The 72,089-nt window shown below is 45.2% G+C and overlaps 2 protein-coding genes across 2 annotated transcripts; both read right to left on the reverse strand.

Moving 5' to 3' along the window:
• Positions 1-13,357: 13,357 nt before the first annotated feature.
• On the reverse strand, positions 13,358-15,133 carry LOC131293334 (AT-rich interactive domain-containing protein 1B-like). The gene is made up of 3 exons (XM_058321414.1): positions 14,582-15,133; positions 14,464-14,485; positions 13,358-14,385 (listed from the first exon to the last, which is right to left on the reverse strand). Exons 1-3 carry the CDS (start codon positions 15,131-15,133, stop codon positions 13,358-13,360), a joined length of 1,602 nt encoding a protein of 533 aa, XP_058177397.1.
• A 30-nt stretch (positions 15,134-15,163) lies between these two features.
• Positions 15,164-44,661, reverse strand: LOC131294940 (LIM domain transcription factor LMO4). Its single transcript, XM_058322994.1, has 3 exons — positions 44,356-44,661; positions 44,127-44,280; positions 15,164-15,560 (listed from the first exon to the last, which is right to left on the reverse strand). Exons 1-3 carry the CDS (start codon positions 44,603-44,605, stop codon positions 15,164-15,166), a joined length of 801 nt encoding a protein of 266 aa, XP_058178977.1. The 5' UTR covers positions 44,606-44,661.
• Between the last annotated feature and the right edge of the window lie 27,428 nt (positions 44,662-72,089).

The following is a 72,089-nucleotide window of genomic DNA, read 5'->3' on the forward strand; positions in this document are numbered from 1 at the left end:
ATAAAATGTTTTAAAACTTTCAAAAACTACAAGCCAGACTGTATCCAGACTGATCGAAGCTACGATCGCGGGATCCCGATGCGTACGGCATCTGGCAACGATTGTCTCTGCCACGGTACCAGCCCTAGACGTGGGCCTTTTAATCAGTGTACGTGCGTTGAAAGGTTCCCATTGTCCTGCGTCTAGCTCGTATCGTCCTTTTTACCTGGCCCAGGTCCGCCCAAACCTGAACATTCCCAATCGCATTGACCCGCGTTGCCCACAGGTCGCTTGTTTAGTCTTTCGCTTTGGTTTTAAACCCATCCAACATGGCCGGATGGACTCGCTCCATTAGTGGACTGTCGTCACTGATGCGCGCGCGTTTGTGTGTTGGTGTGTATGTGTGTGATGGAAACGATAATAACACTTCAATCTAAATAAATGTCTCGTCCACTCTCGGTCCCGTCCTTCTTCCGCTGCCCGGCGTCCTTGATGACGACGAGCGGTTTGATTGTCGTTGTCGTTGTCAGCGATGTCCTTCGTCGATGACGGCCGTTGTTTCGTTTGTCCCAGCGAAAGCTTTCCTCGCCGCACCGAGCCGGGGAAAGGAAGCGATTCCTTTTGCGATGGACACAGCAAGAAAGGCGCACGGTCAAAGTCCTGCGTCGTGCAGCCATCGTTCCCGTGGCGCACGAGGGGCAAAATGCGTCGTTGCTAAAAGGCGAAATGAGGATTTTACGAAATGCTATCGCACAAAAAGGATTGTATTTGTGTGAGTATGTGGGCCGGGTAATTTTCCTAATACGAGGTCCTTCCGAGGGAGGGAAGACACCGGATAGGACGACGGCAAGGGCCAGCTTTTAAGGGGCGATGCGAGGATGCATTGCCGTCGTTGCCGTCGGCGTATGCAAAATCCCTTTCAATAACCGTCCATTCAATGCACTTCCGCCTCTATCGGACCGGATGATGCGCCCGGTTCTGGAGTCCTGCCGTAGTCCTCCCGCACGATGGGACCACGATGTTTCCCCGGGGCACTCGGAAAGGATTGGCAGTGCCATCTTTGTTTCGGGCAGCGAGAGCGAAGCGAGAAGGAGAGCCAACGATGGGACAAATGCCCTGCTCGTCGACAACGGTTTTCGGGAGTAACGGAACACATTTTAATTAAGTAAATGGTTTAATTATCAAAATGGCATTAATTCGATGCCATCTCGTTGATGAGTGCCGCCGCTCTCGGAACCGACGTATCGCAGATGGACGTCCAGAGGCGGGCCGGGGATGGAGGTGCCGGAAAGTGGACCGGAAACCGAGCGGAGGGAAAATGAACGCTACAGAGCCTGACAAAAAACGGACCGGCAAACGGGGTGTCCGGGGGGTGTGCAGTGCAGTTGCGTTAAGAAGGGTAAAGGGATAATGATAAGTAGCGAGCATATTTACGATTATTGGCCGTTCGGGAGTGGTGCAAATTTCCGAGGAAAAGCTTTCTGCCTTCGTGATACCAACGTCACTCGGTGGCGCAGTCTCTGGCTGCACCGTCGAAGGGTGATTCATGTCACTCAAATAATTAAAATCTAGATATTAATTTGGCACATTTTACTAATTGAAGTCATTCCATGTTGCGATGGTGATTGCATTTGGTGTTCTTTGTTGCTTTTACCGATGATATTAAACCTTTCTTACCTTCATTGCATAAAAATGTGGTAGTAAAGGACATCTATGAAGTAAAACCAAAAATCTGTCATAGTTAGATTGTTTCTATACTTTCGCATATCTTTTCTATATCAAATGATAGACTTATGGCAGAGGACACAGATGTTATTGTATTCTAGCATTACATCATTATCAATTCAAAACCACGCGTTTCGCAACTGATTCTCTTTTTTACTAGAATCTCGTTTTGATTAATTATCCAGTTACAAGTTCTAACATTAAACGCTTCAATATTTCGTTCTCACTATAAAACATAACTCTTTCTACTGTTCTTGACTGATAACTTATTGGTATTGTTCGTGAATCAACCACCAGGCATTTTGACTGCTTACGTCCAAATCTTGGTTGTTTTAGTATTTAAAAATTACACTAGTTTTGCTTAAGACAAAATTGTTTTTACACATCAAATGCATATTTATTACCAATATGAATAGGTTTGAACTCATCTTCACTAAGTTGTTTGTTACTCAATCAACAATAAAGTAATTATTGAATTTATGAATACACTAACAACTTTTACTTAGTTTTAATCTTTTGTTTTGTTCGTCTTCATGATCGTATGTTTCTTTTAGCAAAATTATGACCCTTTGTGGTCAAACCATCACAGGGTCAATTTTTACTATGCAATGAATTCGTATCGAGCGGACGTTGAGATATAATTATTTAGTATATGAGACCATGAGAAATTGTTCTTCTCATTAATTAAAACTCGAAGTTGATTTCCAAACCAATAGATCCATTTTAAAAACTGGGTAAACTCATGCGACCTTTAATACTTCATTTCGCAAAATTTATTTGATTTTGAAATCCCGTTTTAGGATCGAATTCGGATAACTGTTTCATTCTAATTCTAACATTGAGATCGTATTACAAAATTATTTTTTCGAGTATTACTTTTCGATTGCAAAAAAAGATGTCCTCCCACGCAACGCATCCCACAGTTCAGCAGTGAAAACAAAACCAACGCAATCGAAGGTTTTATCTTTTAACGGAGGCCAGAGCGTACAACGGGGGGCGTATAAAGTGCGTATTCCAAATCCAATCGTAGGCAAATCTTCCATAAGTATTTCCCCATGACGAACGCAAAATCAGTTTAGAATCTCGATCGGAACACTATTCTACTCGAGAGCGATAAATCTACGGAGACTGCTGATGGGTATTTATGCAAACGCTTTTTCCACCCTTTTTTGCAAGAGAAAAATGGAAAAGTAACCATCTTCTACGAGCAACCAATACGCAGCCCCAACCGGAAGGAAACTTCGCCCAGCGCCCGATGCGTTTTGATTTCGAACGAATAAATTACATCAATTCCGTTCGGAGTCCATGTTTCCCCGTCTTGGAGGGGTCGTTTCTTGGCCATTTTTTACGTTTGCTCCCCCGTGTTTGCGGGCTCGAAGCGCAACCGGAATGCATCCGGCCGATTCGCTTCGGTGGACGGTTTCGAGCACGTCAAACGGAGCAAATGACAACGGAACGCCTTTTCCTGGTACTGGCGGTATTTTGAATCCAATGGCACCCACGAAAAGCGGGCGTTGAACGACCGAAGGAAGCCAACCCCGAGTAAGATGGAGAAATTTCTTGACGTCATTGTCGGTGCCATTTAACTCTTCTGAGGATTGGTTTGTCGTGGGGCGATATTTTTTCGTTGAACGATTTGATGGTGGTTCATTTTAGACGGGGGTTGAAACTTTGTTCAAAACAATTCTAAAAATCCTTTCCTAAAACCACTGAAAAGGACGACATTTGATTATTATTTAAGCTTATTAAGATCCTTTTTCGCGTGCTCTAACCATCACAAATTGATAATCTCAGTTCTGGAAAAAAAACCCTACGCAAGAGACCCTAACAACCGAGAAAGTCGTACATTGAATGCTGCCATACACGAACAACGGCCAACGCGCTTCCCACTTGTCCTCACTCACCCGCTGGGGCTCACAAACGGGTCCACTTCCTATGCACCTTCCATGCACGCGGACACGGGATGGGTTTGAAGTAGGCTAATTAGTGGTGCAACGCCAACCTAGTCGTCGTTAGCGAGCGGAACACGGAAAATTCCCCTATTGAGGGCGCGGATGGACATCCTCCCCAAACCCAACCAACTCGATGGTCCTTCTTTTTCGAAGCACAACGAGTGGCAAAACACCAAGTCCCGAACTCGTCGGTGAACGCTCCTGAACCACCACCTGAAACCCTACGACCCTGACGTCAGCTGCACCGTTGTCGTCATCATCGCCATCGTCGTCGTCGTCGTCGTCGTCGTCGACATCGCGGAGAGCCTGCGGACAAAAAATCTTGAAACATTTACAAGCGGCGTTAATTAACTTTATTAAAGGTTTTTGTATTTCTATAATTCTATTTTCACAATAAGCTTACACAACACAATAGAACCGAGGCGGGGACCAGCGTCGGCGCGGGAGTGAAACGAGCGTCCGCGCGGTTCGTTCCGAGACCGCTCGGTGTGCCTGGTTCGCCCGAGGGAAGGCCACCGAGGGGCGGCTGGGCGGTTCGAAAGGGATGTACGGTGTGCGTGGAAAGCTGGAAAACCGGCGAAGGCCCTTAACTGGTAGCCGCCAGAAGCTCCAACAAACAACCAATTAAAATAGAGGAAAAAACTTTTGCCATGCACACGAAAAGCTGGCCATACTGCCGGTGTACCCGGGGCCTTCGGGTTTCGTTCGCTCGTTCACTCCGCCAGAGCTACGAGCCGGGCGCGGGTGGAAAAGGATACCCAACAGGGGAAAGTGGAAAAAATAAACCGGAAGCGGTACATGACTTCATTAAAATTACGAATGGAAACGATTGCACGAAGCGAGAGATAAGCTGTTAAATAGGGTGGGAAAACGCTTCCCCTTCCGGGTTCATGGGAACGGGTTCTTGGCGGGGTGGGGGGTGGGTGGCTGGGAGTTTCTCCTAGATGGGCACCCGAAACTGCTACGCTACGCCGCAGCCGAAGCATTGGGGTTCCGCTTTTTCCAGGAGATGGCACCCGTGGCCATCCGTCGGCTCGGTCATGGTTCGCTCTTTTCCGTTCGCGCAAACCCCACGCTGGTGAAGCTAATGAACTGAAAATCAATCGATGGCAATGCGAAAGAGTGTGAAGAGTAGTTATCTCATTAGAAGCGAACTGGTTTATTCAAATCTACCCGGCAAAACCTTTTGTTTCGACACGCTGCAGGGGAAAAGTTTATCAATAATGATCAGCTCGTTTTGTTTTGGGGCGAATGCAATGTGGGAAGAAAGTTCTTTAATTAAAAATTACAGAACTGTTGAATGGATATTCATTCTGGTTGTTCGTTAGTAACCGTCGAGTGAAGTGGGAAAGACAAATTCTGTATGGGTATTTGTAAAATTTCAATAACAGCAAAACCAGACATGGTTACAACAAACAATGGTAACTAACAATCAATAAGCCTTGGGCAAAACATACTAGTAACGGTAGCAACTCTTGCGAATTTAACTAGTAAAATATGTTGTATTGGCTGACAGTATAGGAACTTTTAAATACAAAATACAAATGATTTAGATAGAATTTAGTTAAATTTCAAAGAACTGAGAGGTGAAAAAGACATTAAAGTAAGCAACTTGAAAAGTTACCGAAGAGATGAAGAAGTAGACAACACAGTGAAATAAAACCAAAACAAAATAAATGCTAAACGGTCGTAAAACAAACGAGTTGAATGTAAAAATGGGAAAACATAACAAAACACCGACGAACAAGTAGGTATGTTGATTGTGGTTCTATTCCGAGATATATGTTTAAAGTAAGGTCCTTTTTCATCGATAGGTTTGTATGATTTATAAAATTGTGAACTAAAATGTAGAGACATAAGAAAATTAGCGTGCCCATGAATATATATAAATTGAGGGGAAAACGAATGAAATTAACAAACAAGGAACCAATCCCAAGTTAAAGATATTCATTCAATTCAGTGTCGAGGATTAAGATTTAAATGTTAAAATGACAAATCAAACTTCTTTCATATCCTTTTTCTACCATTCTTCTTGTGAAACCAAATTGACTGTGTTTTGTACGTGACTTGCAAAGCTCGATAAAAAATTAAATCTTTACGTAACTAATTTCAAGCCCTTAAACAAAAACAGTTGTATGGAATTAAAACATAAAAAAACTCGCATTAAACAAAAAATCTGAATAAAATAACAAACAAAATTCAAACAAGTAAACGAACACAAGAAAAAAGCGTCCTATACGTTGTATTCCATTTTTTGTATTTAACTCTTTAAGTGGGGTGATGCATTACACTTCCCTTCTCACCGTTTAGGGTAGCTTCAGCACTAACAACAGCCACAATTATATGTTTAAACCGACCGACTACCGGAGTGTCCTCCTGTGAACGATCCCCACACCGTCCACTCCTCCTTCCGCACAACACCATTCTATGTTTCTATTCATTTTCATTTAATTTAATTTAACTTAATTTCATTTCATTCCGTGCTGCGTGCTGTTTTTGTTTGTAACTTAGTCTCATTTCACTTCGGCGCCGTTTGCCATTGCCATTGCCTCGTCTTCCGCCCCTGTTTTTTTCTCACTTCCCTACGCCTCACTCCTCACTTGGTGTTTCACTCGCACACCCACTACCCCCTGTCCTTTTCTAGTTTTCCCCTTGAAGACGAAGAAGGAACGGTTCCTTGTCGGATGGGAAGGATTCGGCTTTTTGTTGTTGTGGTGAATTCATCCGTTTTAGTTTACCGCTCCACCATCAACCCCTTGCGACGATCGCGTCCCTCACCGGTCGCTTTCGGGCTTTTGTTAACTGACGGACAGCAAGCAAGCAACAACAACAACAACGGCAACAAAACAATGCGGTGAAAATGAGCCCTGCCGAATATGGAAGGTTGCTGGGGAGAAAAGTTGGGTGGCAAATATGAACGGCTGAGGGTAAAAAGAACACAAAGCAAGCGGCCAGCGGCGGTAGGTGGCCGAAGAAAGGACGCGACTGCGGCAGGACTCGGAGCTCGGTAGCGCTCGTCTCAGGGCGCACAAGACAAGAACAAATTAATATTTAATTATACAGCAATTTAGCCAACTCGCTCGACTCTGTTTTGCGTTTGTCGCGGAGTGGGTGGAGGAGGGAAGGGGAAGAGCGAAACAAGAGAGGGTGTTTGGCTCCAAGCTCCTCCACCTCCCGAGGAGGAACGAAGAACGGACGGCGGAGTTGACGGGTGTCGTTTCTCATTTGAATGGGTTTCAGTTGCCTGTCGGAACATTGCTGCCTGATGACGATTACGACGATGATGCTGATGATGATGCTGATGATGACGAAGCCGTTGTTGATGCTGACGTGATGCGCTTCGTTGATTCGCTTGCGTCACCACACGCCCACCCCGTCGTCCCCTCGATGCCGTTGCCCCGATCCGTAAAGGGGTGAGGCTAATTTCCGGTCGGGAAGATCCACCACGTGGCTGCGTAATGTCTTCATGATGCCACTTTGGCGCTCGTCTGGTGGAAAGCTGGTTGCTTTCTAGTAATTATTGCCGGGCAAGTGGAGGGAGGGCAGCAAGTGGAGGCAAAGCTTCCGGGGGTAAGCGAACAATGGTGGTTCCGGCAGGATACTATTTTGCCCCCCAACCAGTACACCCCCCGCACTTCCGTACAGCATTTAAAAAATAAAACAACCCGAAACTACTTTATTGAGCGAAATATTTGGCTACTGTCGTTGTAGTCGTTGTCGTTTCCAGCTCCGCGAGCGAAAAGAATGGCTATGTAATTGGTGTCTTCTAATTTTTGCTCCCGGTTTTGCTTTTTGTCTGGTAGGTTGCATGAAGCACGGGGGCAAGAAATTTGCTGATTGTGCGGTGTTTCTGACAGCGCTCCATGTGGTTCGTTAGTTTAAGAACTTTCAACTCCAATTACTGTAAAATATTTGAGTTTGAAATCGTGTTGATATACATAAAGCTAAGAAAACCTTAGAAAGCAATATTATTGTTCTGGTTTTGCTTTAAACGTAACTTATTTGAAAGATTGTCACCTTGTACAAATAGGAAGAATATTGTAGATGTTTTAATGGTGTATCGTTTTGTTTTGTTTAGAAAGAAATGGGAAAAAGATTTGAAAAAGTTCTGACGCCGGTTAAGCTTGTTCTCCATACAAAAAAAAAACATAAAAATAAACATACACCGAATTGCTGAATAAGTGACCTAAAACCGAATTTATTATTGCTAGATATCCAATTTTAAGTCGAACCGAATGTTTTAAACTATGAATTATTGGAACTATTACGGGCTGGATTAGGAGTTATGTAGTAAGCAAAACTTTGTGCGTCAGATAAATTCTCTATAGCAGTGGAAACAATATAAATAGTTTATCAATGATAAGAAGATCATTAAAATGCTTAAAATTATTGTAACAATATGGCAACGTCCGTTCTACCATAATGATTAAAATAAGCCTTAGCAGTATGCGTAGGAAGTGTCAGCAATTTCAATGTGTTAAGAGAATGACTTAGACTACTATTAAAAAATGTCTATGGTTCATACAGTTACGCTTAAAACTATGGAAAGAATAAAACTTTGCTACAATTTAGTCAACGATTTTTTTTTATTGTTCTGGGAAATTCAATCATTTTCTTTCTTCAATCCATATCCTTCTACGAGGCGATGCACATTGAACTGCTGTCCTTAGAACTACTCGTTGACTACTTTCGACTTTGCCTACTTGATTATCAAGATAATTTACGCTATTTAACCTTGCAAAGATTTTAACCAATTTTTAGATGAACTGATTTGTTATTTGCTTTCACTAGCTTGTCATCGGTAGAACCCCTATGCTATCTTTTTAATTAACCCTATTTTGGTTCCGCTTGCGGATGTTCTGCATTTTGTTCAAAACTCTGAATCATCCATTGTCGGCTGCCTTGCTCGCGAAGCGTGACGCACTCGACTTCCAATTTCCTTAATGGAGTTGAATCCCAGCTTCGACATTGCCACTGTGATCGATTAGGCTGATTGGAAGGCTGATCCTATCAAACTCTTTGTGTAACCCTGTCCGACCTGTCATTAATAACGGGGCACACTTGTAATCCCATTTTCATCTGCATCTCATCGCAGTGATTCGTAAATGGCATTCTCATTGGCGTTAACTGCATCGTTTTCCCGAAGATGGCTTATTCCTAGTATAAAGTTGATAAAAGGCATATGAAGACCGAACGAAGAAATGGATTGTTTTATGCACAATGTTAACCTGGGCGGCTCCCGCGGGAAAAAAGGCAAGAGATTAAAATGGTGAACAGACGTGGAAAATCGAAGGTGTAAAGAAGGTCGGATCGTGAGGTATGTGTGCCAGCGGTTGTGATTAGTCTAATAGATATGAATGTATGCCAAAACAACCGCGTCACGATCTCGGCTACCGCGGGGAAGACGGCGTTGGACAGGCGTAAAAGCACGAAAGGATTTCCTATTCCCCTTCCAACCTGGTGGGAAAAAAGTGATTCGTCTAAAAGGTCCTCAAGAAAATGGGAATGACTTTCCATTCGCGTCGGTGTTGCTGCGAGCCAATTGAATGGCGTTGTCACATGGTGCGAAAGGATTCCCAAATGCCAATACAGGGACACACATACACACGTTTCCTGGCCAACATGCCTTTCTTTAGACACGTTCAGAAAGTGTCATCCGCCGACGGTTGAGCAGAGGTGAAAAAAGAAGATGAAACCGTCAAGGGACGGCGAAACCTTATTCCCCCGAATTTTCCGGCCCGGTTTCAAGCTCGTAAAACTGAACGCACAAATGGACGACACCAGCCAGCACACGCACACACAGCGAGCTGGCGACAAGAGAAACAAACGACAGAAGAACAAAAAAACCATCGTTGCTTCCACCAAGAAATCAAGTCCCGGACTGATAGGAGGCCATTTAGTTGATTGCTAATTTCAAAGCTCACTGAAATTAATCACGAATATTGCCGGGCTGTCTCTCCTTCTATCGCCGGGCCATCTCCTTCGTTTTCTAATGTTCGTAGGAGGCCGTGCGTTTTTTTCCTTCTCTCATTGTGTTATGTTCTTTACATTTCCCGTCGGTAGCTGGTGTGAATCGGTGGCCTTCCTACTTTCCGGATCGGTCATATATCCTTTTTGTTTGTGTGTGTCTGTTTTTCCCCGTTTCTCAATTTTCCCCCTCCGCAACGTTGGGGGCCAATTTAGGAAATTTTCCTTCCGTCGTCCGGAGCACACAGTGTTCCGTGTAGTTGCGAGGCGACATGTGAGCGAAGCGGGAAAAAGAAATGACTGATATGTGGGTGGCTCATTCTTTTTCGTGCACCCCACGCGGAAAACAATCCCATCTTCACCTTTTGTGCTTCGACAGGGGGCACATATTTCCATGATTAAATGTTGTTTTTAGGTTAGGCGCCGCTGTGGTTGTTGGAATGTGTGAGTGTTTTTGTTTTTGTCTCGCTTTACTCGCGGGCAACCTAAGGATGCTGCCAGTTTCTTAGCAACGACGTTTCCGGGAGGCTGCTAATAAAACTGTATTCCCTTCCTTTTCCTATGAAAGTGTGGAGGATATTTACAAATTAAAAATAAAGTACTAGTTACAGGCGTCGTTGCTAACCATGCGAGAAGGTGCAAAATGCCTGTTTGATAACGTGTGACAATGTTCATTAATGAAAGCTCATACCATAATTTGACTGGATATAAAAGATGATTTCCGAATTCATTTACTTAGCAATAATAGATCTGTTATTTATTACTGTGTAAAAAAGTACCAAATAAACTCGTCCGTTTTGTCCATAGTTTTCGATTGAGTTAAAAAATTCAAATGTTTGGAAATCCATTCCTCGGAATTGCAATTATCTCGTCCCGGCTGCAAATGTATCGTTTTATTTTTTGGTAAAGTAAAATTTGGAGAATTTGTGAGAACATCCAGCGACCAAAGAGGAAAATGTTTAGTGATAGTAGAGCTACCTAAAACCAACCATATCGTGGAAAATCCAACATTACTTGTCAAAAAGTTGTTGTTTTTTAAGTTAAAAAAGATAGTCATTACATAAATGAAAAAGCTGAACATAAATATAAGTTTTAGTTAAACATTTATCAACATAAAAACATATCAGCTGTTTTGCTATAGTCGGAATTTAGTTTAATAAATTAGGTTTTTTTCAACGAACTTTGTGTTCTACGTTTCATAATTATCCACGTGTACCTTCTCCGGGGCTGGTTATTACAACACGCGCCATCCTTTCTCGGAACCGCACTCGACGGGCGAGATTGAATGGTTTGACGCGTTTGACAAGCAAAGAAAGAAAAGGAACAGATTAATAGCTCTCCACTTCAGGGAGTAATTTACGAATTATAATTTTTCGGAGAACATAACCTACAAGAACGTTAGGAAAAGTTGGTGTGGGTTGCCCAGCGATGTCCGTTTTCGTGGTGCTTGTTACAGTGAATCGATTCCGGGAATGTCGCTTTCTTTGCATTTCGGATGGTTGGCCATTCTTTCTCCAAATAAAAGTATACGCACGAAAGGCAAAAGAACAAGCATGGTTTTATGTTTTAAAGTTTTCTGTATTTTTTCTGTTCTTTCTCTCATAGTATGATTTTCTTTTGAATCAATGTTTCACTTCACATCTTGCTTCCTGTGCTGACAGAAATACGGTTCGTTAAATGTAGCAGAATCTTATCTAGACTTAAATTTTCGTCTCCTTTTTTCGTCATATTTGTGTCATGCGTATAGTTTTCTCTCTCTTTCTCATTCTCTCCCCAGCACTGCAGCCTGAACCTTACTGCGTCCCCACTTGGATCCACATTCCTTACCGCATTGGTTCCGTGGCTCAAAACAGTGCATTTATTTCTTTTTCTGAATTGTGTGTGTGTGTGTGTGTGTGACTGTGACTGAGTAACATTAAAACGAATATTCACAGATAGATGCCACTTTCGATGATTTTTGTTCCCTACCGTCCGCCTATCGCCTGCTTGAACTCGGATAAACATCCATTGTGGGAGGAAGATGATGTGGGGGACGCATTCGAGGGGCGTGTGTGTTTGAGTGGGCTGAAAGGGGGATGCCAGGCTGTCCAGCCCAATGCCCGAGGACTTCACTTGGCAGCGGGGTACATTCGAACGTCAATTACATCCATCATTTCTTAGCAATTCGCGATTAAAACATCGATAATTGTTTTTACTCATTAGTCAATAATAATCGTAATAAGTTTTTCCTTTGGATAGTTCTCCGTTCATGAGTGTTTTTTTGTGTTATCGTTGAGCCTTTTGCCGGTGTGCAATTGTTCTATTTCATTTGTTTCTTTATGTGGGATGTATTAGTTTGAACGTGACAGAATCGTTGTTGCTTTGACATATTTCTGTGCTTTTTTGCTTGTGTTTCTTTATCCGGTTTTTGTTAATACATGTTTGTTTTCCTCTGTCCTCATTCACTGCACTTTTTCCTTTATTTATCCTACATTTTTCACTTTGTTCTCACACGTTCAACTGTTCGCCGCTATACCTAATGTTTTGATACGGTAATAATAATTAGTAATTACATGTTTTAATAATTTACACATGCCGTTTTGAAGCATTCACTCAACTCTTCGTTCACCGTCCGTCACCGAAGTGAAAAATCCGATATTGGAACCACAAATCTCTCCTAATCCACTCTTCTCTTCATCCAAACATTCCCTCCAACGCCCCGTGGTCCGGTATCGTAAAAGCAAAACGGTTCGGTTTTATTTTTCTTTATAAATTAAATAACAAAAAGTTTGTTCGTTAGCTTCCTTTCCAATCTACCAATCTAGTTCTAAGTTTTGAAACAAAAGAAGAACGACCATAGGTAGAGGTGGTCAGCTAAAAACCTCTTCGCTTGCCATGGGCGAGTAAAGTGGTTTGAAGCGTACCGCGCCCCTTTTGGATGCCCATTCTTTAAACTACTGCTAGTTAGGGTTTTACGGATTTACTTTTATTTTATACAACCAACTTAACACTACTCTATCGCTCTGTATCCGCTCCGCTTCCAAGCTTCCTGCTTTGTCATTTTGTTTATTCTAAGATTTAGTTAAGTATTCTTCATTCACTTTAAGATTTCTACTCTTTTTCGTTCTCGGGTCCACTTCCGCACCAACCTGGAGAACTTGATTTACCACCAGTTGTTGCATTCACAATTCAAACGCGTGCACACACTTTTCCGACACATTTGGGAACGGAAAAAAGCGTGTGCGCAAAGCATCACTCAAACACTTCCATCGGTTATCAGTCCTTTTTTACTTGTTTTTTTTTCTATCCTCCACCCTGTTGCACCAGACGAGCTCCTTCATCGATTATCGCTGTTTCTTAGTTTTTAAGAATAAATTTCCTTCTTGTCTGCCACCCTGACTCTTTAATTACAGTTTCATCTGTCCATCATCACCATCATCATCATCATCATCGGCCTTGTTATTACAGCTAGTACTACTTAACATCACATGACGGTTCGTCAGCCAAATGGAGATGAAGAACCTTTTAATGATAAATTCTTACGTGCGTCGTATTCACATGAAACTGGGAATTTGATCCTCGACAGCAACACTCGAGGTGCCACCACCGAAGGTAAAGCCAGAGGAAATATCGTCGTCTGTGTCGCATCGAAGGGACAACAAATGGCACCGTATTGTGGAGATTGCTAGTGGAGGGATGTGGGGGTAGGGGGGGACATCTAATTCTGGCCAGTTTACCTACGGCAACGGGCCCGCTTAGAGGATGGTGTAGCCGTCCTCGTTGCTATCGTTGTCGGGATCGTGCAGATCGGAGGCGGTGAGCGCGGACGTGCCGGTCAGTGGGGAGGACAGTTTGTCGTTGTCCTCTTCCGCGTTGCCGTTCAGGGTTGGCGTCGGTGTGGAGTTGTTTCCGTTGCCCGCCGACCCGTTGCCGTTGCTCCCGGTCGAGCCATTCGCGGGAGGCCCCCCGAGGTGATGATGTGGATGCAGGCCGACCATCGGGTGGAGCTGCATTGGGTGTTGCTGCTGGTGCATCGGGTGCTGCTGCTGATGGCCACCGAGCGAATGAAGGTGTTGATGGTGTGCGTGATGCAGCTGCTCGTTCGTGGCGTTCCCGTCGTTGGTCGCGTTCGGTTCCAGTTTGCTACCGCCATTCGCTAGGCTGTTCATAATTGAGCCGGCACCTCGACTGACGGCCATCATTCCGGTTGGGTCCGATTTCGATCCACGCATACAACTGGTCGCACCACCGCCGGGTGTTCCGGAGCCTCCAAACGAATCGCCATGATCGCCGTACAGCCCTCCCGTTCCATTTCCACCCGGTTGAAGGTTGTTCATGAAGGAAAGCGCGGTTGTTGTGCCGGAAACGGCGCAGCTCGAGGTTGCAGGTGGTCCCGAACCACCACCACCGCTGGAGCCACCGCTACCGATCGAGGAAGGCGTCAGGGGTGGTGTGTAGAGATCGGTCGCTCCCGGATAGCTAAGCTCCTTTTTGATCTGTGGCGCACCGTTCGCGTTGCCTCCGTTTCCGTTGGCTGACGGGTTGGGCTGCGACGGCGGCTGCATCTGGTGGTGTTGCGCGGCTATGGCAGCGGCGGCCGCTGCTGCGGCGGCTGCCACGGCCTGCTGTTGGTGTGTCTGGGGCGATCCGTAATCGTAGCACGGTTTAAGCAAACCTCCCGCGGCCGCCGACGCGTTCGGGTAGTTAAACTGTCCACCCGTTGGACCGGCACCGTTAAATTTGGCCGCATGGGGATGCGATTGTTGCTGCTGCTGCTGTTGTTGTTGCGCCGGATTGAGATAGTTTGAGCCGCCCACCGGGGGATGATGGTGATGGTGGTGTTGCGAGAGGTTATGATGATGATGTTGTTGCTGCTGCTGCTGTTGTTGGTGATGATGTTGCTGCTGTTGATGGTGGTGTTGCTGCATCGACGACAGGATACCCTCGGACTGAAGGAGCTGCTGGTAGTTACGCATGGCGGCTGAGGAGGACGCATTGCCACCACCGGGTGGAACGGCCGCCGAGGCTCCCGACGATTGGTAGTCGTCCATGGAGGACAGCTTGCGCATCAGACCCATCTCCTTGCCGTAGAGATGGCCGTACAGGGACTGACCGTCGGGTCCGTTGGCAGCCGCCGCCGCCGCCGCAGCCGCAGCGGCAGCCGCCACGGCAACTGCGGCCGCCGAACCTCCACCTCCGTTGGCGGACGAAGCGGACCCGGCCGCCGAGGTCAGCGGGGAAGCGTTGAGTCGGGCTAGGGCTAGCTGGCGCTGGGTGGCCAGGTCGAGATCTTCCAGCATGACGCCGGCGGCGGCGGCTGCTGCTGCTGCGGCCGCCGCAGCCGCCGCAGCCGCACTCCCTGGCGTCGTGGCCGTCGATGATGTGCCGCCCGTCGGAGGCCGTCCGGCCATGAGGGCCGACACCAGCGAGTCGTCGAGCGCGCCCGGCGGCAGACCGGCGGCCGCCGACGGAAGTGGCTGGGGCGGGGCCGCCGGCTGCTGCGGCTGGACGGGCACGGGCGGGCGTTTCATCTTCGGCGGGCGACCCAGCCGGGGACCATCTCAGTCGCGGGAGCGCCGCGGTCGGCCGACCTTGCCCTTGCGCAGCGGCGGGTTCGTCTGGTTGGTGGTCGTCTTCACCAGCTTGTGCCAGTCCGGCTCGCAGACCAGGCTGCCGCCCAGCATGTAGTACCGGTCGCCCTGCACCAGGTGGCTCCCGCACTTCGAGCACTGGAAGCACTTCAGGTGGAACACGTGGTGCTGCGGCACGGACTGGCCGTTGTTGTTGTTGTTGTTGGTGTTGCTGGTGTTGTTGTTGTTCGCCGTGCCGTTCTGGTTGTTGTTGTTGGCGGCGGCGTTCAGATTGTTGTTTATCGTCGTGTGGGACGTCGTTCGCATCACAAACTCGTTGGCGGGTATCGTTTGATGGCAGGCAGAGCAAGCGCCGGTACCGAATAACCTAAGAGAGGAGCAGATAAAAAGAAAATTATGGTTAAAAACATAATGTATAAACGGATACGATAGTGTTGACAATTTCAATAACATATCTCATGTTTCGAAAAGTAGTGAAATTCAGATAATACAATAGACAGTTTTTAATGATTATTTTTACAATACATTATATTCGAATATTTCATTCTTGTTTCCAATATTCTGCAGACATTTTCCGATGAGTTATTAGAAATCTCTTTCAAATCAGGATGATTGATTATACCGGGGATCAAAAGTTAGGTTATACAACATTGTCCCGTTGCTTTTGGCCCAAATTTTGTTAAAATTTAATGTTTGAATTATTTTTTTTATATTGCAACAACGATGCTGGTTTTACCAAATACATGATGAGTTTTTGAATTTACTTTTGAATGAAAGAAAATGAAGAATATGAAAATGCGAGAACAACCAAACTTATCTAAATTGTGCTCTGATGCAGAAAAGGTGCCGTTTTTTTTGGGTAAACCCAAAAATATGAGATTATTGCACTAACGTAAATTAAAGAGATCAGTGTAAAGATTTCAATTCAGAAGAGAAACATTCTCATCATAGTTTGAGAATAATGGAATTGGAGTACCAAAGGAACGCTCTGCACATTTCCAAATATAGTAATTTTGCTAAACCGAAAAATTATTCTCCTGGAAGGTTATTGATGGTTTAGCAGCTCTGAAAATCAGGTTTTTGGCAAGGACAAATTTTCAAAGGAATTAAAAATATGCTGTTGAAATTGAATTAATTGAAATATTCAAAATTTCGAAACAAGACATTGATTCAACGAGCTGAATGAATGCTTCATTCGCCGCTGAGTTTAATAAGGATAAGTTTCATGTAAATTAGTCGTTCATTAGAAACTCAAATCTAACATGTACATACAATAATCGACATGGAATATAAATTTCTCCATCTTACTGGCGTGAAAATAAAGCGAAATTAAGTCACCGCAACACCAACCGTTATCGGTTAAATAAGGTTTGGTGAGGAGCCATCGGATCCACCAATCACGACCACCATCTCGAAAGGAGCAACGCGTGGAGGACGTCAAAAGTGAAGAAACAACAATCTCCAACACTTACGGCGAGTGGCGCGAAACCGTGAATGAAAACCGGCCGGAAGTGGCCCGCCTGTCGTCGGGTGACGAAGCAAAGGTAGAAAGCAACGAGCTGCAAACATTCGCGCGTTCAACGATGGGGAAGGGACGCGTTCGTTCGTAGTGAGTGGGGGAAAGAATGAAAAAAAAGTATTCATAAAAAATGGAACCTCGAAGTAAGCCATGATCTTTGAACGAAGTTTACGCCGCGTTCGTGCGGCCCTTGAGAAGTGTTTCCTTCTTGTCTTCCTTGTTTTTCCACGGAAACGATCCAAGGCAGCTGCGCGGCCCGCGATTGCTGTGTTTGAGCTGGCGACATCGGATTTTCGTTCCGTGTTGTTTTTTCTCTCTTTCGCTCGTCTCACACCTTTTCTCCTACAACTGAGACGTGTAAGCGGGAAAGCAGCGGCAGTCAATGGTCGTCCTTGTGAATGTTTGCCTATTTTTTTTTGTCCGAACCCAACGGGCGGGTGGGTGGTGGAAAACTCTCGAGCGGGCGCGTTTGTAACGACTCGTGTAATCTGTGCTGCTTAACATGGGGCTTCTTCGACAGATTTCCGATTTCGCTTCCCCTTCACCCACTCGTTTCTCGAGGCGGTGGAAGACGGCGCAAGGGAACATCTTTTCCAATCAAACAGGACATAATTGATGGTGTTGGAATGTGTTTGAGGGGTTTTTCTTCCGTGCTCTTGTTTGCTACTCACACACACTCATACAAACAACGCAGGAGTGTGGTGGTGTGAAAAGTGCAATGATGCAAAATGTGCAGTGCCATCTGCGCGAATCAACAAATCGGGCTCCATCGTCGTGGTCGTCGTAACAACCATCGAAAAGGGCTACTGAAAGGACACCGAAGAGGCGAACAAAAAAACATTTATGCAAATCTAGTCAACATTTTCCGGACTTTTCATCGTTCGTCTTGCAACATCTACGAGGCGGGGTGGGAAGGACACGGGCGCGTGCGGCTGCCGCCCGGCTCTCGTCAAGGAAATTACGGGAAATTTGTTTGATCAACCTTGTAAACAAACAAACAACCGAATAACCTCACAGTACGCACTGCGAGGGAAATCCCGTACATGTGGGGCGGTGAGAGAGTGCGGGAAAAGCATTTCCCTACAAGCAACTGCACCCGGTGTGGAAGATGCTTGAACGAAAAAGGGAGAAAAACCGAAAACATCCTCCCGTTTGATGTTGTGGGTGGAAATTGCGTCGGCAAAATGCTTCGGAATCATGTGCAGGAGTTTTTCCTTATCGCCTCCCACCGTTTGCTTTCGCTCAATTGACGCCGAACAGGTGGTGATGGTGGCACTCTAAACGATGGATCAAGCTTGGAGAAACCGAAGCAACTTCAACATGAGTGCACTTGCAGCGAAAAACGCACCCGGGCGTACCGTGGTGACGGTACCTGCTTTCTATGATTGATGAACGGATCGATCGGAACACGGGTGGCAATTAATGACGAGCGCTTATGTCGAGCGAGGGTGTATGTGTTAGTGAGGAATAAGAAAAGATAAACCCCTTATCGAAGGACTCCAGCTTTCAAACGGAACCAAGTAGAAAGATGCGAACGGTTGAAGTGAAAAAGGAAAGTACTTTTTAACAAGTGGTAACGGCACAACTTTTGCGTATTATAAACTTTCTGGAAGGTTTTCATGACAAACGTATTATGTATTTTTATCTTAAGACTGTTTAAATATTGCAGATCCGAAAAATGATCTTACGATTTCTTTCCTACCCAAGCTCCGTAAAAAGATACGATATTTTTTCCCCCTATTCACACATTATTATTTAATTCAATTATACCTCAAAATTGTTTTCTAACAACATATACAAAGTTGGATTTCAAAAAGGCACTAGCCAATGCAATCTCGACGTCTGGTATCCTCTTCAACAAGTGAAGGAAATTAGATATACAAGGTTTTATTCATTTTATTTTTAACATAAACCAACATAGACAAATATCTTATTTAAACTCCAAAATGCTTAGCATAGCTAAGAATCACGATAAAACGAGATTAGTTGTCAAAAATTCACTTTAACAAATTCGGTAAAACTTTAAATAAATGTACACTTCTCTATCCATCTTCGGGTGCAAAACAATCCGTGGATAAATAATGAAAGAAAATAATTCCGCTATCTGTAATTAGAGAGGGTGCCTCTTGTTCAATGTCAAGAATCAGTATCAGAAAGTAGACAGTGAATTCGCTTTACCAGGAAGACATCTCTAGTCCGATATCGGAAGCATTTGGGCGCCGGCTCTGGGCCCCCTCGCCCATCTTGCCTACTTCCGGACGCCTCAAAGCGATCGGGTGGGGTGGGGTGGAGGGGGGGGGGGGGATAATTGAGTCATTGTTTGGTCTCTAATTATGCATGGCCCTATGCAAACATCCCATCGACCACCGCCACTTCGTCTCATTAGGGAGAAACTTTTCCCTTCGCTTCCTTCACTTTCTCTCGCACGGATTATCATTCCGTCACGTTCCCGCTCGAGCGCGTTAGCGGTATGAAAGGTGTGAAAGTTAAATTTAATTCCACCCTGGCCGTCATCATCATCATCATCATCAGCGTCGTCGTCGTGGTGATCGTCGTTAACAAACGTCCGCCGGCGATGGTTGTGCAGCGGGACAAAAGAAGGACACTCGGGCGGGCCTGCCCGCTCGCTAAGCCGCACACACACACACACACACACACACACACACACACACACACACACTCAGTCATGAGTGAACGCCAGGGTGGTGAGGGCACGTTCCAAGCCCTCATTAGCAATATTCCGTCCGTTCGGTAGTTTCAAGTTTAAATTAACAACAACCAACGCCTCATTTGAAGCCATCGGAGAAGTCAAAGGAACAGGAGGAGGTGCAATGAAGGCAATGGAATTCAGTTTCGGGCACGTAGCATACAATAGCCATCCTTTCGGGAGGGCAAGAAGCAACGAGTGGGTGTGTCTCAAGCAGCATGAGTCACGTGTGGAAAGCTTGCGTTCACACACATACACTGAACCCAATGGTCCGGCGTGGGTCACGTCAAATCCTTTAATCCTTCCAGGCAGCTCCTTCCCAGGGAGGGAGAGGGCCTCCGTTCGCTCCCTGGAGCGTTAATTATGCGCTTTCCCATGCCATCGGTGGAGCTCCACTGCTCGGATAATAACGATCGAACGCTTTTCCTCCTTTGTCGGAGCGTTTACTTCTTTTCCACCCCCTCCCAAAGGAGGGAAGGAAAATCTGACGGCTTCCGCGAATCCTTCCTATTAGATTCCTCGCAATTAGTGTAAGTTTTAGTTTTAATGCCCCTTGTGGCCGTCCTGCTGCACGCACACACTCGCGCACGCCGGGAGCTGTTAATATTAATTACGCCAATGAGGCTTTCAGAGGCACGTGTGTGGTAAGGATGGCGTACACCTGGTGTCGTCAAGGAGTAAGCAAAACTCGCACATATACACACACACATACACACACGGGGGGGTTGAGCAAATAATCAATTAGTTCGGGGGAAAGGGTTTCAGGCTGCCAGGCTGTGAGACGTTATTGAAGCTCAATTAGAAGATTATTATACTTACTTCCCACACTTGGTTTACAGCTTATTTGTTGATTTTAATTGTACTCATTTTCTGTTACCAAACACATTGCAATCAATAATCACAAACAAAAAAATGGAAGAAAAGAGAAAAAACTATAAGAAAGGTCACATTTCCCGCCATTGTGGGTTTCTTCCTCCCGGAACGATCACGGAACCCACGCAACCATTATTGCTCTAACGAGGTATAAGTGTCGCAGTCGTTGTTGTCTCCCCTCGTGTCCCCCGTGTCACCGTGGTGTTGGTTGCGCACTGCAAAACTCAAACTCGTCAACGTCGATTACGGCCAGCAAAGCGAACCGACCAAAAGCCCAACCCCAACTCAATGATGATGACGGAGAAGGGCTTTGGCTCTGTGCCGTGCGGGGTGGTTAATGGAGGACGGGTAAGCTCCATGGCACGGATGAGTAAGAACCGAATGGGATGGAAGTGACTGTTGTTGAGGAGGTTGTCGCTTTTTTCTCCCTCCTCCAAGTTCGGATGAATGAAGCACTCGATGCCTTGGCGTGGATGTCGTTGCGACGCGCGTACCGTGTGCTGGAAGCCGTCCCGACGAGTTTACCTTTGTGTGTGTGTGTGTCTGCTTCAATGTAGTCAAGCAGCAAAGGAGATGCTGACGTCGCTCGTGCTTACGTCGCCTTTCTCTGGCACCTGCTGCGCCGCTGGGGCGCTATCAAATATCAACCCTCGGGGCAGAAGTGTCCGTAGCTGGGTGGCCTACCGATACCTACTACCGGGCTGCGTGTGGGGCTGCTCGAGGGAGGCTTTGATACCGTCGATGGCGTACGCAGAGTTTGATGAACAGACAAACACAACTCGTCGCCCCGAGGACCGGCGAGAAGAGGAGAAGCGCTCGCCACACCGAGAGCACCTGTTTGCGGAGAGGTTATGACGGTTTGTGCGACGAGTGGGAGCTTCTTATTACTCCGATGGCGGTACTCCACTCCAACCCGGGCTGGTAATTAATTTGTTAATTAATTAATTAATAAGATAAGTTAATTAAAGAACATGATAGTCCCCGGAGATACACCGGCCGAGCGCGCCCCGACTCTCACGGCGCACGTTCGCTTATCGCTTGTCGAAGCGAGCTTAAAGCAGCGCGCCACGATGAACGTCACAGCGAGGGACTCGTTCGAGTGGCTTTTCATGGGTCCTTTTGCTGCTGCTGCTGCTGCTGCTTCACTCAGGCGAGGTCTCTGGTCCTTTGGAAGACCTCCAAAAAGGCCCCGCGGGTGGAAGTGAAAGCATTTTTGTTTTGCCTTTGACTTCGTTTTCCTGCTTAATTAGTGTGTAAGCATTTACAAGCTCGCACACAGAACAAAACCACTTGTAGCAACGCTGTGGTAGTTATTATGTGCCATCCTGTTATTGTTGACAACATTTTCCCTCACAATTTCAGCAAAGTACGCAGCCAGTTGCATGAAGTGAAACACCAGGCGCCTCCATTAGGGCGTCTCCATTTTCGACAAAAATTGCTTCAATCATAAAATGCTTTATTTTACTTACCAGTAAAATGGGTAGGTTCTATGCAAAAGAGAGCTTTACGTTTAGTAATTATTTTAGAAAAGATCATTTCACCAAAACATTCAAGCTTGGCCTAGCCCGTTGTATCATTTTCCTTCCCATTATGTGACAACATCACTTGTGACACTGGCAGCTTCGTTTAAGGAGCACAAATAATCAAAACGGATGTAAAGAGCGCTCTTCAACGCATCGAGATGCTCTGCTTTTGTTTATTTCCTTGACTCTCCCCCTTCAACCCGTTGCGAGCTCGCAATGATGAAGAGAAAATGTGGCGTTCAAATGAAATACTTTTGAACGCCGCAAAAACGTTTGGACGTTCTCATTACACCGGCACGCGCATGGTACGGGTTCCCGCCACGCCGGAAAAGGTTAAAAACAATCTCGTTAACGTTTAGCAAAATCACCGGCATGTGTGATGCCGTTTGTGAGGCGCGTTGCCAACCCCGTGCCTCGGAGGACAACACTCCACGCAGTCGTTAAACGCTTTCTATTTGAACGGGCAAATTCGAGGCAAACAAAAACACATCAGACGAAGTTGGGGACGCAAGATTTTCCTATGTGTGTGTGTGTGTGTGTGGGTGCCTCTTTTTTTGAATGTGCCGTGCAGTTCCGTTTCTTTTTCCTCCCCTTCGTTTCGCTACTGAGGTCTTTCCAAATGCCGATTTAATGCGCTGCTGCCAAGCGAGGGGGGGCGGGATTTGGAACGGCTGTAGCTCGGTAAACAACCAGTAAAGGACGTGCCGGTTGTGAACGTGAATGAAAGGAAAATTTCGCACGCGGAAGGAAGGTGTGCCGGTGCCGGTGCTTTTATTTACCAGCATAAATCAAAAAGGTGGCGTTTTGCTGATTTATGTTCAATGTTGTTTACCTTTTGACAAGTTTTTTTTTCTTGTCTCCTTCTTTTTAATGTTATTTCGTTGGCTTTTTGTGTGAACGTTTAACGAACGAATGGTTCCGATTTCGAGGGGTGGTGGGAAAGGCGGACGCCGGTGGTATGCCTTCGGAATAATCACGCAACGTCACCCAAAAGAATCCATCCGGATGACAATGTTTGGGGCACTTTTGGGCGCTCTCTCTTGGGCGTCCTAAACGATGATTCGTTACCGCGTTTCCCAAATTGCACCGGTACGCCGCCTAACGATGTTCGGGCGAAGGAGACAGGCCTTTGGCTGGTGGGGCTGGCTAGTGCTAGTGGCCGCAAGAAAATGGTTTTCACTGATTGCATACTCCGAATGCATTTCAGGACAAGCGCAAAACCGATGAACAAACAACAGCAAAAAAAGGAACGGAACATCACTGGCAGTGAGAGAGTGAGTGAGTGATGTCTCAACAGATTCGGCGGAAGGAAAAATCTACCTACAAGTAAGCGGGAAATTGTAATCGTTCAGGACGACGACAACCGACGCCAGCGGCGTTGTGGCGACATGCCCATGTTAGGATGCCTCGTTCCGTCGAACCTTGACGGAAGGACCAGACGGAATGATTCGAATGGAAAACAAACGAAAACGAGGTGCGATAAACATCGTTCAGTTTTTGTTCTTTCTCACCTCCTTTCCACCGAAACTTGCGCTTTGATGTTTGACTTTTGCTCAAGTGAACGACGGGATGCTTTTGATTGACGTGAGCCCCGTTGGCAGGAGATTAAACAAACAATTCTGATAAAAATTGCGTAAAGCTAAAAAATAAGAAATATTCTTACAGATAATTTTGATTAATTCATTAATTCATATTGAAATGTCCGTGAAACCAAAGTTCCAACAGACTTTTTTTTAGGCAAGAACAATTTTTTTTTTTAGTTTTTAAACTTTCTTTAACTCTCGTAACGTGAAAGGGTTTCAGCAAAAAGGAGGAAAAAGTATACACCACAGTCGCAACGCGCGTGATCGTTAGCAATAATCATCGAAGGATAGGAAACACAAGAATAATAAAACTAACGAAGGAAACCCGGGGTTTTCCAGTCCCACTTCCGCCACTGCGACAAATCTTAAAACTCGACAAGATCGCTTCCAGCCCCGGCCATATCGCACGCCGTCCTCTTGGCAACAGTTCTTGGTGTGGTGGTGAACATCGAACGCCCTCCCGCGCCATGATATCAAATCACGACGACTCGCTGCCGGCGACCCAGCAGCGGCTAACGATGCCGATTATTATTATTTTCATTATCACCGCCATTATCATCATCGTCGTCATCGTTGATGGCGGTGGAATAGGGAGTATAATCTTCATCATTATGGCAACCGTGAATGGGGGAGTATGGGTGAATGTAGTTTTTTATGCTTATGCTTTTAAAATTCAATATAAAGCAGCTAAAAGTATAGTTAATCTAGTGCAGGGTTAAAAGTTTTGAAAAAATTGTTTCACCGTTGGTTGTAAAAATGGATTCATAAAATATAAAAAACTTTTCTTTTTTTAAAATAAGAAAAATGTGTGCCCAGGATAAACCATATGTACAATAATTGACTATCCATGAATTTTATAAACCAGAAATAAATAGCCAAACATGCATTATCAATGTTCAGACACAAGAAGAACCCAACACAGAGCCGATAATTCTTGATATCATGAAAGAGAAATGCGAATGAGTTTTGGATAGGGAAACATCATATTTCGTTTTGTTTGTTCTATGAGTAACGAACTGCTTCGACACAAGTGAATAAGAAACTTGAAGAAAGGATGTCAACAGCAGAAAACCAATGAATCAATCAAATACGAGCCCAGTAACCTCGCAGATTGTTGAAGAAATTGTCAGAAAAGGCTAGTCTAGACGACGTAGTTCTGTTCGAGTATGGGGGGAAACAAGTGTGTGTGTGGTTTTGAGGCTATACAATCCGAATACAAGTTCGAGCATGTTGAATGCAACAGCAAGTGCGAAACAATATTTAAGTAAAGTAAGTTAAGGAAAGCGAAAGGGAAACATATGAAAACGGTGGGTACGAGTGAGAACATATTTCACCCATGCAACGACCCACACACCGCAAACGTCGTCCCTCCTCTCCCATTTTCGTTTCGCATCGTCACACAAATTAATGTGCCATAGAAAAGTTCAGGGAATAGAAAATCAAATACAATTGTGATTGAAAATCATGACATACACGACACGGGCGAGATGAATAGGGCAAAATTTTCGTCGCCCAGCTCGTCGGGAGGGGCCGGCCTGGTTGGAAGGAAGCTGGAAAAGGATGCTGGGAAAGAAACAGACGACGATTGAAGGAGAGTTGGAGCAGCAATCAGGACGAATTGGAACTAGCACTGCGTGTGCTGGGATCATGACCGAGCTATTGGAGTTGGAGCTAGAAGAAGAAGCTATATGAATCTTGAAACAGACGACGTGCAGACTGCGGGACTACGACAACGATGGGAGGCGTGGAGTTGACGGTAGGAAGTGAGTGCGCATAATCAAGAGAAAGCGAATTTCCTGTTGGTGAACAGTGGGCAATTTATGTCGTTTCGTTAAAATCACTGCTCAATAAAAATTGAATGGTTTCGTAGCAGTTGCTTATGCTCAACAAGAGCCATGCAAGAACGTTAAATTCAGTCGAGTTAATTTAAAATCATTAAAACAAGATCAAACAACAGGAAGTAGTTTTTTGAGTGATATTTTAAAACGAACTTTAACAAAACTAAACACATTCGTTAAAAGCAAAATCAGCTCAAGCAAACGGGAGAAAACAGCATCGAAAGACAGAAGAGCAACCGAAGTTCGAAGCACGACAACGTGTACCCCTACCCAACATCATGCTTTATGTGGAGCGGAAGTAAACATTTAAAGCCAAAGCTAGACGCGTACGAAGCGACAGGTGGCTCGTAGGGCGGAGAGGACGAACGAGACACGACGGCAAGCTGGGTTGATTGGCACACCATTGAAACCATCCATTCACAACATCGGGGAGCAGGAATCGGCCCGAACCACGCCAGCTCGAGTTGCTGAAAAATGGCGCGTATTATCGACCATAATTTGCTGCAATTGTTGAGGGAGTTTAATGTTGATTACGGTGCTTTGTTCCGGGAGGGGGCCTCAATCTGCATTCCTGTTGTCGTCGTTGTTGCCGTGGAAGGATTGGGTCCCCTTGCTTAGTCAGTGTGATCATGAGAGAGTTAAGGATCTAGAAGATTTTCCAGCGAGCCTGTGATGATTGATAATATCGGATGCTTTATACACACTTATGAGCTGCTCAAACTCAGTATATTCTTTTTGTTGCAAGGAAAACACTTTTCCATCCATTTTGATTACAATGAAATTATTTTGGTTTGCAGTTTCGCTTTTAATATGCTATTATTTTTCTTCATAAATTTATCTAATTGTATCATAAACTTGTATGTAATTTGCGAGTCAAATAAACAGCATCCAACCTTTGTCTTTCACTCACAATAGTATATCGATGGAGGCGCATGGCGCTTTGAAAAACAAAACAGCAGATTCAACGATTCTGAATGAAATTGGACGGAAAAAAGGTTGATAATGTGACGTCAACTACGGAAAATATAAACTCAGTTCAAAAGCGAAGAATATGACAATCTTTTCCACCTCTAATACGTCCACCCTGCTCACATCGCGTTCAAAGAATGCCTTTCCGGAGGGAAATGTGCACGACCCGAACTATCCACATTCACCGGAATTGATATTTTTCACTCCAACATTATCCGTACATCCGTTTATCATCGTTTAAATTAATTCTATCGGTTGTTACGTACCACCGATGGATAACTGGACGAAGGCTCTTCGGTCGCCAGGATGCAATTCAAAGTTTTACCCGGCCCACTTTCCTAGCGAAGAGCAACAAAACCTTCGACGCTTCCGAACCGGGTGGATTAGTGGGACATTCGAAACCGAACGGTTCCTTTGGTTTCTCGGTACTTCCCGTCCCGGTTGCCTGGGAAATCCACCGGCCATACCCCGGAATCCCCATACGGTTGCTCTGCTTTACATAAGTTATACGCTCGAGCCATAGGGAAAAGCGAGCGCTCGGACGATATGAATTGGGATGATCGAAGGGAAATTGGTGTGGCCAGGGCGGATCGCCATAGTAACTGCTACTTTGTGTGTGTTTATGTGTGAGCGTGGGCAACTAGGACGAGTGTGGATGCCGGCCAGCCTGGAGGGAGGGCGGTGAAAATTCATTAGAGATTATAGAAATGGAAAATGATTGCAGCCAGGAGGATGCAAGCAACAGATTCCCGGGCCACCGAGCGGAAACGAGGCGGAACACGAAGTGGACGGTCCAAAGTGAGATTGCAAACGTGGCTATGTGTGTCCGTGACAGCCACCAACCAACCGCCTCTCTTTGTTTCCATTCCAAAACGATGAAGCTCTCGCTCTCTCTCTCTCTTTGTCTCTCCACACTGAAGGTCCTCGGAACCAATTTTCTTCAAATCGTAGCTTTACCATCAGCTCTTGCATATCGTACCGCGTTCAAACCGAACCGACAAACGACTCCCAGGCAACAGGACGAACCGGCAGAACAAAAACCGAAACCGAACGATGCGGCAATGACTAACTGTAATGATGATCAGCTACTGCGCTTATGCGCCGTTCTGCTGCCTCCGCTCACGAGAGCGATGATGATTCCATGTTGAGCTAATTTTGCTGATTGAATTTAGGTTCATTTGCTGAAGGGATTTTGCGGGATTGAATTGATGATGGCGCCTTCGGCCGCAACATCCCCGCATCGGGCCCTTCCCCAACCCGCTGCCGGAGCGTCTTCGACTTTGATCGAATTATCGCCCATAAGAGAGGCACAGAGGCAACCGATCCAGGGAAGTGGTTAGAGAGCGGGGTCGGGTAAGTGCAAACCGTACGGTTTCAAACGGAACCGGGAACAAAAGACAGAGACAGAGAGACACCAACGGGGGTGGGCGAAGGGGTGGGATGAGGTAGCGAATACAAAGTGTCTTTCAGGAAGATTCACCTGTTGGGCTCTTTTGATTGGATTGCGATGAGGGCAATAACCATGCCATTGCGAGCGCCATGTGTTGTGGCACTAGTTTACAGACAGAAAGAGGGAGAAAGCGCCCATCGATCTTCCATCGGAAGGAGTCCGCATCCACTTTCAGAGTCGAGGGGAAATATGGAACATTAATTTAGCACAATAAATGATCAGCTGGAACCGTATGGTTCAAACCTCGAAAGCCGTAATTTTCTTTTAAAATTATTTGGAAAACCTTTGTTTTGTTCAAGCATTGTTTTTTTTCCCCTGTTTGTAATAAATTTATATTTTGTTTGACATGAATCATGTTGTAATGATTTCCAAAGAATAAACTCTAGAGTTGTGTAATTCAGTTTCAGATTCACGAATATGAATGGTTCTTCACGTTTAAGAGATTCATGAATCCCAAAAATTCATCAGCTGATGTAAACTTATGAGCAAAAACTGGGTAGATTCAAAAGATTCATTAGGCACAACACTAATAAACTCCTTTTTTTATGGTCACTAGAAGAGACGCAGTGGAGTTTCCATATTTTGATCCCGTAAGGAGCAAACTGGTCCAAAAATATTCTTGCATATGTATAACTGCACTCATAACACTAAACAGATCGTTCATAAAAAAAAAGTTCATAGTTCATTCCCCCTGTCTCCCCCTTTCTCTCTCTTTCTCTAATCTTTTATCGCTGACTATTCGAAAAAACGAAGAATCCCTCATCCCTTCCTCATTAGTCACTAACGAACCAATCATTCGAGCACACAATTTGCGTGCGCCGGAAGAAGAAATCGTCCTTCGAAACCGGGGAAAAAAATCGGCAGGAAGGCACAACACCAACGCACCACCATCATACCCGATGCCATTAGCCGTGTACTTGTTGTTTGAGTGCATAAGAGGGTCGACTTTTGTGGAGTTCCCTCACACACGAACTGTTCCTTTGCGGCGTTTGCCTTCGCCCTTGTCAATCAATGTAATCCTACCGGTTTTGGCACTAGTTTTTCTTCTTCCCTACAGTAATGAACTAAATGAAAACAAATCCCACCGATTGCAGCGTTACCGTTTCCCTCTTTCCTTTGCGCCCATTCCTTGCAATCCTTTAATGATGCTCTTGATTGCCAAAAAATACGGTACTCCCTTTCTGCATCCCAGGCTATACTTAGGGAGCGAGTGTGTGGCTGCAAATGACCACGCAATCGCTCCACCAACACGTTTTTGCAACAATGTGTCCGTTTGCTTGCGCTGGTACCTTTCTGCCCACCACCCCATCCCTCGCCGGTATCGGTAATTTATGATTTCTTGTGCCCGCGCGCGAGAAAAGGATGGATGGTAATAACGGTGTCGAAGGGTGCATTCTCGTTCGCGGCCTGCGAGAGAGTTCCACCTCGAGGACAAATGAAGCGAAATCGAAACAACATCTCGGATGAGATCGGCAATACTGCGAAAGCAATGATTAGCCGCCGATAATGAGGGCTCTTTATTGGAGGAGCCACCTCGTGTAAGCCACCAGCCTCCTCCTTACCAAGTGGAATCAATTGTCGGTTTCGGGTTGGAATTCGATCCTCCTACCCTCCCACCCTCCCTCCTCTAACGAGTCGACGGTTTTTGACAGCTTCGCCAATCCGAGATTTCGAACGTCGGTTTGGGTGAAACAAGAAACAGGCGTCCGGGAAAAACGGAAGAAATAAACACGTAGTTAGACGGCGTAAAGGCACGTAAGGGGATCCCGAAAAGAGAAATGTACATGTGCACCGAAACCAGCCCAACTTCGCTCCTTCCAATTGCAATGTGCAGCAGCGTGCAATTAGAGCGGATCATTCTGCCCACGGTCCACCTCGTCGTCCGTTGTCGTCGCCATCGTCGGCGTCTCGGGCAGCCCAAATGCTGCCCAAGTTGGAAGAAAACGAAGCAGAAAAAAAAAGAACCGTAAACGAACCCACGAACAGGCGAATCGATAAAGCGGGTGGTGGTTGGGAAAAGAAGAAGAAGAAGAAAAGATGAATTGTAGCTTAATTTTCCGCTCATTTCCTTTTGCGGCACCTTTCGCGCCAACGCGGCTCAATCGAAGACCGCTTCTTCGCTCGGCGCAAGGACACACAGTCGCGGGGAAAGCTGGGGCGAGACTTTCGGGAAGTTTTTTTTCGTTCTCGGGAGCGGAGGAAACGAGAAACGCTGTGACTGTGGCGGAGAAGCGAGCCAAACTTGTGGCAATGTAGCATTTAATTGGGTCGGGAGATTACGAGGGTAAGACGTGTGGTGTGATTTGGATTCGAGTCTTCTTAATTAATTTTCTCGTAAGAATTGCTTTTCATGTTGTGCTGTGAACTTTTCACTCGGGACTTCTAGTAAGATTTATCGGAAATTAAAACGACATATTGTTCGAAACAGAACTTAATAAAAATATCATATATTTCTAACAACACGTTGAGATGCTCTCGAAAAACAAACCCAAACGCGAAAGGAAAAACAAAAATTGAACAAAGTCGTGCAGACAAAAGGTTCACCGATACGTGTTTTGTTTTGGAGACATTCTACTGGGAATCGTAACAAATTCATGCCTACCGAACCGGTGTTTGGGGAACCCGTTTTCGGTCTTTACTTTTCCCGTCGATTTCGGTTCGGTCCATGGTCCAGCGATCGCCCATGATCGATATACGCGACGGAGGAAAGAGTTTCAAACCCGTTTCACCGACGCGTTTCCAGGGGAAAATTAAAGCCTTCAAGAACAACATTTTTAATTTCCACTCGAAGCGCTCGGATACAAGGGTGCTTCGTTGGTGGTAGAGTAGCGTTGGCCACCAGTCGAAACAAAATAGAACGCTTCTAGTTCGGGATTGCGGCACACACGCACGTCACGTCCCGGCATTTCGTTTGGACAACCCTCTCCGGTTACACCGAGCTGAAGCTGAAGGGGCGAACGGAACATGCGGATGGGAAAAACCAATTACATTTTACCCACCACATTCGTCCAAACCGACACACACACACACACATGAGCGGCGGAAAACGATTCCGATGCTGCAACGGAACCGATCGACCATAAGCGAGATGAAAAGTGGATTGCAAGCGAGGAGCGATGGGCAGGGGAAGAGAATGGATAGAAATTAAGGAATTATCCCTCGTCTAGGAATTAGGGCGACACCAATATATGGGAATGAAAGTGACGAGAGAGGGAAAGAGAGAAAAAGAAAGAGAGCCACAAGCGAGTGACAGCTTCGATAGGACCTCCGTCAACCCTCGTCAATTAGAACCCGGACTCGCCAAGGAAGGAGGAAAACGTCAAAATTCACCACGCCATCCGAAAATTTTCCAGCGAGCTGTTTCGCCTCCCTTCCCGCCCCTGTGTTCGCTGGCAAGATGACGCCGCCCCGCCTCTTATCCTTTGGCGGGCAGTTCTCAATTTTTAGTCCGCCGTTACTTCCTGGCGGGCAAGAAATTGACTCTGTGTCAGTATATAAAAAATAAAAGGGAGGAAAAAATCGCACGCGAAAAGCATGGAGAAAGGAAAACCGTTTCAAAATAGAACCACACACTATTCCTTAGCCGTGCCAGGAACACACACACATACACACAGACACACCCGGCACCTAACCGCAACCGTACCCCCGAGGGAGCAGGGATAAAAGGAATTAAATTTTAACCAACTTTTATATTATTTCTTTTTTCTCCACCTTCGTCGTATCGTTTCGTTTTCCCCTGGCAAATCGGTTGGCCGATCGGGGTGGGGGCCCTGAAGTGAATAATTAAATTTGTTCGATCTCGCGTATCTCAAATTGTGGTGCCGTCGGGGGAGGGGGAAACCTCTCACCCCAACGCCACCGTGAGGGTAAAATATCCTGTCGTTTGGGTTGGCAGAAACTTGTAACATTTTTTTGTTGTTGGTACTCTTACTGCGGCAGGAGATGAGGCTAATTGAAATGCAATGCCCGAAGATGTCAATTAACTGATGGGATGCCAGGGGGTAGGGTCATTTTACTGATCGATTGATTGATCATACTTAAGGAAGGGTGGGGCACGTTTTGCTGGACAAGCGAACGTGTGCGTGAGGGTAATGTTTAATTTCATCCCCTGTTTTTGGTTCCCCGGTTTTTCTCCCGATCGTTCCATTACTGCCAATTGCATTTGAAAGGTAAAGTGGGAGTAAAAAGGAAAGCGATTAAAACAAGCAATTGATTTATAAACCCACTCAATGGTATCAATTTAAAAACAATGTTTAAAGTGAAATGACAAACTTGTTGGGGGAAAACATTCCAATGCAATTCCTACTACATTGCAGTCGTTCACCGCTGGGTTGACTTCAAAACTAATTCGCTTCTAATATTAAACTTCGTTCGCCAATGCTTCAGAGCGACAACCCACCTAGTATCATCAGCAACACCGAACCGGACCAGCAACTAACGTTAGAAGGACGACACTCGTTTTTCAATTAAAACAAAATCAAATATCTAGCGGTGCAAGGCTCGTTCATACTCTCAGATCCCATCCCGCGTGGCGTAGATTTGAAGTTGAATGTTTTGATGAACGGTTGGCTACATATTTTTTTTTGCGCTTTGCTTGAATTCGTTAGAAAGTGATGGAGAGGTTTGAAGGGGCTGGGGCTTTTTGTTACGGTCATCGGAAATTCATTTTTCTGCCGCTGGTCCGCCAGAACACGTTTCACTCTCGATCCCGAAAATGGTGTGGAGGTGGTGGAAAATTAATTTCGACCGCTTCGAAATGAACCCAAAAACTACACCACGTCGAATGTCCTGGCATGATGGATTTATCATATGAATACCACGTTACTAACATCCGGGTGACGAATTCATGCCAAATTATTGTTGCAAAAATAAGAAATCCCGGTGCAAAGGGGCATTTTTATTTCACCACTCTTGGGATGAATTTAATCAAAACCAATTTCTGCCCGGTTGCGAAGAAAACGTGCTGCAGGAAAGGTGTGTTTAAATTTATTGCTTTCCCAAACTTTTCAACACGGACGACGATGATGGAACTTCACGCGAACACGGCGCGTTCCCCGGACGATAACGAAATCCTTTAAACTAATTTTGCAGCCCAACATCGTACCGATCCGGCAATGGCACCGCAGGGACATTGCAAGTGCACCCCGAAAAGGACACTAAGTGAGCGGACACTTGGGCAGCGCGCGCTTCTAGTAGTTCGTTGCTGGAGAAAAATCAAATTAAAACATTCATAAATTGCACTCAGCTGCAATCCGTTCCGCGCCATCCAAAGGACGAACCGGGTGAGTGTTCGATGGAATAAAATCGGTTCGTTGGTAAAGTGTAAAAAATAGAAACACACACGCACCATAGGGGGAGGGTGGAGTGTCCACGTGTTTGGTTTTATATATTGTGTGCTCACATTTTGCCTTGTTCCCGCGCGCATTGATGGGGTTTTGGAAACTGAAGTGTGTCCTTAGTCCTGCGTCCGGTCAATCATTCCAATAGGACCAGGAAAGTGTGAGGGAGAGTGTAGGGGACACAAAATCGAATGTTTAGAGGATCTTTTTGTCGCACCGCCACTAATTGGAATAGCAAAACACGCGTACACGCAGCCGCGCACGCTCGCACGCGTGTAGATGATCGTATCGAAGTAAATCTATATAAAGGCACAGGGAACAAAAATGCTCCGACACGGATCCACAGCACGGTGGAGCCCTCTTCTTAGGGGGTTGAAAGGGTGCAGATTAAAACAAAAGATTGATTGAATTTCTCTGACTTCATTTCGCGCGCCGTTCGCACTAGTGTTCGCGTGTGGCCACGTTCGTCCCGTGGTCTAGATCAGGGGTCGGCAAAGTCCGGCCCGTAAGAACATTTTTGAAGCAAAATTCAAAAAGAACGTATACAACAACAATTCTTATCGGATTAATTCACGATATCAAACATTTCTTCATAAAAAGATACGTTGAAACTATTGTATACGATAAAAAGGCATTGTTCAACAACGCCAGCAACATATTTTTATAGTAAATTATGCGAGTAGATAATGAATTTCAAGTATAATAAAGGTAATTAGTTTAAAGTATAAATAATATACAAAATGTTCAAGAAGTACCAAATTCATCAAAAATAAGTCTCCAAACTAACGATTAAAGTAAATTTTTTAAGTATTTTAGCTTACTTTTTTATTATTTTAAATTACAAACATAATACTCCTCTTACTTTGGCCATCGATTTCATCATCGGGCCACTTTCAGAAATCGCGTGCCGACCCCTGGTCTAGATGCACTTATGACACGCCGGGATAACCGGGAAGCTGAGGATACCCCGAATATGAGTAGTAGCTCTGATGAACAGATTCCTGGAGGGAGCCTGGATTGACAAGCTCGACAAGGGCCACGCCGGACAAAATGCGCACCGTCCAACGGCGCCATAAAACTGGCTCAATTTGTCTAAAACAAAACAAAAAAAAAAGGACAAAACACAAAGACAAAACAAATTAAGAGCGCAGCCCGCTAGCTGCAGCCGTCAATAGAAACACTTTCTCCAACAGGGCAGGCGAGCGGCGAGGCTGGTTGGTCGCATGCCAATTTTGTGGGGCAAATTTTTGCCAATTCCACCAACGGCCCTCGAACGGGGAACATAACCCACGGCACACAAAAGAACGCCACCGGTGGTGACTGTGGGCTCCGAAAAAGCACCGTGCATCCTCGTGCAACCGTGATTGAGTGATTGATTATGACTAGATAAACAATTGCGAGAAGCCGGCAGATTGGTTCCGGGAAGGATAAAAACAGGATGTCCACGTTATTGGAGCGGAAAACGAAGCGGCAATAGAAAGACGTGCTGCAACACTTGGAACACTTGCAGGCAGATATGGTGAAGCCTATTTTTGAAGCTTGTTTCAAACAAGTGGAAAAAAGGGAGGGGGAATCTAAATAATTGAATTTTTCCACCGATGATAACGAGCGAATTTATTAAAATAGATATTTGAAGCGAGCTAGAAAAATGCTTCCCAAAAATAATGGAAAACACTCTTTTGAAGGTGGAATTTGTTCACACCGTCAGCGCTTTGGGTGTATTCCTATCCCATCCGGGTGAAGAGTGCATGTTTTATTGCAAAAGAAAACCCACATCAAATCAATAAAACAGCAAGTAATTCCATTTATTTCAGGTATAATGGCGAACCATTTCAGGTATAAACGTGATACAAGTAATCACCTAACGCATAAAATTTCTTCCTTTCGCTTTCCGTTCTGTAACCCCGCGCCTCGCAGTTTCCCGTAGCAATCAAACTGTGTCCATTAAATGGGAGAAAAACACGCACAAATGGGAAGATGCATGCATCATCGTTAACCATCGCCATCATCATCAGCAGGAGGGAAGCGGCAGAGTGCGCCTTCTTTATGATTATTCTGCAGCGAAGCAGCATGTTCACCTTCTTTCCATCGCATCATCATCATCATCACCATCATCATTATCACCTGATGCTAAGGGAGAGGGCAGAAAACAGGAACCAAGCCTAACGAATGGTTATGGCAAGTGCGTCGGCACGAAGGGAAATAAAAACGAAAAGAATCACTTCTTCCTTCCGGCTGCTCTATTATCCGAAACAGACGACATTTGATTGCTTTCATTAGTATGCGACGATCGTACAGGGCGTGGGGCGTCGCAATCGAGCAGGAAGGGTGGTTGGGTGAGTGGGTGTATACGTTTAGTTCCTCGCTGCTGCCAAAGGAGTCAAAGGAGAAGGCGTTGAAGAATGCAAAAACACAACCAAACACGGAAAGAACAAACAGAGAGAATATGGAAGAAGGTACGGAGCGAAAAGCACTCTGATATAATTTCCCGTTTCATCCTGACATACACCGGGGTGGGATGAATTTTTATTCGCGCGATATTTGTCCCCGGGGTGGCAAACCGTCGAGGGAAGAGACGTGGAGAGTTTGGAGTACATTTAACCCCCGAAGGAACTGCGGAGTTGCAGTTGACAAGACCGGCCATTATTCTTACGCCTAAGGTGTTCTCTTGGAAGTAATGCAATCAAGGCGTAGGGCTTGATGGGAGGGAAAGATTACAAGCAAGGAGACGTAAGACGACATACTTAGAGGAGGAATGTGAACACGAGTGAAAAAGAAATTATTTCTAACGACAACGATAATGAGTGACGGTGAATGGTCACATGGTGTTATAAAAGCGTTCTAGAATAATTCATCAGAAGAAGAGATTGAGAGATAAATGCTCAGTTTATAGTAGGGTTATATTCTTGATAAGTGATTAAATTTAAAAAAATATCTTTCTATGAATTAAAACTGAAAACCGGCACTGATTGATGAACATCTATTATGACATTACATTTAATTATGCAAAGCTACACTACCTCGACCATATCAATACACCCTAGGGAGTAGTATTGGATGTAGCTGTCAGGTCAGCAGCTGCATTATTGCAATTTTGTCCTTCTCCTCTTCACACCGAACCGGAGCATGGACACTTCATCATCATCAACAACACCGCAACGTCATCGCGAACCAATAGATACGATTTGTTACAACAAATTGGACGCACGGCGAGCGAAACGTCAATCTCGCTCGCTTTCACCACCCTGCGCCCTTCCTGCCCCCATCCCACACCTAACCACGACGACCGGGTTTGGGGTTGGTAATTTAATTAATGTAACCACAAACATCCGTAATTATCCCCCTCTCCAGCATGCTCAACTCATACAGCCCCTCTCCGTCCGTCCCCAATCAAGCCCCCAGATTTCATCGGCCATTTTTGAGACCTTCGACCTTCGGGGCATCACCGCTCCCCAGCCCCGTCCCCCGGCCCCGGCGAATCGATTCACGATGAAAATCGGCCGCATTCGAATCGAAGACGTGGAAACCCACAATTTGCGGCTACAATGTTTCAATTTGCAGCCACCGGGCGCGCGGGCGCCAAATTGGGGGGTATATTTGCTAATTTGAGCACGTTTCGGCCGTTGAGCCACTCGTCATCCAGCGGAGAACTGTTTCATCTGCCCTCCGAGGAGTTGATAGTTCAGCGGGGAGCTGGGGGTAAAAAACACCAAAGCTGCCCGGTAAGCAATAAAAAAAAATAAAACATGACGGATGTACGATGGAAAAGAGAACTGGACGCTCATTAAGAGTGTGTCCAGGCTGGAGGCCTCCTTGCGAACGTTGTTGCTCCTTCCTTGGGAACCCCTTTGCTCACAGGGCTCGAAAAGGGCATCTTCACGCCACTGCATCGTCGTGACGAGCATGTTGCAGATTCTTTATCATACGGCTCGCGGGGTATTTGAACTAGGCAGGTCTTTATCGGTAACATAAACCCTGCATTCGCCGGGTCCATCCCATCCATCCCGAGGGATTAATTTAAACTCGATCGCGATTGCGAGCCACAGCAGAAAGCGCACATTATCAAATGCACATTGTTTTGAAGCTGAGATAACACTTTTAGTTTAAAAGAAACCCGATTGAATTTATTTTAACTCAACTTTAATATTAAAATTAAATTCTTCCCAACAATTTCCAGTGAATTAAGTTTGTATAAACGTTGAGAAACTCGTAAGCGAGAAGCGTGACATTTGTTTTACGAATGTTAAATAATGAAAGTAAGCTACCGAAACGCCCTTTACCTTTTCTTTTAGACCGCTTTTTTCTTGTTGGAGAACTGCAACTATTTCCTCGTTTTTCTTAAGCTTTCCAAAGCACCCAATCGATACCGAAAAACCGGTCCCACTGCCGGGCTGCTTTCGGGGTCCTGCTTGCGTCTGGGCCAAACAAACTTGTTCCTTCACGTTCCCTACTCCCTCCCCTTCCGCTCTCCCGTTGCTTCCTCCTCCATTTGGCATCGTGAAGGGTCAAGATTCAACTTCAGCCGACAGTCCGTTCATTAAGCGCACTGATTAGTGCTGTTTTAATTTGCGCAGTACGCTTCAACGTTCGTTCTTCCTCCGGTGGCGCTGGAACGCGGCTGGCCCTGGGAAGGCGAGAAAAACAAAAACAAAAAACCCCAAGCCACGAAAGAGAGCTCCCAAAAGGTCCGGAGGGATACGAGGGTTGAGCGCGTGTACACACAACATTGTAGCATCATTAGCACAAGAAGTCGCGGTACGATGTTGCCGGCCCGGAGTTGCGCCCATCAATCGGGTGCGGAAGGAACCGGGTCCGATTCGATCGTATCTGGACGGTTGGGTTTGCCGGTTTCTTCGGGGAGGGGGTGGGTGAAATATGATACCAATCACGCCGGAGACGGCGAGACCTCCTTCACCAAGCAAGGCAAGCAAGAAGCACCGGGAGCAGCATAACGATTGATTGATCGAAGTCCACGCAACGCGGTTGGCAGCTGAGCCATGTGACGGCCCAAAAGCAGTTTAAGCCATCATTAGCGAGCAGAGGTACCACTCCGATAGTTCCTTATCTCCGGTGCATCCGGTGCATCCCACGACGTTACACATCGAACAACGAAAAAGTACGCGAATGCAACACTTTTGCTAATGAAGGCGAAAAAAAAAGCCCGGAATGCCTCGAAGGGCAGGAGGTCACATAAATATATAGATTGATTTTGAATGCAGCTTCGTGCGCGAAGCGTGGGGTATGCAATTTGCCCGCCGCCCAGTTTCTTGCCTCCCCCAAGTGAGAAGGGATAGAAGGCAGGAGAGGGACAAAAAACGCGATACCTAATCACCTCTGATTACGAAACATTGTTCGGCCGGGTAATTGGTGGATCGGTCGGTGTGTGTGATTGGTTGCGTTAGTTAGTCGAGGGCAAGAAGCAGAAGAGAGTACCAAACGCGGGCAATTGCCCTCGAACTGGAGGAGCTAAGGTTTAAAAAAGTAGGGAAACGCACGAATCAATAAAACCGATGTGTAATTAGGGACTGCATTGTTGCACAGCGAGCCTGAGGGGTTGATGAGCAGCATTCAGGTGGAACTCCACGTCCAGCACCCGAAACCGCAATCGGACTCCGATCGGGCCCAGTTGTTGCATCGAATCGAAGCGAAGGCACAAAGAAGGGCAACACCGTTTCCACCACAATACGCATCTTGATTTGAGGAAAACGCAACCTCCCGGGTTTCGAAGTTCTTCACTGCGATGCGGCACAAATTAGACACACAAATCAATGTTCTCCGCTTCGAGTTCGGCTCAAGTTGGACGTTGGACGACATCTCCTGCCCTGACATCATTAGGGCAGGCGAGGTGAGCATATCATTAATCCTTCGTAAAAACAACGAGGAAAAAGGACGACGTAAAACAATTCATCTACGAAAAAAAAGGCTTCGTGACGTCATTAGGAGATAGAGGAACAACACATTGGTTGCGTTTTGTTTGAGACAATCAGGTCATTGCGATAGCAAAGTAAAGTTGATTAGGGGCAGGACAGGCGTTCTACAAAGCATACCGCTTACAGCACAAACGATGCTTCGCATAAAACCCCCTCTCCGGACGATCCGGGGGGGAACAAAGGGTGGTTTTGCGTTCGGGAGTTGATGAACTGCAATCAGCGCACGTATCGAATTTCGAAGGCCTCGAGAACAGTCAAACACACACACACAAGTTCACCCCTTGTATCAATCAGGGGGTTGCGGGACAGAGAAGGACGAAACATTTCGTTGATGAATTTCGCAGTAGCGAAAGAATGTAGTTGCTTGATTGAATGTGTTCGAGGTGGCGAAGCCTGTAACACACGGTAACACCGGTAGGAAAATAAATACTGAAGTTAAAAAAAAACCCCAACAGCCTTTATGGTGGCCACGCGTGCGTCCTGTTGTGAGCTACCTGCCTGCTCGCCCCGAGCCGACGGGCTGGCTGATGAATCATTTTGCCATTCGGAACTTTTCGAGTTCGTATTCGCGAGCCCCGAGCCTTGGGGGGGAACGGACGTTTGGTTCGTTACAAGCGGCCTGGACTGTTTCCTGCGGGGCATGCGGACGGTGACGGGGACGAGCGGTGGAGCGGTGCTAATGGAGTTGGCAATGGCGATGGAGGCCCTCACACACCGATTGACACTTCACCCCAAGGGAAGTCACGGTCCGGGGTCCGTCGTGGTCGGAAAACTCGCCTTGCTCGCAGGCACGCAATGCACGAGCCTATGCAGGGTGTTCCTGGGTGTTCCGTGGTCTGTCTGCACCGTTCGTCTTAGAGTCGTCGGCCGGTTGCGGCGGAAAGGGGAAAAAGACCGGTGGCACACCTACACACGCGCGCACACAGCCAAACGGTTCAAACGTACCAAGGAGACAACCGGTCTGAGAAAGTGCTTATGGAAAGCACTGCACCGTTTTCATTGTTGTCCGTGTGAATTGATAAGTTGAGAGCATAGAACAAATACAAACATATTATAAAACACTACTCAAGAGGAAGATTTATTTTAAACCTTTAATGTTGTGATTAAATTTAGAATATAATAAAATTACAAGATATTCATAAATTTGAATAGGCAAAGCTTTTTTAACACGTTAACTGTCGTGTCACCCAAAAAGCGGCGGACGGCAGCAATCTACATCAGCACTTTACACTAATGTATTAGTGCACTACCAGCAGTGAACCTTAATTTTTGCTTGAGTTTCTAAAAATGTGGATTTAATTAAATTTATAACAAACTTTGGACAAAAATGATTGTACTGAAAAACTTTACAGTGTAGCAGTCAACGTGTTAAACGCAATGCTCTGTTGCCAGAAAGATGCCTTTTTTTATAGAAATTTAAATTAAATATACGCTCCAAACATGAGGTAACGTTGTCAATAATAAAAGCTTATAATTGCAGCAAATATTTAACCATACCGAACACATCTGCGTTAGTAGAAAATAATTAGACTGAACCACACTCCAACTTATGATATCAATGAAAACAAAAAATAATGCAGATTTAAAAAGTTATTGAATCCTAATTAAACCAAATACTTCGTTCAAGAAGTTCGATGACACACTTAGCTATTAAACGGACAGTTTTAAAAACATCATCTTGGGCAGATTTACCCAGACAACTTTTCAACCAACGACGGCAAACTGTCTACGATCCTCAGAGCAGACCCTTTCTGCCAGCTCCAGATGGATCGCGTTTCGTGTGTTGCCTTTTCGTATAAGGCAAACGTGTGTGCGAGTGACTGTATGCCTTTCCCCCTAGCCGTTCGATTGCCAAGCCGTGCGAACCATAAAGGAAAGGCAACAGCAACAACAACAACCGCACTCACACACACACACGACCGAGCGACAGGCCAAGTGAGTGAGTTTCTAATTGACATTTTCTTAATTAAATTAGCAGTATTATGATTCAATTACTCCGCACTGCACTGCCGGCTTGCGACCGGGGGGGGGGCTGAGTACACCTCGAGCTTTTCCACCACCCCATGGGGGGATGGAACGCAACTCCCGGTACGGAAGCGAACGGAAAATTGCCAGGGAGAAAGAGAAACAGGGAGAGAGAAGAAAGAGAAGGATCTTTGTATGGTGTTTTGCACTCCGGCGCGTCTAGGATGTTATGAGCTTCGGCCGTAGGCAAAATCCAAAGCTGGAAGGATGGCCGGACGGCCGGTTCTTGGTCCGGTTTAGGATTAGCAGAATGTGTACGCAAACACGAGCCGTCTTCTAGCGCACAAACACGAACGAGCAAAGCTGGAGGGAAACCCTCCAGTCTCCTCCTAGAACGGACGATCTCGAACGGAAGAAGCGTGCGCTTCAGTGCTCGTCAATCTTCTTCGATCATAATTGTTGACCTCCGTTGGAAGAATAGAATGGACGACATTTAAACAGTGCATGAGAGAGAGAGTGTGTGCAGAAAAGTGTTCTACTTGGTCATCCCTTGCCATCTTGCCGTCGTCGTCTGTTGATGTCGTCTAATTGACATCCCTTTTTATTCGTCCTTCCGTTGCACAAAACCTGCCTGTCAACGTTCCAAAAACTAAGAAACACGCATAATTCTTAAAAGCGTCACGTGTCACTGGCCACAAATGGTGCAGTTGAGATAAGGGAAAACACACACACAAAAAAAAATACAGCCATAAACGCAACTCGGGTACTGCTATCCCGGTGCCATAATCTAATAAATGTCCACATCCTTCCACCAGGGCACGTTCATCTCAACGGTAGGGTGAGCCTTACGGCACGAGTCCAGAAGGACAGGAATACACTAACCGAGGGGATGGCCGGGCTTGGCACACAATTTCGTAATTAGCTCGATGGAGTAACGGACGTATGAGCGCGCTAGGCTTTCTTAATGGAAAAACAGGGGGAAAACATTACATTACCGCCGTTGACTGACTAGGGAGGTGGAGGAGAAACGGACGGGTGATTCGGACGCAATGCTCTCGAGGAGGACGCTACAAATGGAGGCACGCGTGTGGACTCATTGGCCGGCCGCGAGGGAATGATCACGTCCCAGTGCGTGGTGCATTGCGAACCCAAACTGGCGAGTTGGAAAATAAAATACTTTCGCTTGTAGTTTGTGCGAATAAAATGGAATTACGTCGCCATGAATCATGGCGAATCTCTTTCGGGTGGAAAACAATATGATGGTATGAGATTCAGGCGAAGGCACTGCAGGAGCATTACATTTATTGCAAATGTATATAGTTTTGTCAGGCAACGACAAAAATAATGCGAAGAAAATTGTAAGTGTAACAATAGGGCCTATTATGAAACTCGAACGTTAGAGAATTTCTGACTCAAACGTCACATTCGCGTTATCACTCATCTTCGAGTTTTCGTTCGGCTCCCGTTCGAGAATTTTTTTCTCGATCAAAGCAATCTGTCAAAAATGTGAGAAAAATTGCATTTCGGACAGGAACTCGAATTCAACAAATTTTTATTCGTAGGACTAGTGCTACAGAAAGTGCCAAAAAGTGCAATCGAAGTGACCGCACGGGAGTTCCAATAGTAAATTCCAATACATAAAATACGTTCGAGGTAAAATAAAGCGTTTGCATAATACGCAGGCATCTTTTCGCTTTAAATTGTAGAACAAATCACGCCAAACTCTTCAAAGATTTTCCATTGTTTACAAAATGCAACAGTCGATTCACATCAGTTTGACAGTTGCGCTTGGGAAAACAATCGACAACACAATAAATAGAATTGTTGTGTTACAGTCCAGTTTCATATTGCTATGCTTTAAAAGGTTTAAAAATTGATAATCCTAAAGTTAAACTGGAAACTAAATCAGCTAAAATGGAAAACCACGTAAAGGAAGCATTGGTAAAAATATACGTTTTCCTTAGGTTCAATCTTAGCCCGTCCCTAATCACGGCGCGAAAATTGCCCGACACGAGCGAATAAAAGTAACCCATTTTTTGCCAAAATATCCAACGCACGAACGAACTTGTTTGCCCGATCCGTCTAAATGTTATATGAACAGTTTGCTTAATGCTTTGCACTAAATATAAAGTAAAGAAATGTTAATTTCTTCTTGATCAAGAAAAATAAATCAAGAAGAATAAAATACGTAGTTGATGATAAAAAAAAACCTTGTCCAAAATTGAGCAATTGCGTTCGACCGCACACAGTGGTAGTTTCGTATTTTATAAACAATACGCGAATGAAGAGATAAACATACTTTACAGCTGCGAAGATAAGGTTCATATTACAAAAAGATTTTAATACGCCCTGCAAGTTGAATAGAATAGCATAAACATACAAATCAAACCTCTTCATACGGGCCAAATTTGAGACGGTTCATTGAAAAGACGCACTTGGCAGTGGCAAGCACTTAGACGACTTCTCGCTCAAAAATTGATCCATAATCATTCCGCACCGTGTAGAACCCTCGCATGTTGACGTTCTTTACTGACAAGCATATTGTTTAAAACAATCCCACCAACACGATGAAAAGAAACCTCTTAAGAACAATCTTACGCAGCGGAAACCGTCCATGCGGTTCGGCCCCGGGTACTGTTGGTATTATGAGTACGCTGCAGTTTCTTATGAGACCCACGTTTGCGGTTATAAAATACTCAATGGCGGTGGATTGTTCTTCGGGTAAGCAAAACTACGCCAGGAAAAAAATACCCCAAAAATCAGAGCCCAAGTTGGTGGGACTTGCCCGGGGAAACGGGAAGAAAGACGGCTGCCTGGCGGAACCGTATCAAATTTCGGTGCGTAGAGGCCACACCAGGCCAGACCAGGCATTATAATGTGCCCTTCGATGGGATTGGCTGGGATTTTTGTTTTCGTTTCACAAGAAAGTAAAAAAAACCCAAAGAAAAAAAACCCCAGAAGTTCATGCTGCCGGGATTAGGGCCGGCGATTATGGGATCAGCCACATTGGTCACAGTCAGTTTGGGCTGGACGAGGCGAAGGGGAAAAATCGTTGTTGTAGGAAGAACGAACGCCGGCTTTTGTTTTGCCACTTCATTAGGTTGTATAGAGAGGCAGGTGTTTGTTAACATTATTTTTAACACTCCTTCTGAGAGGTTTGTGTTTCTCAAGAGCTTCAAAATAGAACACTTTTGACCAAGAATCGGTTTCACCAAGAATGAACGATTGTGTACTAACCTCGAGTAGTCCGCTTTGCAGAGAATCATGCCGCTGCGCGTGTAGCAACTGGACCCGATATCGGCCAGCATCGCGCCACAGCACGAACACTTGAGGCAGGAGTTGTGCCAGTATCGGTCCAGCGCGTGCAGGAAGAAACGTTCCGTGATTTTGCCTGAGGGTGGAAAATGGAAAATTGTCAATAGGCCTCTCGTGGATCGCTCAACGTCTTTCGCTCGACAACACTTACCTCCACATCCCGCGCAGTGTTTCACCGGTCCGCCACCGTTACCACTGTTCATCTGGTGGAATCCCTGCTGGCCGTCCATCTGGCTGACCATCGAGTTGGGACCACCGCCACCACCGCCGCCACCGCCACCACCACCACCACCCCCGTGCCCATTGTGGTGCGGGGTTAGCTGGGGGTAGCTACCGGCATTGTCCGGGCTGGGCGAGTGCGGCGAGGATAGATCCGAGTACGGATGGTAGTGGGGATTCATTGCTATTGAGGCGGCCAGTTTGACGGCTTTTTGGTTTCGCGCTTGTCGTAACGGCGTTTTGGACGGCCGCAACAACAACACACGCGAATGGTGGGTTTAAAAAAAAGGGACTAAAACACACACAAAAACTAACCACGGAGGAACGCGGAGGTTCTCTGCAAACACACGCGCAATTTGGTCACTGAGCTACCTTTCTATGTAGGATGGTTTTCTTCACTTTTTTTTCTTCTTTTTTCAACTATAATTTTGAACCGCAGATTCTTATTTATTTGTTTGTTTCGAAACCGCGAGACTTGAAACGCTCAGAAGCTATTTTTGGTTCACTCAGAAGAGCATTTGTTTGGCATAAAACAGTTCACCGGTCCTGAAATTAGACAATTAATAAAAAATTAACATTGTACCATCATTATAATAAAAACAGTATAAAAATAAACATTTAAGGCCTGCCACAAAAAAAAATGCCTCATACAGACGAAAAAAAACACAACAATTTTCAAAATTAACAAAAGAAACGGTATTGTTTCCACTCCTCAATTTATCAAACCGGTCCCTTTTACCAAATGGTATCATCAGAAGGCCTATGTTCTTCCTTTTCGATACTTTGATCCTTACGATTTCCTAACGCTGTCCTACTATTTATAAATACTCTCCTATTTTTATCACTTTTCTTTCCCTTTCCATTACTAACCGCCAGTATATGGGTTTTGTTTTAGTTTACCCTTCCTATTCATCTTCAATTTGTGCTACTCATCCTATCCCACCTGAGCAATTGGACGAAATATCGATATTGTATTTTAGTCTTGGCAAACATGACTGAAAACACAACGTGTGCCGCACAGTGGAAACAATTGTAGCCATGTTGAAGCTATAATCAAACATATTTTTTTCTAAACTTAAGCTGAACAAAACGGTTTAAGCTAGTTTATGTGGAACTGGTTAACACCTTGCTTGAATTATTCCGAAAAAATAATATCAAAATTACTAAAAATAAAATAGCAATCAAAAACCAAAACCGACCTATTAAAAGACCTCTTTGTCGAACAATCAGAATGTTTGCGGTACAAACGCAAACCATCGGGAAGCAAATCTGCTTACTCGCATGCGAATGCAAACAAAATCACCAGATGGCCCCGCGGTGCCTAGACATTGCAAGCTGGCTTATCGTGCCGAAGAGGCAGATAAATTAAAAAAAAAAAAAAAAACGCTGCACCGCACAAACAACAGCTGTATCGCTGTGCACTTTTTTTTGTTGTACCCAGCAGTTCCGAGCGAAGGGGGAGATGCAACTGCTCGTGAAATGCAATTCTCCTTGTTGTTGTTTTTTTTGTTCACTCCATTTCTTATCGTTTCGTGTGTGTGCACAGTTGGGAAGCTATGTGATGGAAAAGCAGTTTTTTTCTACAGTGGACGGTTTATCATAGCTACCGAACACTCGAACGACACAGTGTCACCAATGGCCTCGAGAGGATATGCTCCCACTGAAAGATTCAGCGAAGGCGACGAACCTTTTATCAGCAGTTAACAATTAGCAGCAGCGCTTTTTGAAGCGTATGAATATTTCCACATCGGCGGATTGCAGAATTTATGATTTCAGGACATAATTAGTTCATCCCGGTATTTTTATACTTCTGATTGTCGGGCTACTCTTAATTGGTTCTTTGTTTACCTAACCCCATCCTTCCACCCATGGTTTTCATGCTTGTTTTACTTTTTTCACGACTGCTTTACACCACTTATGGTTCTTTTTCTCCCTTTGTTTTGCACTGAGCTGAAAGGCTTTCCGTTTTATGTCGCTTTGTCTCTAGCTTAAACCTTTTTTTCAATTGTATGCCTATTATTTTATTGTCCCAACCATCTTGCCACCTTATCTTGATTCTCATTAAATTCATATAAATATTTCCTCTCTACCCTACGACAGCCCTTAGCTGCTGGCATGGAAGCAATGGTAAGCATGAAGCCTTGACTCGAGGCTCAGGCGATGGTTCCCTTCGCTTAGCTCCATTTAACATTCCTACGTTCACGAAGTTAAACCAGTTTGTAGCTCAAAAAAAAACACAAGTAAAAAAAATCACTTACACCAATCAAATTCGATGTTTCAGAAACCACTCAAAAGCCACGAATGAATGCTCATTATTTTGGGGGGAGGTGGCAAGCGATAAAATGTGCACTTTCTCAGTTTCGGCTCGCCCATCAGTGGGGGGGATGGATTTGTTACGAATATTTCCGCCACGTTTGGCCACTTTGGAATTTTAATACGACTTTCTGTCGGCCGATTGAAACTGCACCGCGACAAAGTGATCTGCACGAACGATGCACTTTTGCACTTATTTTCATTCGCTCGCTGCCTACTATCTTCTTCACACCGCGAACGAACACGAACACTCACTTCTGTGGTTACCTGCTTTTCGCAGGACAATTTTTACTTTTCTTTCGTTTTGTGATTCACACGATTTTCAGAGGACGAGAGATGCACAACACTTTACACTGCACTTTTCACTAGCACCACGGTTAGATGACTTTCACAAAATGCAACCGTGGAAAGACGCTAACGGACAAACTGCAACTGGTTTACCGCCAGTCATCGATCTGCTCTGGATGGATGGTTTGTTTTCTTTCTTTACGATGCAGTTTTCCTGGAAGAGAGATAAAAAAAACGATCGTTTAAAAAACGGACAAAATTAGTGAAGGAGTAAAGTTTGATAATGACTAACGAACGCATCGGACGTGCATTGAGTCAAGGGTCAGGCAGAACAAGGGGCTGGAGTTTGCGACGATCGGTGTCCGAGTGGAAGCAAATGTAAACGATGACAATAAAAAAAAAACGGAGCGACGAGGCAACATAAAAATCCCATCGTATCGAGCGATAAGATCAACAGCCGGGCGGCATTCGAACTGTTTGAAAAAAAAAATTGTGAACCCAAAAACGTGTGCTCGGGAGACAATAAAACTGTACACAGGATATCGATAAGAGTGTTGGAAAGTATTCTCAAACAAATACGGCAACAGCAAATACAAAAAAACGGTTTATTGAATTTTTTGTCATTTATGCTTATTGATACGAAGAAAACAAAACCCCAAAAATAAAAAAATAAAACATGCTTACACCAAACCTTTTTATATTGCACCAAAGTTATTTTATAGCTCTTATTTTATTGTACCATCTTTCGAAGCTCATTATCTACTTTGTACTTTTTAACAAGGTATCAGTTTATTGTTTTACAATTTCACTTAAGCGCTTTGCGTGATAACAAATTAATATTTTACCTAGTGGGATATATTTCTAAAAATTAACATAACCATAACGTTATAAAAAAGTGTGCGAAAAATAACTCCCACATTATAGCAAAAATATCAAATGGCTTTATGATCCCACAAGCGAGAAAAATAATAAACGAAGGCAATAAATAAGATGCTCAACGCAGAATACAGTTGCCACCGGTGAACGTCCTTGGCCAAACGCAAATTCTACCAAGCGTCCGCAAAGCGTCCTTTTCCAACCGAAGCGGGTGATGTTTTGCTTACGAGTTTTCCGACGTAAATGTACGCGTCCGGTCGAATGCCGCTGCTCCAGCTCAAACCTCGCTCGGGAAGGCTGCGTCCGTGTGCTTTCGTTGCCGTGCGGCGACTGAACGACGCAAGGCACCGTTAGATGGAACCGAACGGTGGATCACCGACTTTTCCGAAAACCGCGTGCATCCACACGCAACGCAAGGCCACTCCGGCGGAAAAACGGGGAGCATTGGGGTCGTTCGGGCGCATGTTCCCGGGGCGGCAAAAGCCGAAACATAACGCTGTGGTAGTGTGCGCGGTTGTATACCAGCAGGAATTCCTTAAGAATCATATAAACGAAGCTCACCAAGGGTGAGGAAACTGCATCTCACCCCTCGCCAGCCAACTCACCTCCAGGGAACTCAATTCTGATGAAAGAGAGATTTTCGAGACAACAAACGAGAGCGAAAAAACAGCTGCATTTTCTCTGAAATGAGATTTAGTGAGGTGAGATATGGCTATCTCACCGACAAGGGAAAGGATGAGAACGATTTCTCATCTCATGGCATGGAAACACGCGCGCGATTCCGTTTCCCTCCTACAGGGCGAAACGAAAGAGACGGACGATTCTTCCATGTTGTCCTTTTACGGTGTGGCTGTGTGCGTGTGATAAAAGCAGCACCAGGTGTGTAGCCCAAGGTAAAAAAAAGGACGAGAACACCGCGATGTTGAATAAAAGGGATTGAGTTTCGTCCAAGCAATATAGGGAGCATAGTAACCGGAGAACACACAACAAACCAGATGCCGTCGGAATGGACGAACGCTTGGTTTAGAAGTTTCTGCTATGGCGTGGTGCTGACTAAAACTAAAAAAGGCACAGCCAAAATAGATCGATATAGTTTGTTTATCATCCATCGTTCGCAAAATGATTTAAAAAACCTTTTTTGCATATCTAATGGAGTAAACAAATTTACCACGCACTTAATATTTGCGTTGATAAGACAATTTTTATCTCAAATTTAACAAGCGACCCTCTCTATGGCTTTGGCAGTGTGCACTTCCACTCGCAGGGCCTAATGCGAATCAGGGCCCCTTTTTATCGATTTACTTTGCAGTAAAATGCATCCCCAACAAACCAACAAACAATCAAATACACACACTTTTACCTTCACCTACCAACCAACTCTGGATCCTGCGAAACAGCTACGCTTCCACCCCGGCTCGTAACTTCTTCCACCCCATTCCCCAGTAAACATCCCAACAACAATAACAAAAGGCTCCCCAATCCAATCGCATCGAACCAAAGCCATCCAATTGCTCGTTAGTGTGTATGAGAAATGTTGTTAGCCAAAGGAGAAATGGCCAATTAGCGAATGGATTTTCCTTCACCCCTCCGAGGATCCGTGTGTTTTTTTTGCTGTTGTGTTGTCTCGCCCCACCGAAACCATCACCTGACGGCGCACACAGCCATCGGCAACGTTCCGTTTGCCAGACGCCACGGCCCGAGCACGATTTAGCAGCGGCACGATTGGTTTTGGGATGGTTTTTTTTTCCACCGCTTTTCTCCCGAGTGGTTTTTTTTCCCTGTATTTTTCCCCATATGCCGGGTTTTCCATCACGCCGCGCGTACGTCACACGTTGTTTCCTTTGACCGTGGTTATTTTTATGTTTTTAATTTCTTCCAATTAGAGTAAAAGAAAGATGCGGCACATGTCAGAACACTATCAGTGAGTTGGGTAAAATGAAGACATATTTTACGATCTTATAGCTTTCGGCAATTTGTTTCTCTAAATCATAATGCGTCCATCAGTTAAACAGCACAATTCAAACTTCAAGTTATTTTATGCACTTTTTTATAACCCACGCACCTAAATAAGCTTTGCATAGCAATCGGAACTATTCTGATTGAATTAAATGGCCCATTCTCCACCACACTGTTCGAGTCAAAACTGTTCAGGCGGATAATAGAAAATTAGGAAAATTCAAATTTATTCATAGACTCTAATTAAACAAGCAAACTAGGTGTGCGATAAATCACTCCACAGGCACCCACAATTGTGTGCATCACCGGGGAAGTGCATCGGAAAGCAAGAGTGCAAGAATGCAACAATGGCACCCGAGCAACATAATTTGCATGGTTGCAGTATTGGAGGAGAAGAAAAACTCCGTCGAAATCGGGAAAACACATGCACCGCCGACTTCTAAGATTACAGACAGCCATCATCATTATCATCATCATCAGCAGCAGCAGCAGCACAATCAGCCCCATTTTCCACCCCGCGTGCAGAATTTCCCAAGCGCGCGAGTTTGCCAAACGGAGAAGCAACGCGAACGCCTCAGACAGATAGCAGACACTCTCGCAAAACGAAATCCGCACCGCACGACGGGAGGAGGCACACGTACAAAAACAACCCCACACAAACACACACACACACACACATACACGAGCCCATTCACAACCACAAGCAACAAGGGTAGCCGGCAAACAGCAGCAGCAGCAGCAGTAATGAGTGAGGATTTTAATTAAATTAATTAAAGCATTTTGGTTTTTTCACTCCTTCCTTCCTTTCCTACTCCCTGCGTCGCTTACTACCGACGGTTGCTTGATTCGCGCGGCCGCTCTCGTCTGTTCCGCCATCACCCACCCTCGCCTAACATCTTTCCTTCATCCTCCACCACCACCACCACCCGTAACTATCTAGAAACGAATGGTATGTTTGCAATTTTCTTCTCTCCTTTCTGCAGCAACCGAGAACCGAGAGGAACACAAACTCCCGGTTCACGTCTTCGAGATCTATGCACACACACACACATTGCCACAGACACCCTTCTTCTATGTCACGAACAGTTGGTCGGCTGGCAGGACGATGAGAACACGGACACCGGTCGACAAGGATGTGCAAGGCTCAACAAAAGGGACGCAAGAAGAGGTCGAGAGTGTGCGAGAACGAGATAGCACCAACAACGAGTGAATGCGAGGGAGAATGAACCAAGAGCTAGGGGAGCGGTAAGGGTAATAGGAAAGGAAAAGGGATTTATTTTGTGTATCTGCTGCTTCTCTTCTCGCAACCTTTTCACTCACTCGTTCGCGTTAGGTTTTTGATACACTGACTCGCTCGCTCGCAAGCAAATACGGCATTAGAAGCGTTAGAAAAACAACACAACCTGAAATATCCGTCGGGAAGACGGCTCTCTGCCAAATAATACCTCGGTGTAGCGCGCGCTTTACTCGATTGCTTAGCGGCAAACGAAGAAATTAAATCTAAAAAAAACGCCACGCTGAATTATCTCAGCAAAAATTACCTTTCTTATGCTCGGACCGACACGGTTTCGCGGGGAAATATCTTGCCCCGTTTGTGCACTCGCGGTTCGTAGTTGCGATTTTCGGCGTTGGCACCAACCCCGCGGCCTACTTGGTAGTGTGACTTTCTTTCCTTTTCCTCTCTAATTATTCACCGCTTTTCACGGGCACCGTTCACCGGAGCCGGCACAATTTGCAACTGGTGCAGTCGACGTTTGTTTTGCTTCCCCTTCTTCTCCCCGGGCACTGTGTGGCACGAATCTTCTTCACCTAAGAGCCACGCGGGTGGCACACGCATCTCGTGGACACGCACACAACCGGTCTCACAACATAACACATCGCCGCATACCAGTGCACACGCAACAAGGCGCTTCGGAGCGCTCGTGGTCAGGCAGCCGAAAATAATACCATCGAAAACGGTACGGTAATATTATTGATTCCTCTTATTCTACACTCCCGAAATATATATTCCCCTCCACTGGGATATTCCGACACTCTGCCACTTTTCGTCTTCTGCGGCAGCAAAATTACGCACACAAACCGGACGAGGAACCTACGGTCGTTTTGTGTTGATCGGGAGGGGGAGGGGGCACCGCGCCTCGGCACTACGGGAAAGTACGCCAAAACAAGCGGGCGCACAAGGAAACGACGCGAAGCAGACCTTTAAGGACGATACGGCAACGTACACGACACACACGTCCGACTTCTCCGAGCGTTGCGAGTAAACTGACGGAACGGCGTGAGATGAACGATTCTCAGAACCGCGAACGGCATCGCTCTTTCTCACTCTTTGCCTCGAGCCATCCTGCTCCGGCTACCACGCGTGAACGTAGCGCTCAGCTGAGCAGCTGAGCCGAAATAATGGCTGCTGTACACAGTTGCATGTCTTCTTTCTCCCTTTTCCCTTCGTAACGAGATGACCCACCGAGGGGAGAGAAAGAGAGAGAAAGAAAGGACAAAACAGTGAGAGAGAGGTGAGAGATTTATTTAATTTCTTGAGCGCTTTTTTATGCTTTCATTGCTTTCGCTTTTTGCTTGATTTATTTATTTATTTATTTATTTATTTATTTTATGCTCCGCTCCGGCCGCTCGCTGGAACATAGAAGCATAACGTCTTCCGATTCACGGAGCGCTTTTCTTATGCCTTCCACTTACAGTTCCTTCCCTTTCCATTACGTGCATATTTACGATTGATTTATTTGCGCTTCTCCTTCAGTCTCGGGTCATTTTGTCCCGATTCTTACTCCGTTCGTCTGTTTTATGCTTCTTTTTTATTATCAGCGAAGGTGTTGCTTTTGAAAGAGCACACCAGACGTCGGAGAAGGGGTCGTCTGAAGTTTCACATGCACAAATCTCGATCACATTTGTTGAACACAAGTGACAAATGCGTACACTTCGCGAACCAAAAACTTATTTAAATGGAGTTTTCATCCCCACTATCCCACCCCGGAGCACGAATTTCTACAAACACCCAATTACCAATCACTCCGGAAAAGCGAGTAAGGGAACCGGTCCGTCAGTCGCGCTGCATTATCGAAACGAACCACGTCACCCCGCCCCTGCAGCGTTCCCCCCCGAACAGAAGAGTTCGCTTACTTCAAATTAATAAAACATTCTTTGACTCGACCGACCGACCGAGCCAACATCGCCGGTCGTCTGGCTTGGGCGTTCGAACTTCAACCCTCCACACCCACCCATATCATGGCTTTGTCCTTATATCCCCCCCCCTCCCGCAACTTCCGCGCGGGAAAAACGGAGCGGACCGGTAATGAATGAACCGAAAAGGAACGTCCAACTTCGTACTGGCAGACTCGTCGTCGCAATGGAAAGGGGCCGTCCGGAAAATCGCCCTCGTCTCACCGGACGTGGTGGCATACCAACGCTTACCCAGCGTTTCCCCCCCCCCCCCCCCCTTCCTCGAGCGGAGCGCAAGTGAAAACGCGACTGGAAAGCGATTAGAGTCCCCCCATCCTTCCACCCTCTCGCTCGAGCAGCCGGCTTCGTTCGCATTCCCATTTTATTCCTTCAAGTTCGCCATGTTCGAGCCGGCCAGTCGAGAAGGTTGGAGAACTAGAACTAGCGCTTGTGCACCGGATCGGACGATGGAATGGTATCCCCGTGCTCCAGGAAATCCCGGGTCCCGGGTTCGACCTTTGGCGCTGGAAGGTGGTTCAAATCGAAACACCGATTGACGACGGGCCAACCAAAGGACGAACCGTTCGTATCGAAACCGATTTGGGAACAGAGTGACGCCTCAGTAATTTCTATCCACCAGAAGGCACGTAACCGGTTTGATATTGCAATATTATCTATGACATGGAATAATAAAAGCAACATTAAATTTGGTACTTCCGCATAGAGATCAAAACGCGTCTTCAAAAAGCATTGTAATAAATGTACAACTTTTTTATATAAACATTCAATCCTCCAAAAACACACCAACACCTGATTCCACGACCCAGTCCTATTGTTGTCTGCGTCACTATCGCCCAACCGAGATGCAAACATTCCGCAAACCGGACCGAAAGACCACCATCAGCGGAAACCTTCATCTCAAAATTCGTTCGTTTTCGAACACCTTGATTTCGTGGCCAAGCGTCCAAACCCCCCCGTCGCAAGCAAGAAGGTATTTCGGTGGCAAAAGGACAGCTTCTTCCGCATTCGAAACCTTCCGAAACACGGAAAAGGAACGGCTCGTGGTTCGGTTCCTACAGTTCAATGTCTGGAGTTTCCCGCTCCTTGTTTGAAGCCGAGGGTAAGGATCTTAAGGGCAAGACCGGACGGGAAGAAGCTGGCAGAGAGAGTGGGGGAAGTTTTACGATACTTTCCCCTCCCCCCCCTCGGACGGGTGCCAGCTAGCAGGCACTTCCCTTCGATTGCTTTATTCCACTAATGCGCCACACAGTCCATCTCGGTTTGCGTCTCGTGTGGCCACTTTTCTTTTCTCTTTTGCTCGCTTGGTGTAAAGTTTTCGCTCAAACGCGGAAAGCGGGCGATAAAAAGATATCACCTTTACCTTCGCTCGTTTCGTAAATGTGGTTTTTATTTTATGTTGTTGTAATAACCATTTTAGTAATGTTTTGATTAACGAACAGATATTTTATATGTTTGAGCGATTAAATTCTAATCAAACATTGATTGTAAAATATTCCAACTATAACTAAGTAGAATTATTTTTTCAATAACGTTATCTATCTTAAAATAATCAACTCCTTCAAACTGATGCCAATCTAAAGAATAACTAAATTTGTGTAACAATACGTTTAGACGAAACGTTTAAAATTGTACCACACTGTATTCGCTCAATCGAGCTCGTGAAAAAGGACACGCGCTCGATCCGAACGGCTCGTTCTTCCATTCCGTTCGTTACGCGCGTAACGAGAGAGCGCAAAACTTTCGTGGCTCGTTTCTTCGCGATGCCGGAACAAAACGGGTGGACCCAGGCCCCCGACCCATCGCCTACCCACTTTCGCCAACACCGAGCCCACCAGCTTCGCCCATTCCCCGACGGCACTCCGACGGCACTCAGCATCCCATTTCAATCAACAACATCCCATTAGCCGGCACAAAATTTGGTGCAGCAAAAGGATAAAAATGCTTGCCGCTGGGAAAACGGGAAGCCAACTGTCGAATCGAAGGGTGCGGAGCGGGGGCCAGCAAAGAAGGTAGGTAGTAGGGGGAAGGGGAGGGGAGGGCGGAATGGGGCCTGGAATCGTCGTCGTTGTCGTTTGGTCCTAGAACCCAAACCTCGGGGGTTGCAAAAAGTAAGCGTACCGGCTGGGTGGTGCCCGGTGGGGGCGAGTGGAATGCCATTAATTAGAAAATTTTAATTCAACCCTTCAATTTTTAATAAGCTTCTTGTTAAAATGACATAAATTTTTAATTAAAATTTAATTATCATTATTGTGCGGTAGAAAGACGTTACGCGAATGGAGAGACGGAACGTTCGGAAGAGAGCGGCAAAAGCACGACTGCGAGCCAAACGGCAAGGAAACGCACGCCGGTTGGTTGAGTGTATCCTTTCGTTTAGCGTTACACCAGAAAAAAATGGACACAATGCACAGTGGCTGATAAGGAAACAGTTTCAGGTTGAAAAATCTTATTAATTCAGGATTTATTCAATGTTTGATTTAAAATAATCTAATATTGATATCAAATCAAAAATATTCTTTGGAATTTATATTTATTGCCCTATACAGCAAATATTTAAATAGTTTTAGCTTGTTCTTCAATACTTCTCTATACACTCAAAAATTAAAAAAAAGAATTCAAGGCGTAGAGCATAAAACATTGATATTGAAATAAATATTCTTCACTGTTGTTAAACAGAACATTTATTATAGAACATTACCGTAGCATTATCATGCACGGTTTAGTTATAAAACTGTTGTAGCTTAGCTACAAAATTCAGAAACCTTCCAACTATACAAAAATTAAGGATCTAATTAAATAATTGGCTATTCTACATGAACAAATCAATCTGTTTTGTCTGCGATAAACCACGACTTTTTAATTTCCTTATACGGAAATAAATTTCAAATATTTATCTATTTGTTACAACTAGATAGTTGCTAAGTTTTTTCAAGTCTTGATGTTATGAAATGGCAATTCATAATTCTATTCCATGAACCACTGTGCATGCTTGGTTCTGTTTTGATTGCGACACGTAAAATCTAACCGTTTTCTTGGTCGTTTCCGTGCGCCAATGTTCCAGCTAATGAACAGTCTGCGACACAGCAATTTGACATCAACCATCTAAAATCGATTTAAAAATAGAATTAAATATTTAAAACAATCTATATGACAAATAAAAGGCGAAAGAAAATTTGATTTCATTAAAACTGAAACATATTAAACAATTTGTATGTTGTGGAAAGCAGAGACGATTCATCTCGAAAGAGAAAAACTTCTACTTTCCCAATTCGAAGGAAAAGTGCCGACCACAAATTAAGCTCCGATTAGAATACGAAGAAAGTGATGCCGATGGCAACGACGATGATGGCGCTGATGATGATGATGATGATGATGTTGATGAACGCGATTGAAGTTTTGAAGGAGAACCCAGGCTAGATGCAGCCAATTTTCTCCCAAGATTTCCAAGCCGGCTCCTAATTGAATTGTGGCGTGTGAGAGTGAGTATGTGTGTGTGTGTGTGCATGTGTGTACGTCAGATTTGCCTCAACAGGGAGGAGGAACACAAAAAGAACACACGCGAAGCATCTCGTCCATCGTCCTTTTCCCGAGGACGGAGCAAAAACAGTTAACGACGGTCGGAACACAGCACAGTTTGTGTGTGTGTGCGTGAGTGGGCAGGGTTAGGGTTTGGGAAGTTGGGAAACGCAAGATTTGATTGAGGGACGGATGTTAATTAGAAAATAAGTAAACAAAGACGCGAAACCATTTCTGCCGAATGGAGCGACCCACGGTCGCAGTTTGGGTTTGGGAGTGTCTGCGTGTCTCTGATTGCCCAAGGGGTTGATGAATGTTCGTGTGTGTGTGTGTAACAAAGGCTTGCGTCAGTGCCGAAACCGAATTGGAACCATACCAATCGACTAGGACCAGCAGGAACGGCGGTGGGGTTGGGAAAATAGCTCCAGACCAAGCGGGAGGGAGGGATGATTGATGGAATTTTACTATAAAACGAACGACACGGTGCGCGGGAAAACCTCACCAATCCGAGGGGTGGCTGAGAAGACTGAGACGTTCCAGAATTTGGCCGATCGGCGGGCGGAGAAACGGGTGGGGGAGCGAGGCAGCATTGTCATTTGTACGAAAACCGAATTAGTAAGGAACAATTGATCTTAATTGAAATGAGTTCGGGTTGAACGAATTCGATAAATACCGGAAGATTGCTTCTCAGGGAACCGAGTACCACCGCCGAGCCAGTGCGCTCGGGGAAAAGAGTGAAGCAATTTCACGTGGAAAGCACACCTCGTTTCCCCCCTGCTTCCGTGTCACCGCTACCCTTTTTTCTCGCTCTCTCGCCTCATCAAGCCCAAAGCGGCCTCATACCCTCGGTGGTACGAACCTAATCATCAGCTCTCCAAGAAATGGCTCGTCTCCTTCCAGCGACAAATCTTCCGAAACGGGGTTTTTCCTCGGCAAACCGGCACACAGCATCCATTTATCATATTGACTTCGGTCGGTGGACGTCCCTGGACGGGGGCGGACGGGGAGGATTTGTTTCTAATAGTGATTGGAAAGCGATCGGAAAAAGTCGTGGCCGAGGCCGGTGCCATTGCTGCAGTCGCCTCTTGACTTTCCAATTAACAGTCGCTCGATAGCCGGCGATAGCGGGAAATTGAAATTGCGGAAAGTGGTTTCGGAGTGAAATTAATTATCAATTTGGTAAATGAAACGAAACTAACGAAGAGTGATAGTTTCGCTGGATCTAGTGTTTATTTTATGTCATTTTTGTTAGGGCTTAATAACATTCAAGCAATTTTCTTGCTAAAAGAATGATACGGAAAATGAATGAAATTATTTAAAATAAAATTTTCCGTTAACTCTGTTAACTAATAATGATACAAAATAATCAACTAGCCATGATATAATTAGGGAAAATTTCCATCCAATTGTAAGGGAAGGATCTCACCCAAACGAAAGGATACTCCAATTTAATTTAGGTAATGTTTTCTTCAAAAGCTTTACCGATTTTTTCAACGGCCTTCAATCCAACCGACGCAACCATCTGCTAGCTTAATTGATATTATTAGCCTTAAGTGCAACCCCTCCCTACACAGTCACCTACTCCTTCCCTCTTCCTTTCTCCTTTCCATTTATCTCTCGCTTTCTGGCACTTTCTTAAAACGAAACACACCCGTTCCTGCTATCGCTTCCAACATGCCTGCCGGGTGGTGTTTGGAGGGGATGGGAAATTTTTAATTTCCTCCCGCGTACCAACCTTCCACCGATCTGCACTCCTCCACCGACGGGTTGGAAAATTTCACTCCTTTCGTACAACCCACCGCACCGCGTTGGATAAGGACTTGCTTTGCATACAGGTTTTGGCTTAAAAATGCTTGCCCTACACGCAGCGTCTTGGCGCGTTTTAATCTACTGCTTCCTTCCGCTATTACCACTTCGGCGAAAGTTACCTAACGCCCTCCACCCACTCCCAACCCCTTTGGATTGCCTTCCTCCCGGCTGAAAGTGAGCAATTTAACAGAGGGCCGCGTCACCCGGAGATGCAATCATGCGGGTTTACCGTATCGCGCTTGAGGGAGAGCAAAAAAAAAATTAACCGGAAAAACTCGCAACTTTTCCACATAATCCGGTAAATTCTTGTAAGCCTTGATGGTTAGAAGAGCAAAAAAAAAAAAAGAAATAACAACAAAACAAATCTAAGATCTAGACCGCCAGGCAAAGGATTCACGAAAGGTTGATAAGAACAGATTCGGCGAAAGGTGGACGAAGGATTGGTTGGGAAAATTTCCTTAAGCAATATTAAACCCGGCGTTTGGCCTGGGACGTGGAAGGAAGGTGAAGAAAAAAACAGGAAGTTAATAAATTTGAGAAAATTGGATTCAGTAAACGAACTGATCGCTGCGTCACTGGGTATTTTTTCACAAATGTTTAACCTGTTTTTTTATGAGTCCTTCCTTTGCACCAACTAATGAACTACTAGAAACGACAAGTTTCTTGATGCTCAACATTACGTACGAGATGATAAATGAGTGTCAATAAGGCATATTTTTAAAATATACGTGTACTAATTATTTGTTTTAGGTTTTAAAAGGAATGTAAAAACATAAAAGCATAAATTGAGTTCCATAGAAACCTTGCTGCTTTTGTTAAATTTGTACTTTTTCTAACGTCACTTCTTCGACGACAACAGCAACAACAATCGTTTTAATTCAATCTGCCAGATTCACCGCCAGACTGAGCATACATGCACATAAAGTGAAACGATTAAAAGTCCCCCCCCCCCCTAACCCCCTGTATGTCACGATCTTCCTCTACCTGTCCCCGGCTTCCATCGTAATCGCTTTGGCTTCATTATCCCTATACACAACTCCGAGCGCTCGCCGAGCCTGTTCGTCGTCTCTTCTCATCACTGCCGTCGGTGGAATGGGGGATTTTTTGAAAAACTTAATTAATTTAAATTAAAATATAGAATCTTTCGTTCCTCACATATTCACACACGCGCGTAGCTACATGTAGTCTCCATTTCCCTTACTCTCTTCTTGAGATTTTCCTCATTACGTTTCTTATCACCCCCTTTTCCTTTCCACGTATCGAATCAAGCGGAGATGCTGACGGAGAGTGGCTTACCCGAGCGTGTGTGTATGTCAGCTGGTTTTTTTTGCAACCATCCTCTCAAGATGCGATTTTCTTTTGTTTCGTTTTAATTATTGCCGTAATCTTACACACATCCTTCTTGGTGTGAGCAGAAGAATTAGGGAAAACAACGCGGCCGTGGGCGGTTGGGAGGTTTTACCAGATTGGAGCTAATCTCAACGGGCTCCTTCTGCTCGTCCCCGTCGGGCACGGTTCGCTCCTACCCCGGGGCCCCGGGAAGGATTTACCTTTCAACAGTTTGGAGTAGATTTCCCGTCCCCACGTGGAATAACCCATCCACCATATGGGCTTAATTGGCAACGGTTTTGGGACGCACATGTCTTAGGTGTGTTTGTGTGTGCGTGTTTTAATTTTCCGCAGTAAGAAGTAAGTTCAAGGAAAACCGTACGTTCGCATCGAAGTTTTGTTCTATGCAGGCGGAGGAAAATTAAATCTGCTTTCATTCTCTACCCCCCCCCCCCCCCCCCTCCCGCCCCCTCCGGTCCACCCCAAACCAAACCAAGGCGAGTGGAGGGAAGCCTTTCCTTTCGTTTGATGCGCTGCCAAGAAAAGTGTGAGTGCGAGCAACGGACTCCGACTTTGCGCAGAACGCGCTTATTTTCCGTCACTAATTTGCTCGTTTCAGGCCCTTGGAGAGTAACGGGTCGCGGCGTTCTCTGGAGGTAATTTTTCTTTGGTTTAAAATGGCACCAAATTACGTTCGCCCTTTGATGTTGGCAAACGCGAAGCGGTAGAAGAAAACCACTTGGCTGAGGTCATTCTGCAGCTGTCAGTGTATGTAATATAGGCAGCGATAAAGTGACAATGGAGTAATTAAGAGATTCCCTTCTTCATTTTCAAAAAAATATTTAACGATTGCTGAATCAATTCGATATCATGCAGCAAATTTTATTATTAACAATGTTACAATGTTATATGAGAATTCTATGATAATTTATGAATATCAAAATTATCCGATTTGACCTTTAAACAGTTAAGTCAAATAGTCAAAATCTAGGAATAGTTATAACTCTATTTTTGTTTTACTTACTTTCTATCAGTGTGTCTTTGGCGGTTATCTGGAAATAGAAAATTAGAAAAAAAATCAGTTCATGAAGCAATTAATAAAATGACACATGTTGATGGAAAGTGATGCTGGAGAAAAAAAAAACATCTGGCTGTAAACAACGAAACATCGAACCTGCATTGCAAAGTCGACCATATCATGCGGGTCGTTGATTGCTTCTACTGTAATGCAACAGCCGTAACAACATTGGCAACATTTCGTGCTACCTCTTCCAGCATGCTACACCGTCCTTCTCTCACCATGAGCCATGTGCCTTCCTAAAAGCTTCGCCACTCACACACCTTCCGATTCCCCCGTCCGAAGTGCGCCCCGCTGTTGTATCTCTCACGCCCGCGCACATGTAAATTGCATGGCATTTATTTATTAATTAAAAATCCAACTCTTCCAATTAAAATCACTCTCCTTTTCATTCACTCCCTTTGGTCGGAGTGCGCGTTTTTGTTTGCCCGCTTTTTCAACCCCACCCGGTTGATATCTCATAGTGTGTGTGTGTATGTGTGTTCTTATTTCATGTTGTATGCTCCACGCTTTCGCACTTGCCAGCATTCGTTCCGTTCGTTCTCTTATCGTCGTTCGCGAAGGTGGACGAGGGCAAGCCTGTCCCGTGGGCAGGACTTCCGGGGACCAAGCGGAAAAGGGTAACCCTCGATGATCTTTCCTGCTGGTGGATGGGTTTTGTTTTTCTGTCGTGCACGCTTCCATTCCTTCGAGTGACTCTTCGCCATTTGCAGAAACGGTAAAATTAGGCAGAAGCACACGAACTCGCAGCTTCTCGATTGAAGTTTGAGTGAAAAATATAATAAAAAAAGGTATCATAAAAATAAAATAAATTAAAGGATACGATGAAAACGAGGGTGGGTGGCGAAAGAACGGGGAGGGGACAGAAAACGAGAACAACACTCCAATCGCCACCGCCAAGAAGGCAACCGGAGAGGTTCAAGTAGCATCAGCAAGCAGCAGCAGCCGCCCTGGCAATGTTCATTAATTTTTCAAGTCCTAATTAACTGCTGCTTTACACCGTACGACAACGACGACAACGGCGACGGCGTCGACCGGCAAGCACGCGGTGGCGTCGCCATTGCGTTTATCTTTTTCGCGACTCACGAACACGGGAAAGTCCCTCGGTGCGAACCTGGACCGGGGCCATCGTACGGCTCCACGCGCACAGTCATGACAACTCGATGAGTTGGTGAGGGGGCAGGAGGCAGATCGAAATGCAAGCACGTATGCACCTTGGTGCAACCGGTGGAATGATGCGCAAAGAAAGCTGTTTACGCTGAGCGGTGAGTGGTGAGATTTTTCCGGGAGTCACTTGACCCGAACGCGTTTGCTAATGATTGATTTTTTCGGAGCCAATTTTATCTACATAATTTCAAGAGAAGAGAATATTTAGAAGGTATAAAAAATTTTTTTTTTTATACAAGAGATAGTTGTTAATTGCTCGGAATGTTTCATTTACCTATATTGATATTTAATTAATTATTACTTTCTGTAATTGTCCTTCTGATTTTTGTTACAACTTTGTTTTGCAATCACAAGTTTAAGCATTTGCAAATCTATCTTCCTCATTTTGGATATCAACGAATGAATCCAAAATTGTAAGAGAGTTTTCGTTGTGCGTGTTTCCAAGACTAATTATAGAGTAGTGTGTGACGTAACGATGCTAGGAACCATTTCTCGTTTGAGGTAACAAACATATGTTGGAGACAAGTGGTGCAACAAATTAATTGCCCCTGAGCTCACCACTTACACCACCTTCATCCACATCAACTATCTCACTAATTAATTGCCCGCATGAAAGGGGAGAAAATAAGACGAAAGCAAAACCAAACGCGGGTGCTCGTCAGGGTGGGGGTGGTTTTTTAATTTATTTGCGGAAAATACCACCTCCCTCCACGGGGGGGCCCGAATCAAACGAAGCTGAAAATGATGATGATAACGACACCGACAAGAAGCTGCATCAGCGTCATATTAACTCGCACACACACACACGCGCGCGTATACGGCGCACCGTTTCGGGCTCACTAATAATCTCCACCCGGAACCCGGAGGATGTGGCGCGGTCACTCTCCAAAAAGACCTTTCCTGCCTGATTGGGGTGTGGGTAGGGAGGGTGGTTTTGGGGAAGGACATTTTCCCTCCAAAACGCTGTTGCTACGTACACTTCTCACTGAAGCACGGGTCTCCCATCGCTCCGTCGTACGGGAGAGGGAGGAGGAGGGGTCGGCAGACAAGATGACTCTTTTTCCCGTGTCCCGCGCGCTCCCGCTCGGAAAAATACACAACTTTGCAACTTTAATGAATCCAATTATTTTTCCGTTAATTATTTTCACGCCAACTTGTCAAACCCACGTTCCGACCAAAAAGTTCCACTCCCGTCCGCTTTCCGCCGGCCCCATCGGTTACCTTCAATTTTCCCTCCCAGGCTCACCCTTGACCGCGATCACGCCCCTCGACTTCCCCGGCTCGTGCCGGCCCCGACCCGAGCGACACTCAATTTATTTCGTGCTCGGCGCTCCAGCGTTCGGTGCTTTTCCCTTTTTCCAGTATTTTAGACATCGAGCCGGATTCATCCTACAGCATGCAGGAGTGTCCGCTTACCCCCAACGCCCCGCGATCCGGAGCGAGAAAATGAACGGGCACATCCGAGCGAGCGAGTGTGCGAGGCAACTCACACCAGCGGAGGTTCCCTTCTCGGTCGCGGTCAAATGTTTGTGCGCTCGAGCTGTTTCGTCTCCGGAGTCGAAGAAAGTAAGTCCTTCAGTGGAGCGAGAAGGGAGAAGTTTTCTTCAGCATCCCCTCGGCACTCCGCCACCTGCCCACCCTAGGTGCCACCTTGACCCAGCCTAGCCTGAAGCGTGCGAAACAACGGAGTGAGGATGATGGTCATTTTGCCTGAGTTCGGAACGTAATTAAATGCGCTACTACTGTTACTATTATCGTTGTTATTCTTATTGTTGGCGGTGCGCCCGACCATGGGAAGATGTCGGCGGGTCGAAGTGGGTGAGTTTTGGGGGGGGGTGGAAAATTTCTCACTTTTCCCGAAGCACCCGCAGGACCCGTGGTTGACTAATGAGAGGAAGAAGGCGAAGAAAGGCCCGCTAGTGATGGCAGAGCAGCGCAGCGCTGAAGCATGCGGAAGTACGTTGGAAGGACTTTCCCGTGTCGAGGAAAACCCGTCCAGCTTCTCGTAGTGCCGTCGCGCAGAGAGCGAAGGAAATGTCCCCCTTCCCCACAGGACACAATGTCCGCGCACGAACGGCTCGCCGACGGCTTACGATGGGCAGGAATCGGAGCCGGTTCGGTTTCTGTTTCGGCGTGTAATTAAAGCAAAGGAAAAACGAACAACAACACTGGCAAACACTGCGCATCGGAGATGTGAAACTATACATTTAACATAACTTTATAACTAATTATCTATCCGGGTGGTTCGTGTTCGGTGCCGCGTGACAGCGTGTTGCGCGTGTTTTCATTTGAAACCTTTTATTTATTTATGTATTGCGTCTTTCGGACGACGTTCATTTGATACCGGTTTGCGAAAAGGAAACTTTCCTAAGAGTGAGCATGCGATTTTGCTCTCTTTTAAAGAATTACTATGATATTAAAATAGCTAGCGATATGCAAACAGATAAGGAATTGAAAAAGGATAACAAAAATTCCAGTTTAGTGAACCAGATTAACGACAACAAAAACGATAACAATAACATCAAAACTAAATAAAAAATCACAACAATAAATTGTTCTGTATTTTTAATCAATTTTCTATTATCTGTTCTTTCGACTATCGTTATACTTATAGTTTTGTTTCGAATTTTTTTTTAGAACTTTTTAAGAATTTAGAACGTTTGAAAAAAAAATCTAATTACATTCGATAAAAGAAAAGGCAAAACTCATTCTAAAACGATATCACTTCTGCCCAATAATAACACAATTTTCCTCGTCCACCCGGCGCAACGCTTGCCCGGGAAACGCACGTCTGTGGAATGTGTTTAATTTCCATCGCCGTCTCGCTTGCCACTGCGCGCGCGAACCGTTTCCTGCTCGCGCAATAAGCGAACCAATCTTCTTCCGCCGGTTTAGAAAAGTCGGCCCCGAAAAAGGGGTAATAATATCCGCGTGTCTGTCCAACCAGTCATGAAAATGGATCGGCACGGTTCGGGGTTGGGGTGGCACGAGGTCGAAGTCTTGCCCTAGAAGCGCCCAGCAAACTGGGGAACCGGGTTGGGTAAAGTCTGCTTTTCGCTTCACGCTCGCACGGCCGGGCCGACGCTTTTCCTTCGCCTTTTCCGCAGCGAGTGCAGCACTGGAAGCGAACCAAAAGTAGCTCGGTGGTAAGGGATGGAGGAGAGGAATTGAAAATGGGGCGCAATGGGCGGGAGGGACACAAGGACGCGAGTGAGTGTTTCAGTTTTCCTCGTGATGCTTTTAATTAAAATTTTATCTCTTCCAATGTCTCGTCGGCCATCGGGCGTCGTATCCTTTTGCCAGCCACTACTCTCTCCCTCTCTCGCTCGCTCTTCTTTCCACCCGTGTCCCTCGCTTTTCCTTGAGTCGGTTGCGTCCCTTGTAGCAATCGTTGTTTGCTCCGGAGCATTCGAGTTTGGATCATTGTTGCGCCTGGCAGTGGCGTGCAATGTTGGCAGTAACGCGAAACGGTTGAAAATAGATCCAACACCCTGAACCCTACCAAGCTCGTATTATTTTTCTCCTAATGAATTTTCTTTTCTATCCACAAAGTATGGAACAACATTCAAGGCTTCGGAAGGCCCTGAAAAAAACTCCTTTTGTTCCATTTTAATGGTAATTTTAAACGCTAATTTCTAAAGCATTCTTGCGTGAAATTTAACTTTCACCAAATGTAGATGAAATTTTCGGGGTTTTTTTCCGAAGATTTTACTTTCAGTATTGTATAGGTAATTGTTTCGTTTTCCTGCACTTTTTTCTTCCATTTAATGTGATTTTAATAACATCTCTTTTATGAACTGAGGCACATACATAAACCAATAAGAGTCCCCGAAAGACATAAGAATCTTTAACATATTCTGTTATATCGAATAAAAGAAACCAGAAAAAGAGAGGAAATCAAAAACGACCAATATACAAAAGAAGATAAAAATAAAAACAAACTCAAAGCGAGTTTTAATTGCTCGATACCTCATTGCGTGTCCTTCATGGACTTTCTAATGTTGCTCCCTTCCTTTTGTGATTTAAAGAGGGAATGAGGTAATGGGGATTCGAAAGAGCAGCTTGAGAAACTCAATTGAAATACCGACTTCCAAATGCTGGAGTTATCTTAATGTCGGTTTAATTGCGCCCTTTCATTTAAAACCGATTACATCCCGTCTATCGTTCCCCTGTACGATGGATTTACTCATAAAATAAAAACAAACTGTGATTCAATTCATGTTATGAAAAATAAGATAAGTTTAAAATTAAAAATATTAATAACACATCATTTCATACACGAAATAATGATATTCCATTACATGATTAAAATTAACTGTCGTAGGCATGTATAATTCAGGTAATCAAAGCACATTCCAGGAACGTATGTTAAAAAACAGTTTCAAAGGAATAGCATTCCTTTGAAAACTAGTGCACTCAGCTGAATAAACATAAAACAAAGACCGTTGTGCTTTCATTAACACCCGATTATTAATAGTGAATACAAACAATTGACTGGAATTTATCAATCAATAGTTGATAATCAATATCATCTCAGAATTGCGTATTGATTAGAATTGATTCTTGATTGATCAATCAATCGAAATTGTATGCGATTGTTGGTTCAAAAGAAATTATGTATTAGTTCGTGAGATCAAAGCGTTTCCAATGTATGGCTGGTTGGACCAAGAATTCATAAATGAAATATCATTGTTGATGCATCTGTGGGCTGATATTGAAAACTGTTTAGCGGCTTCAATTTTTCTACTGTAGAAAGAATAATCATACCTTCTATTTGAGAATTGTACCTACATTAGAAGTTGGTGTAGAATTTTAAAAAATGTTGTATTCTAATGTTTTCTCTGCATAGTTTAGTAATATGAATGAACAAATAAAAGCATAACGTTTAATTTTATGAAAAATAATACTATAAAGCGTACATATTTATTTAAAAACAAAACGTGATCGTGCCCAAAGATTATCGCTATCAGGTCGAGTTGTGTCGTTGACTGATTCTTGACATCGCTGATTAGATATTAATTGGATTCCGCCCGCGTCAAAACCCTTGCGCTCTAGGCAGTCCGGACCAGGTGAAAAGGTACGCTTATGGCAAACGAAGCGTTACAGGGGTTAAGGCTGGAGGGAGCACGAAGCGCGGTTTCGAGACGAAACTACCCTCCCTACCAACCCCACCATATCTGGCCCCACCCGGTGGGGGTTTGGAAAACATCAATCTATTGTGTTGAGCAAATCCTGCTAATTACTGGAAATGTAAATAATTCACTAATTACGTCTCCCAGTTCGTGTGGCTTCGGTTTCAACGCCCAGACGTGGGGTAGACGTGCGGTGGGCAGGGCGTGTGGTGAGCTGGCTATATCATCAATCATCGTAGGAAACAATTAACCGGCGAAATCTCATCTCATTTCTCCCTCCACTGCCCGGGCGGAGGATAATGGCGAGGCGAGATGGAAAGCCGAAGGATATGCTGCCAATCTTTTGGGGGGGCTCGGATTTCACTTTTCATTTAATTCGCTAGAATTCATCCGACAATTCAATTGGCAGGAGGTTGGTGGAACACGAGCGAGAGAGAGAATTATAGGCGAAAGCTAAAGGAAAGTTTTAGGATAGCTTTTCATTTATAAATTAGTTTGATTCGCTCTCTTTCTCGCACCGAACAGAATCCTTCGTTCCCTGTCGGGCTCATCGTAATCACTCGAGTGCTGCTGCTCACCACGTGCTCACTCAGCCTGGCCGTCAGCCGTTTCAGTGCTGGCAGCTTTTCCTCCCTTGAGCCCAAATTACATTTTGCCCCACCTCTCCTTCCTCGTGCTCGTTCATCCACATCCACTCGATAATTAAATACGGCCGGTTCGCCGAAACGATGGTGGGCTGATGCCAAAAGCCACCCTCCTCTCTCCTCCCGTTGACACCCCATAAGAGCGAGGGAGGGGGTGGAAAATCGGGCAGGACGAAAGCGATGGTTTTCGCTCGATTTTGCACCATCCTTTCGGCGTGTCGTTTTCATTCTCAATTAATCGAATCGGGCGAAGCGCGGGCCGTTGAGGGATACGGATGAAATGCAAGGTGGCTTTTTCAGGTCGTTTTACACACAAAAAACCCAGAAAAATGGGTAGAGAAAAAGCCTTCCCCGGTGATCGATAGAAACCAGACCGAGACCATCATCAGGCCCGCGGCCGTGGTCCGGTGCCCCGACGAACGATGGCAGGGATGAATGATATGCATTAAATCAATCAAAAATAGAGACCATCGAAATAAATATTTTAAAATTAAATTTAATTAAAATAAATAACAATCAAATCAGACAGCAAGCAAAGCGAACACAAAAGCAAATACCGACACACATACATATGCGGGCATAAGCTTGGTTGCCATTGATATCGGCCAGAGCCAGAATGGACGCAAAACAAGTTTAAATAGTGGAATGACATCCTATGAAACGATCAGTAGGCCTTTAGTTCGTGAGAGATTATGGACACTGAGCAGGGGGGGTGGGTTTTTGACACAGTCCAATGTTGACCTTTTTCAAAAATGGCTACCACTTGCCTTTGGGTTTGGCTGATTCGAGTTAAAAAAATGAAAAATAAAATTGAGTTGCATCAGGAGTGCCAGAAAACATTTTCCACATTCGTTGCACGTGCATGGATTTATCATTTTCCTTTGACTTTATGTCTCTCATATTTAAAGTATACATATTATTATAGGGTATGGTGTGTGATTAGCAGTTTCTATTTTACTGATGCTAGTTACAAAAAGTTACAATACTTTTATCATCTTTACTTGCTAACTATTTACTCGAATCGAATAAAGGAAAATAAGTTTGTAGGAACATAAGTAATTTTTACCCCTATTTTTAGCTCACTTTTCAATATGAGTTACATTGTTATACACTCATGCTCTGTGACGGATATAATGTAGAATCTGCTGGATGACAAAATGCGTTATCTTACCAATAGTTCATATTGCATAGCATTTTCAACCGATACTTCCGATAGCATCACCGCTCCCTTCCGGTCCCAGCTACTTGCGTTCATTAACGACCGCCGGAAGGATGCCATAATTAAGCCGTTTGTTGCCAAGCTTTGCCCGATCGCACGGGACAACCGGGACATGACGGGGCCAGCACGGTAGCTGACCCATTTAGCGCACGGCAACGACCATCATTCATTTTATTCAAATTTTATCTGTTGAACGTTTCATCACCCGTTCGCTCGTCGAACGCCAACGTGTCCTTTTCGGTGGGGACACCTCGCTTTATCACCGGCGCTAGTCCGTCTCGCTTTTGCTCGATGGAGAATTTTCGCACCGAAGGTTTCCATCCACGCCGAAACACGACTGATGCTGATCGTCATCGGATGGAACTTGATGAAAATGCCTGGGCACTTGATGAAGGACCTTTTTCGTGCGTGGCAACGATCTAGCAGACATGAATGGAGTCTACCGGATCGTGCTCGTACGGGATGAAGGACGAAAATAAATGGCGTGGCTGGCGAGCTTAAGGCCACACCGATATGGGGCTGGATGCTCCGGCCAGGTACTGCAGTGTGTTAATGTGTCGAGCTATCGACCAAGAAGATAAACTTGGTTGGAATGTTGATGAACTAAAGGGCAGTAAAGAGTTATTGAGTTTTCGTCGTAATCATTCAACGTTCTTTTAGAAAATTACTCTTACATTTTAAAGAACGATTTGAAAACATATACATTCTTGAAAATAATCTTAAGAATAGCTGTAAGTAATGTACATTTTCAAATAGAAAATTTACTTAAATTTGTGTCTCTTTCCGGATCACTCCCTTGATCGTGGTTAGTTCTTGGATCCAGTGAAAATTAGGTTTCCAAAAGTGTGAAAAGCGCACTAAAATCTATTACTTCCACTAAAACTTTTGCCAACGCTTCCGTGGGCCGTGGAAAACTAATATCATTTCCCATCCATCGAGGTTCGCGCGCCTCCTCCCAGTATCAAGCCTGCTGCCCTAACTCCTTACCGTCCGTTATCGTCGTCCACCTGCACTTGCACCACTTCCTGGCGCAGAGTACTTGGGAAGGCTGGCAAGCACACATTTTCCCGCCGGGAGTGCAACTGCCGCATCGTTCCTACGGGATCGTTCGCAGCGTGTGTGTGTGTGTGCGTTCGGGGTGAGTTCCGGCGGGGAACCACATCGTTAGCATTATTGTCATCATCAGTTTCGACGCGTGATCGTGTCTCATCGTACTGTGGGCATGCGGACGGCGTTGCAGCGCCGCAAGGGATGACAGTCGCTTTGAACAAAACGGAGACAACACACCATCATTACCGTTTAGTTGCCATGTAACGCAAAAGGCGGCAGCAGTTGGAAATCGACTTTGGCCACTAATGATGAGGCGGAGGCGCAGGATGGAAAGAGTGATCTTTCGACAAACTCCAGCCGCGTCTCACTCTATCCTCGGTCCAATAGTGTTGTCCCTCGCTCTTTCCTCCCGGCCAGCAGGCGAGTTTCACCAAATTTGCATGTGGATACCAGAGCAACTAACGGAGATAACGTACGCTAGCATCATTGTCGTCACCATCATCATCATCATCATCACCATCATCATCATTGCCACCACCAACATCAGTGTTCTCGATTGGAGCGAAGTACATCTTCTTTCGCCCCCGGAGGAGCGCACTCCAGCAATATTTATATGGCTCAACATCTTCCTACTCGCTCCCTCTCTTTCTCTCTCTCTCTCTCTCTCTCTCTCTCCATCTCTCCCAGCGGCCCCTCCTTCCAACATGCCAGGCGGTCTTGTCTTGGTAGCAACCGTCGTTTTCTTATCGCTGACAATCTCCCTTTGATATATTAAATTCAAATTTAATTAAATTTAATTAAACTTCGTACGCCGACTTCTCCCTCGAGGGATGCTCCGAGGGCAGCAAGGATGCGGCGGTAGCGTAAGGCGAGCCGCGGTTTGGTGGACTCGGCTTGTCGGCCGACCGGGACGCCGGACGAAGAGTTGCAGATGAAGTGGCAATTGATGGAAATGTTGGTCGGTTGCAGGCGTTGGCCTTGGGAGCACTTCGTGTGGCTGTTCTCGGTGGTGGAAAGCTTACCGAGAGAATCGGTTGGAAAAATGAACATCCAAATGTGGTTCAATTGTTCCGTATTTGTGCACTAAGGTTGTTTTACTTCCGTGAACGAAAGTTCGTAAAACTATATAAATTAAATAATTAATTGAAATTAGAAACTGTTTTAAAATATGATAAATCACCATAAGAATGGTTTATTATTGAACAATAAATCTTAAGGACCTTCGTAACCAACATACGCCTATTATTGTCAATACCCGCACGGAAGCTGCAAGGAGACAAGTTTCCACTTAACATGGCACACACAATTCATTCGCGTCCGAAAAGAAAACTTCTAACAAGCGCAACGATACCCCGGGTAGAGAAAAAAAAGTCAAACAAATTCTTTTCAACCCACCCAAGCTTACTCGTTGGCCACAGTTTCGCCAACCAGTGGTGGCCTTCGAACGCAAGAGCGAAAAGCAAAACAATCACTTAAAGTGCAGTTGAAAGATGCCTAACGAAGGCATTGCCAGGGGGTCGCAAACGCAAACGGGACGATTGGAAGATGCTGGCGAAACATCGATGACAATTACCGCCGCAAATAGGATCTCGCAGGAAATCTCTAAACTCTAACTTTACGAACGGAGGACTCCCAAGCGGAGATGCGACCGGTTTGGGATTGCGATAAGTCGATCGCCACGGAAGTGGAAAGAGAAAGTGAATGATGGATCATGCAATTTCCACCGGCGATGGGAAACTTTTCGTGAAAACTTATCCCTTCGATCCGCTCAGTAATGGAAAAGCTTGGTACAGGAGTGGTCCGGGTGCATCGGTGGTTAAGTTGAGTAGACGCTCCCGTGCGGGTGATTGGGTAAGTTCTCATTAGCGACATTTGGTAGCACATCAGCAGAACGGTTCGAGAAGCGAATAGGGAAATGATTCGACATGAATAGAGTATGGAACTAACTCTATTTATTTTTCAAACAACTTGTTATCTCACAAGTACCCGAAATTTTAAGATTAACTGTAACTGATATCCTGGAACTATAGATAAAATTGGAGATCATCGACAAAACAACCTAAAAATTAAAAGAAAGGACCAAATTTAACGGATCGT

The sequence above is a fragment of the Anopheles ziemanni genome, chromosome 2, assembly GCF_943734765.1.
Source record: "Anopheles ziemanni chromosome 2, idAnoZiCoDA_A2_x.2, whole genome shotgun sequence".
NCBI classification, from domain to species: domain Eukaryota; kingdom Metazoa; phylum Arthropoda; class Insecta; order Diptera; family Culicidae; genus Anopheles; species Anopheles ziemanni.

Coding starts and splice junctions, on each gene's coding strand:
- LOC131293334 (XM_058321414.1), bottom strand. CDS start 15,133: ATGAAACGCCCGCCCGTGCCCGTCCAGCCGCAGCAGCCGGCGGCCCCG. Junction 14,486..14,581: donor GCAATGCGTCCTCCTCAGCC/GCCATGCGTAAC, acceptor CATCACCAACAA/CAGCAGCAGCAGCAACAACA. Junction 14,386..14,463: donor GCAGCAGCAGCAACAACATC/ATCATCATAACC, acceptor ATCCGGCGCAAC/AACAACAGCAGCAGCAGCAA.
- LOC131294940 (XM_058322994.1), bottom strand. CDS start 44,605: ATGAATCCCCACTACCATCCGTACTCGGATCTATCCTCGCCGCACTCG. Junction 44,281..44,355: donor ACACTGCGCGGGATGTGGAG/GTAAGTGTTGTC, acceptor TTCCACCCTCAG/GCAAAATCACGGAACGTTTC. Junction 15,561..44,126: donor TGCAAAGCGGACTACTCGAG/GTTAGTACACAA, acceptor CTCCTCTCTTAG/GTTATTCGGTACCGGCGCTT.